This window comes from Puma concolor, chromosome C1, assembly GCF_028749965.1.
Source record: "Puma concolor isolate L17-30 chromosome C1, mPumCon1.1.hap2, whole genome shotgun sequence".
Classification (NCBI taxonomy): Eukaryota; Metazoa; Chordata; class Mammalia; order Carnivora; family Felidae; genus Puma; species Puma concolor.
The window spans coordinates 118,748,455-118,819,585 of record NC_141674.1 but is presented as its reverse complement, the minus strand read 5'-3'; the positions used below and the strand labels follow the sequence as shown (position 1 = coordinate 118,819,585).

The 71,131-nt window shown below is 46.3% G+C and overlaps 1 protein-coding gene across 2 annotated transcripts; it reads left to right on the top strand.

Annotated features, from left to right (window-relative positions):
• The first annotated feature begins 21,481 nt into the window (after positions 1 to 21,481).
• Positions 21,482 to 65,683, top strand: RALB (RAS like proto-oncogene B). Of its 2 annotated transcripts, none has more exons than XM_025912580.2 (5): positions 21,482 to 21,640; positions 46,032 to 46,197; positions 53,867 to 54,075; positions 57,846 to 58,023; positions 64,088 to 65,683. In XM_025912580.2, the coding sequence occupies exons 2-5, from the start codon at positions 46,084 to 46,086 to the stop codon at positions 64,205 to 64,207; spliced, it is 621 nt and encodes a 206-aa protein (XP_025768365.1). In that variant the 5' UTR covers positions 21,482 to 21,640; positions 46,032 to 46,083; the 3' UTR covers positions 64,208 to 65,683. The 2 variants fall into 2 exon arrangements, with proteins under 2 accessions (XP_025768365.1, XP_086574517.1); XM_086718391.1 differs by lacking the exon at positions 21,482 to 21,640 and adding an exon at positions 28,030 to 28,141.
• The last annotated feature ends 5,448 nt before the right edge of the window (positions 65,684 to 71,131 follow it).

Here is a 71,131-nt window from a genome sequence, read left to right as displayed (position 1 = left end):
CGTGGTCCCCTGGCCCTTTGCTGAATGTCCTCTGAGTGGGTAGCTTAGGGCAGGGGAATGACAGCCTGGGGACATTTCACTTTCAGACCTATTTGTGGATTTGCTCACATCAGCTTTTTCACAGGAAAGCCCTGGCACATCTGGCCAGTTTGTGTCCACCTCAGCGCCCACCATCCCCCCTTGGCCCTCAGTCCCTAAATGCAACAGGCTTTCACTTCTGCCCCCCTCCCTCTGCCTTTCCCACTGCCAGCCACCCTTCCTTCCCTCTCCCCCCCCCCCCCGCCCCACCTCCTCAGGGTGCTATGTGCCAGGGACACAGACTCCAGAATCCCTCAGGCCAAGGCAGGAGTTCTGCTGCTGCCTCCAAGCTCTGCGACCTTGACCACGAATGGAGCCTCTGGCTCCCATCTTTGCAATGGTGATAACCTGGCAAAGTCCTGCGGAGAAAATGAAACACTGTACGAAAACCCAGAACAGGCTCAATCCCCCCCCACCCCACTGCTGGCCATTGTTTCTGCCTTGGCAGCAGGTGGAGTGACCCCGCTTTGGCCTGTTTTCCCCGCTGTGCGGTCAGTCACACACCAGGGGATTGTGACCCTCTGCTCATCTGGCTGCCCCAGGTGCACCGTGACTCTCCCAAGGGCAGGGCCTTGTCTTTCATCTCAGGATCTGCAGTGGCCAGCACAGGCCTGCACTTAGTAAATGTATCTGGGAAAAGCACAGGCAGGCGGGAAGGTCGGGGCTGATGTGGCATCTTTTCCCCTTGCTGAGTGCCGAGCGAGGCCAGCCCTGTGAGACAAAGCAACTTACCTAAGGCCACCGGGTGTCGGGCTTGCAAGGAGCTGTCTCTGGGCTCTCACGAGGACCTCCTGGCGCATGCCAGCCCCTCATGCTTGCACTGCACTCGATATTTCAAAGCACTGTGTCATCTGAAGCTAACTTCGAGGGGCTGTGGCAGCAGGGGCACTAACCTCATTTCCCTGGTGGGTGAAACTGAGGCCCAACACCGTGACCATAATTCTCTGCTAAGCCCTGTATCCCGGCCCTGTTCATCAGCCCGGTCTGATGAGGATGGCCCCACTGAAGAGCCACACTCTGGTGGGGATCCCTGGAGACTTAGCAGCTATTCCTTAATTCCTGTATTCATTTCACAAAATGTTTCAGGTGCCTGCCCTGTGACCCAATGGGATGCAGCAGTGCGCAGTTTCTACAGCTTCCCCCGCGCTGGCCCATCTCAGTGCAGGTATCATCTCCTCCACAGTGTCCTTCCTGATCACCCTACCTAAAGTTGCCCCTCCCTGCTTATATCACCCTGACTTATTTCTTCTCTGTTGCCTCTGTGGTCACTAAACACATGGTTACTTTAGGAAAATCTGGGAAATGTGAGTCATTTAAAGAAAAAGCTCCAGTGTTACAAGCTACAGAAAAATCCCTGTTAACATTTTAGTCTGTTTCCTTCCAGTTGGCCATCTCTACAGAGACCAATCGATGCCCACGTGCATTTCATTCTGCTTTTTGCTTAACACGAATCCTAAGACGGGCTTATTTTCACATGCTAGCATCTCCGGATCTTGCCCCGCACAACCGATGTTTTACCGGCACTGTCAGCCTGTTGCAATTCCCCTCTTCCAAAGTGGGTTGTTATTGCTTCTGACAGTGGGGACACTGCCAGCTTGAGAAGACTTTACATTAAACGTAAATTTAGTTTCAGCGTTTGCTTGAGGTGTTTTCAAACCATGTCTGTAGTGCAAATTCCGACTCTGACCTGTGTGAGTACAGGCTTCTTTGTATCCTCAATGGTGATTTTATTCCCTCCCTGCACCCAGGGCAAGGCTGGGACATACCTTCTGCCCAACAGTGCTGTTTTTCATCACCCTTACATTTAGGGAATAGCCTTTTGGGGTCCTAGCTTTACTTAGATGCCTCTTGTGAGGTAACCCATCCTGGGTATTTTTTCTTCCTTCCTGATACATGAAATAGTGGCATTTCTTATAATCAGTAGTGTCTTAAGTGTGATGAAATACCATCAGTAGAAACATTTCTCAGACCACCATAAACACGTTGTGAGCATCTTTTTAATGGCTCTGCAATGTTACATCACAGCGTAGCTCACTCACCCGTCCCTTTGCTGTTCCTTATTGTGGATTGGGATTATTTCTGTTCTTTTCCGAGATCAGGAGCTCTGTGAGCTTTCCTACTACAAACGGCTGCTTTCTCATTCAGATGATTTCTTTAGGATAATTCCTGGAAGTCAAATAGCCAAGTGGAAGGAATGTATATTCTCACACATAAAGCCGAGTGTATTTGGAGGCTGATTTTTTTTTTCCTTTTGTCTGTATTGTCTTTGCAGAAACGGGGTCATTGCTGTCACAAGTTAGGGGTGTGAATCCACTTCTTCTGATCGTGGCTGGTCCAGTAAGGGTAAAGAATTAACTAATGTTAATGAGGTAAAGAGGCTGAAATTAGAAGCTTACTTGGGTATAGACTGCATAGAATTAAAAGCCAACTAAAGACCAGGGCTGGTTTTGACGTGTGAATGTGCCCATGTGGGGTCAGTGGTCTCTTTGGGGTCGATCACAGTAACCTCCAAATGTTATGAATCAATAAGCTGAGCACTGGGATAATTAAGTATTATTAATTCAAACTAACTTCGTGTGTGGGGGGGGCTAGGGAGGGGAAACTTCCTGAATTATGGAATATTGTTGAACAAATGGTGGGTAATTCATGTATCAACTGTTTGCATTTAAATTAGTGCCACTTAAATATTTTAAGCAGTTTGCACGTGTGATTTAAGCTTTCTTCTCCAGTCTCGTTTATGCTATTAATTTACTCAGAAAATATTTTTGTTTTACAAAGGCGATCCTCAGTCCTGCTCTCACGTGGTTTTGTTGTAAATTCGGAGATATTGTGCTGTGGATGAAAGATGCGTTTACTGGGACAGGAATGGACATTTGTGAAATTTCAATCCTAATTTCACTGTGGATTGCCTTTCATTCTTTCATTGACTGGTGCAGAGTAGCAAATACATGCTTTTGTACGTCATTCAGGGTCAGGCCCTGGAGTTACCCTGTGAACAGTGTGGGGCTCTCACCTTGCAGGGGCGGCCAGTCTAGCAATACAGGAGACAGATAGCACAACATGGGGACACAAGACACCACAGGAGTGTGGTGCTCCCTGCGTGAAACCTTCAGTGGCTTCTTGTTTCTCGGGAAAAATCCACATACTTTACCACACCCTTCAAGGCTCTGGTTGACCGGCCTCATCTTATCTCTCTGGCCTCATCTTACCACTTGTTGGGCTCCGCACCAGCTTCCTTCTGTTCCTCACTCTCCCAGACCATTGCTGCCACAGGAGAAGTCATCGATTTGTGGGTGGGGCAGACCTTCATGGAAAGATGTCACTCAGAGAGCCTGGGCCCACCCATACACAAACCACCTGCTCCTCTCTCGGCGACTGCTAGGTCCTGGCATGTGCTAGGCCCTGCGACCCCTGTCCCCAAGGACCGATTACTCTTCTATACAAAGGGCACAAACATGGAACACTGAACAACCCTGAAAGAGCCAGAGTGAACCAGAGGTCACTGGGCTGAAAGCGATTGAGAGTTAGCCAGAAACTAGAGAGAAGAAGCAGTGGATATAAGCTGTAAGGTGAAGGTTGGGGGGCAGCTAGGTGATCTGGGGAGAAGGCTGTACTATTGGCTGTAACAGAACTCTATAAACTAGACCAACACTGAGGCGGCCCACACTATGTTTCAGCGTAAGCCAGAGAAAGACCACCTGGAATCGAACCCCAGCTCTGTCTTTTAACCTGCTGTGTGTGAGGCCCAATGACTCAGCCTCCCTGAGACTAGGTTTTCTCATGTGCAAAGTGGGGATAATAACGCCTGCTTCACAGGACAGAGGTGAGATGGTAGAGATACGGGGCCTGGTACGTTTTGTAAATGATCAGCCTGTGAGTACTGTCCCCTGCCGTCTCCCCCCAGCCTCCCCACCCTCATGTTGCTGCCGGAGAGAAGGATGCTTGACAGAGCATGGGGCCACCCTCAGATCTTAGAGTCAGGCAGGGTATAACTAAAGGGGAACTGGGGTGCCTGGCTGGCTCAGTCAGAGAAGCCTGCGACTCTTGATCTCAGGGTCATGAGTTCAAGCCTGACATTGGGTGTGGAGATTACTTAAATAGATAAAACTTAAAAAAAAATAAAAAATAAAGGCAAACTTATAGAATTCAAACAAACAACCCAGGTGACTGGCACCTGAGTCACTTCACCCTGGGCCCAGTTCTGCTTTATAGATTAAGGGGGCTGGTGGGTCAGGGGTCTCCAAATGCAGCAGTGCTGGGGAAATGCAGGCAGGTCCCCAGGCCTCCACCCAGACCCACCAAATCAGAGTCCTTGAGAGTGGGCCCTGGAACCAAATTGTTTAAAAGCTCCCCAGATAATTCCAGGGTGCAGCTAGGTCTCAGAACTATCAGCCAGGTGCCCCCTGAAAAGCCTTTTCAGCCGTTAGAGTCTGGGTTTCTATTCGCGTCAAATGCCCTGTGCTGCCCTGGGGGTCTTCTGTCTGGCCCTGAGCTCATCTGCTGTCCTCAGAGATAGGGCAGTTCCTCTGGTGCTGCTCATGCCACAAAACCACGATTCAGGACCACTGAGTGTGGAAATAAATCTCGAGGGGCTCCTGGGTGGCCTAGTCGGATGAGCATCCAACTTTGACTCAGGTCATGATCTCAGGGTTCATGAGTTTGAGCCCCGCATCGAGCTCGCTGCTGTTAACAGAGAACCTGCTTTGGATCCTCTGTCTCCCTCTCTCTCTGCCTGTCCCCAACCCCCCCCCCCCCCCCGCCCCATCCCTCCCTCTCTCTAAACTAAATAAACATTGAACAAAAATAAATCTTGAGCACTGTCCGGTGCCTTGCTCTGAACATCATCTGCAAGGGGAGGAAACAGCTAACCTCTGAGGCCTGGGATGCTTTCTTGCCACATATCAGCTGCATATAAAGGGGAAATACATCTCTGAGGCTGGAGATACATTACAGAGGAAAAGCTAGACCAGCAACCTTTTCTTCTGATGGAGCGGCAGCTCCCTACCAAAGAAAGAAAATGAAATTCTGCACAGTTCCTGCTGGTCTTAGATTGTCCTCCTGCAAGAACATAAAAATTATTTACCATCACTGAGGTTCTTTCCAAATTGCCCGAAACGGCTATAAACTTCCCGGCTTTATCTAGGGAGCCTTTGAGGTGGTGAGTTACTGTTCACGTAGTGAATTCTTACTGCAAATCCAGCATTAACAGATTTCCCCCATGAAGGCAGGTAATTTGTTGGACTCTGAGTGCTTTTACGGAGCTGGGGTTGAGGGGGGCTCGAAGAAAGAGGTTTTACTTTACAGTTTCTAAGTGAGTGATTAAAAAAACTAGGTAAAAAAGGTTTCAGACTATTAGTACCACAGCAGCAGATGTATCAGCAAAAGCCAAAAGGGATTGTCATAAATTATATGGGGGGTGGGGTGGGGTGTGTGGGGAGCAGAGATACAAAGAACATCTAGGATTTTTTTTAATTGATAAAAAACCGAGAACACATTTAGAAGTAAATAGAGGGTCCAATTTTCCCTTTCCGGCAAAAAGGGCCTTCCAAAGGAGGAGGCAAGAGAATGATTTTCACTGATAAATAGAATAATGTCGATAAGGGTATGATAAAAGAGCTACTGTTTATGTGGCAAGGTATACGGGTGGACAGGTTGCCCATATTACAGGGAGGAGACTTGGGCCAGTGGAGACCAAGGGCGTGGGATTTGAACCCAGGTCCCTGTTCTTTCAGCATAGAAATCTGGATGTAATCATCAGTTTGTTTCTTTCCTTCATCTCCCACCTGAACGTGGGGACTGAAGGGGATATTGGGGAGAGAACAAGGGCATTAGATCCCGGGTGGGTCTGGTTCCCTGTAGACATACCTCAAGTCTGGCATCTTTTTTCTTTTTAATTTCTTTTTTTTTTTTTTAATTTTTTTTTCAACGTTTATTTATTTTTGGGACAGAGAGAGACAGAGCATGAATGGGGGAGGGGCAGAGAGAGAGGGAGACACAGAATCGGAAACAGGCTCCAGGCTCTGAGCCATCAGCCCAGAGCCCGACGCGGGGCTTGAACTCACGGACCGCGAGATCGTGACCTGGCTGAAGTCGCACGCTTAACCGACTGCGCCACCCAGGCGCCCCTTTAATTTCTTCTTAATTTTTTTTTTTATTTTAGAGAGAGAGTGGGAGAGAGAGGCAGGGGGAGAAGGAGAGAGAGAATCCCAAGCAGGCTCCGCTCTCAGCATGGAACCCAACATGGGGCTTGATCTCATGATCATGAGATCATGATGAGAGCAGAAATCAAGAGTTGGATGCCCAACTCATTGAGCCACCCAGGGGCCCCTCAAGTCTAACTTCTAAGCACACATGGTAAGTGGTGGCCTCAGGCTTCATTTCCTTCCCCTGGAAGCAAATGCTCCAGCAGAACTGGCAAAGGGCATAGCCTCAGGCTTTTCTTCTTCCAGCGTATACTTTCTTCTTCCTTGGTACACTGTTGCGTGGCCCGGGTTTTCCTGTCCTGCATTCTGTCCGCCCGCCCAGCGCCCTTGGGTATAGATTCCCGCCTCTGTGTGCTGCACAAGGTTGTGATCTAAAGCCTGGGTTTTGTGCAAGGCAGCTCTGGATCCCACCTTTATGGCTTCCCTGATATAAGATCTTGGACAAACAGCTCAGTCATTGCACCCATCTTTTCCTGTAAAAGGGGGTGTTGATGGAGCCCACCCTGGAGGGCTGCTGTGGGGTCGGCTGGCTGCAGACTGGCCTGTGCCAGATCAGTACTGGTGAGCGGGAAGCCTTCCGTGACGATCAGCCACTCTCCTGTTTAGAAAGGTGGTTATTTTTATAGTAGTCTTGCTATCTTCAGTCTTTACCCACTGATTCCCTTTGACAGCATTCTGGGGAATGCTGGCTGTCAGCTGCAATGCTTCCTCACCAACCTGATCCCTTTTCTGTTGGATTCGAAGGAGCTCTTCCGGAAGCTGTATTCTAACATCCGTCAAAATCAGCGTTTTGTGTGTAGCTTTGGAGAAGGGGAGATGATTTTATTGTCTCTTTGGTGGGAAAATTTACTTGAAACGTGGTCTGTGCTGAAAACCAGCCCCCCATTGCGTGAGATAGGCACTCCCTGCACGGTCCACAAGGGGGAGCGGTAGTGGGGCTAACACATGGCTTGTCTATGGCCTGGACCCCATCTCTAGATGGCATATGAGAGAGCAGAGGCATTGGTCAGGGTAGGGACCCAAGGGGCCCATGTCCTTACCCCCCTAAGACTGGATTCGAGCTTTTGTTTCAGTCCCTCATTTGGACACATCTGGATTCTTCTCGTAAGATAAACAATATCAAATGCTTATATGCACACACTATGGGCCAGGCTCTGTTGCAGGCTGTCTGTACAACTTTGTGCACACAAAACCCCTCATGCTTGCAATGGGTAGTGATTTGCTCAAGCTCAGATAGCTAGAAAGAGGCAGAGCCAGAGTGCACAGGTGGTCTGACTCCAGAGTCCAGCTCTGAACCCTCAGTATGTGGCCTCTCATCACCGATGGAGGAGAGAGTAGTTTTTATTGAGCACATACTATGTTCCAAGCATGGTGTAGGAATAACTAAAATCCCAGACACCTCCTTTCTCCCGAGGAATATTAGAGAGAGAGAGGGAGGGAGGGAGAAGGAAGGGCAGCAGACAGCTTTGCTCGCCTTTGCCTGGTTCTGCCAGGCTGGAGCTGAAAGGACAGGTTGCTGCTGAGCCCAGGCCGAGCTGGGTCATCCCAGGAGGAGGGCAAGGCAGGCAGCTTCAGGCTCTCTCAGCCCAGGTGCAGCTGTCCCCCGCCCCACCAGGGGAGACAACCCAGAACACATCCGCTCATTAGTGGCCACCGGGGTGGCTGGCCCAGCGCCTGTCCCGCAGGGCCTCCCTGAGCTTGGAAGCCCGCCAGCCCGGGCACCTTGGGCACAGCCCCCAGAGCTGCTTTTCCAGGCTTGCTCCACAGGCGGGCACAGCCCAGGTGTCTGCCGGCTTTAGGCTTCAGGGTCATGGCCTCCACATCTAAGCCCTTGTGGGACACCCAGGAGCTCCGGCTCGGCAGTGTGGGTTGTGGAATCCAAAAACCAATTAATGTGGGGCTTGGGGGGAAATCTGTCTGACCGGTGGTTTGGCCAGGTCTTCAATCACTTAAGACAGAAGAGCCAGGTTGTGTGCTGTAGCTGTAGTTCCGGGAGGGCTGCCGCCAAGTAGGACAGGACCCCCCGCGAGGCTTCTTGCCCCGCTGAGCCACGTCCTCCCTCCTGAGTGCAGTGGGGGAGTATCCAGGGTGAGGGTCTCCTCGGGCAGCTGTGTCCCCACAAGTTCCTCCAGACCCCCTTTTCCTGCACACCAAGCAACAGCCCCCATTGAGCCCACAGGCAGTTCTAAGGATGCCGCCTCACGTGGTCCACTCAAGGGCTGCGGTGTCAGGCAGGGTCAGAGCCAAGCACCTGGAAGAGCCTTGGGGGGCAGAGGCCTCATTACAGACAAAGAGTCTGGGATACACGGGATCCCCGGGGCTGATTTGGAACCACGGAGGCTGGGGCACAGAGCATATTTCCACTGTGATCATTCTGCAGAAAAGGCAGTGAGCATGAACTGTAACCATCTGGGGCCTTCTTCTGCCTATTAGGAGTTGTTTTCCTTTGAGTGGGGTTGGCCACCCATGTGAGACAGAAGTCCTGCATCAGTCACTGGGCTAATTAATGGTCCTGGTTTCCCTGATGACTCCTGTGTCGTTCTCCAGATTCAGCAGGGGCATGTGCTGCCCCATGCTGCCTGGTGGTGCTCTGGGTGCTTTTGCTGCAGCCAGCCAGCTTATTGGGAGCCAGAGCTGTGTGCAGATCTCAGGTGGGTCTCAGAGAAAGAGGCAAACCCGTTGGTTTGCCAGGGCATGAGCACGTGTGTGCATGGGTGTACACAGAACACACACACACACACACACACACACACACACACACACACACACTCACTTCCCTAAGGAACACTGACCCCAGTCCCCAGCGACCAGAGCAAGGGCTGAGGGAAGTTGAGCTAAGGGTTGCCCAGCATGGGAGGAGGGCCCTTGGGAGGAGGAGAAGGGAGTCACGGAAGGTGAGGACAGAGCCATCTCTGCAGGCTGAGTTTCAAGGGTCTCTCACGCTGGCCCCTCAACCTCCTAGGAAGAGCTTTGTACGTGGAAGTTGTCACTAGGGTTTCCCTTCTCAAAAACACGGCCGACGCATGCTCAGAAGCTTCCCCGTTTCCAGGACCAGCAGGTGTTCTCCTCATCAGTCCAGGCTTTCTGCTCCCGACAGATTTTTCTGCATACATCCCCGGTTCCTCCATTCAACAGTCATATTTATCTTTGCCAAGTCACTTCTTGGGCTTCCCCACCTCCGGGCCTTTGTTTCTCTCAGTACCCCCTGCCTTGAATGCCATCTCTGACCCCTCTCCTTTGGGTTTGCTAGAATTCTCTTCATTTTTCAAGCCCAATTCAAGCTCCACCTTGCTCTGGACACAGCTGGCTGCCTACTTCACTCTACTGTGGTGACTCTTCACTCTGAAATCCTCTCTTCTTCTGAGGCCTCAGTTGCCCTAGCTGTAAATTGGGACAATACCATGTCACGGATTTGTTGTGAACATTATTTGAGATGGCCTTCATGACAGTGACCAGCTCACAGTGGTACTCAATAAATGCCTCAGTCTTTTCCTGCTCTATGCCAGGCCCCAGGATACAGACAGAGAGGCGTGGGGTAGCAAGGGAAGCCCCCTGCTTGGTTGAGTTTGGAGGTGGACCAGAGACCATGGAGAGCAGCAGGGGAGGAGGAGGAAGGGAAGGTGGTAGGGTAGAAGGAGGAGGAGTAGGAATGAGTGGGGGATACCTGGAGTGCTCCGTGCTGTCTGGGGAGCAGCAAGGAGGCCACGGAGGCTGTGGCAGGCTGGCTTTTGTAGCTGACACCCTGGACTTTATAGGAGGCAGAGGCCGGGAAGTCACTGAAGGTGTTGAGGGACAATGCCCTTCCTGATGACAATGAGGTGTGGAGCGGGTTTGGGAGAGGAGGCAGGTGGGGAGGGGAGGGCGGGAGGGGCAGAGAGGCTGCTGACCCCAGGGGAGGGTACATGCGGGAGGCCCTGACTCAATTGTAGTCAGAGACCCTGGTCCAGGCCTCCCTGCCACCCGCAGCCTCACATTGTCGTCGCCCTTCCTGGGATAAAAGGCGGAATATTTGGATTCTCTCTCTCGAGTTGTCTTGACCTCGGCCTTGAGTAAGGAAGATGGATGGGTCTTTCCTTAGGGCGCCCAGCTTTCGTTTCCCTGTGCGCTCCCACTTCCTTGCGCTCCTGGCTATGATCACGAGCTGCACGGGGCACCTTGTTTGTCTTTGGCGGGGCGGGTTCCCCCTGGCGGACTTTGCTCTTCTGTTGGGGTTCCCGTGGTCTTCTCTGCTCCCGCAGTTGAGGGGGCTTCAGGGAGCGCAGTGTACAGACGCTTTGCACACCAGCGACATGGGGGTGGGGCTTGGAGGGCGGGGTGGGACGGCGGGCAAAGACGGGCTCCCCCTCCTTCTGGCTCCCAGCCCTGCATCCTGGAGGGTCTGGTGCACTCACTCTCGTGCCCTAATGCCCAGCACGATGCTTGGCAGGTGGTTTGCGGTCAATAAATAATGGCTAAATGGACGCTTACCGAATGCCAGAATCTCTGTCTCTCTGAGTTCCAGGTATATAGCGGGCGTCCAATACACCTCCCCACCCCGGACCCTTATGGTCTTTTTAATTAAAAAATTTTTTTTACTTATTTATTTATTATTATTAAATTTTTTTTAATGTTTATTTAGTTTTGAGAGAGACAGAGAAAGACAGAATGCGAGCAGGAGGGGGCAGAGAGAGAGAGAGAGGAAGAGACAGAATCTGAAGTAAGCCCCCAGGTTTGAGCTGTCAGCACAGAGCCCTATGCGGTGCTTGAACTCACCAACTGTGAGATCACGACCTGAGCTGAAGTCGAACGCTTAACTGACTGAGCCACCCAGGCTCCCCAGTCACTTTTTTTTTTTTTTTACTTTATTTGTTTAGAGAGAGAGAGAGACAGAGAGAGTATGCGAACAGGGGAGGGGCAGAGACAGAGAGGGAGAGAGAGAATCCCAAGCAGGCTCTAAGCTGTCAGTGCAGAGCCCAGTGCAGGGCTTGAACTCACAACCCATGAGATCATGACTTGAGCTGATACCAAGAGTCTGATGCTTAACCAACTGAGCCACCGGGTGCCCCCTTGGCCCCCGTAGTCTTAATGCCCAGGACTTGGGGGCAGGGGCAGAAGCGACAAGCAGTGGAGGGGATGACCGTCTCATCCCTCATCAGGGCTGATCTGTCCCATGTCTCCTTGGTGCATTCCAGGAGGCCCTGTGCTGTTGCGAGTATGGCCCAGGTGACCCGGGACTGTGTATGCGGGGAGCAGGGGCGGGGTAGTCACAGGAGAGGCGTTGCCTCTGTTCCACGTCTCTGAAAAGTGCTGGCCTCTTTCTGGAAATTGCTCACTTTTCTTATCAGTGGGTTTGGCAGCTGTTGGGGAATTTCTGGAGGGAGGGGCTCCTGGAAGGAAACCACCATCGGACTGCTGTTTCCCTAGAAGCCCAAACACAAAGGGTGGTGTGGAGCCGGTGCTACAGAGGGGCTGTTTTTTCCCTTAAGAACAAGCCAGATCATGTCAGAAAAAGGAAGGCCGTTATCCCTGAATCTCATGTTTTGTTCCAAACGATGGTCTAAGTGTGTGGGGATTTCAGCAGCTGAGGTCGTGAGGCTGGACAGAGAAGGAACTCTGCATTAAATGGTGGCAGTCGGGTGGGTATGATCCCCCTGGTACAGTGAGGAGGACCCAGATTCCTCTGAAAGGCCACAGGGCAACCCTGTGATTCATTTGTTATTGTCCTCATGTACCTAGAAGTACTCAGAGAGGGAAAGAGCCTGTGTGAGGTCACACAGCATGTATTGATGGAGCTGTGCGTTGGACCGTGCCAGGTCTCTGAGTCCAGAGCCATGTTAAAGCATCCCCTTCAAAGGGAGGAACAGCAGGCTGCCATCCCCAGTCTTGTTCTAGCTCATTCCAGGCCTTCTCTCCATCAGAGCTACCCTTTTCACATGCCAGCCTCCTTGGGGGTGGCTTCTCCTTTGTGTGCTGCTGAGTCAGTGAGAGGTCGGCTTCCGGGCCCCATGTGTTGAGTGTTGGGGACTTAGAGATGGGGCCCTCGTGGTGGGATTTCAGGCCACCACCCGCTCAGTCTCTGGCTAGAGCAGTGAGAGCTGGGCTCCAGGGGAGGAGGGAAGGCGTCTCTACTGGGAACTGGGAACAGGAGCAAAGTCAGTACCGGAAGCTGGAAAGGAATCAGTAGCCGCAGGACACAGGCTCCATCAGTCACAGGGCTGTGTTTGTCCTTGGCCCCATCAGAGCTGACAGGGCACGTCGCTGTGCTGCACCAGCAGACAAAGCCATCGGGGCCGTGATGACCCATGGTGAGAGAAAACCCTGCATCATGTGCTTGCCCCCTCTCCATACTCCCCGAGCCTGCCCAAGGAGGTAGACGGAGGTGGCTCTAGCTGTGCATAATCCCCCAGAGCCACAGGGCCCGAGGTCCCCCACAGGGAGAGAAACAGCCCCTGTTTGGTCCTAGGGAGGCAAAGGACCAGTGGAGAAAGCTCAGGGCAGAATCCAGTTCATAAGACAAGCATCCATGCAGTGAGTGCCTGCTGAGAGCAGGGTCCCCAAATGGAGAAAATGGCTACTTCACTCCTGTTGGGGGGGTGGTTACTATTAGCAAACAGACAATAAGTGTTGGTGAGGATGTAGAGAAGTTGAAAACCCTTGTGCACCACGGGTGGGAATGTAAATGGAATGGCGGTTCCTCAAGGAATTAAAAATAGACCTGCCACATGATCCAGAAATCCCACAAAAAGAATGGAAAAGCAGGCGCTCGAAGAGATATTTGCACACCCATGTTCACAGCAGCATTGTTCTCAAAAGCCAAAAGTTGGAAGCAACCCAAGGGTCCACCCGAGTGAATACACAAAGTGTGGTGCACACACAATGGAGTATTATTCAGCCTTCAAAAGGAAGGAAATTCTGACACCCGCCACGATATGGGTGAGCCTTGAGGATGTTATGCGACACTGAAATGAGCCAGTTGCCAAAAAACAAATACTGTATGATTCTGCTTATAGGAGGTACTTAGAGTAGTCACATTCATAGAGACAGAAAGAAGGCAGCTGCCAGGGTTTGTGGGAACGGGGAAGGGGCAGCTTGTGTTTAATGAGAGCAGGGTTTCAGTTTTGCAGGATGCTCTTTAGTTCTGGAGACGGATGGTGTTTGCACAACAGTATGAATGTGCTTAGTGCCATTGGACTGTACCCTTTAAAAAATGGTGAATTTTATATTATGTGTATTTACCATAATTAAAGATAATGTAAGAAGTTAACTCAAAGCAAAATGAAGTAAAGGAAACCAAGGGGCTCCTATAGGGAATATAGGCACCAAGCACTTTGCTTTGTATTATTTAACCCCCAACCAACCTCCATGGAACAGCTCTCTCCTTGCAGACAAGGAAACTAAGGCTTAAAGGCATGATAGGTCTTTTTTTTTTTTTTTAACATTTATTTATTTTTGAGAGAGAGAGTGACAGCGTGAGCAGGGGAGGGGCAGAGAGAGAAGGAAACCCCGAATCCAAAGCAGGCTCTAGGCTCTGACTGTCAGCACAGAGCCTGACGAGGGGCTCGAATCCACAAACCACAAGATCATGACCTGAGCTGAAGTCAGACGCTTAACCAACTGAGTTACCCAGGTGCCCCAAGGGCATGACAAGTCTTGCCCAAGGCCCCCAGCTGGGAAGTGACAGGCCAGGACTCAAATCATTCTTACATTCTGGGCAAGAGCTGTGTCATACTATAGCATTGGGCACTCTGTCTGCTGGGGTCTTAGGATTTCTGTTGGGGACCCACCCTCACACTCATCAGACAGCAGAACAGAAGGAGCCATGTAATTGGTTGTGAAACTATATGGACAGATCAGTGAGGCCTGAGTCATCAAGGAGGCTTCTTAGAAGATGAAGTGAGGTTGGGTAAGGCTGGAGGTCATACCTGATCTGCCACTGTTACCCTGGTCCCTAAGAGGTTCCCAGTCATTATATGCTGAGAGAATGAATGGGCGCAGGTTGCAGGGGGAGGGGGGGAGGGGAGAGGGGAGGGGGGCTTCCTTAGGAGGAAGGCTGCAGGAAGCAATGGGGAAAGAACTGGACCTGAAGGGGCAACCCCCCCCCCCCCCCCCCCCCCGTGGCTTAGGCCTGCCACACACCATTTCATTCAAGTCCCTCAACTGTCCCCACTGGGGAGATGTTATATGCCTTGGGGGGAGTCCCTCTGTCTGGGACTCAGTTCCTCCCCTCTTGACAAGCACAGCACCTGTGGGCTTTGACCATGTTAGTGGGTGGGGCCACTGAGATTTGCCCACCCAGAGATCCCTGGGCTTGGGCTAGGTTGTCAGGTTTGGCAAGTAAAAATGCAGGATGTCCAGTTAAATTTGAATTGCAGGTCAACAATGAGTAATTTGTAGTGTAAGTATGTCCCCTGTATTGCATCTATACTTGATGTGGCCACCCTAGCCTTGGGGCTTTGTTAACTGAGAAGAGGCGGGAGGATGGTCTCTCTGGGTGTCGCAGGACCGGGGCCTCCTGACCTCAGACAAAGGCCTGAGACAAAGGCCTGCCAAAGGCCTGAGTACCAGACCCAGCTTGTCACAGCTCTGCTGAGACCCACGAGGCAGACTCTGTCCAGCCACTACCCAGTGTGAGCTGACCAGGCAGACAGCAGGGGCCCTAATTACCAAGTGTCATAACACCTGTTGTGTGCCTGACACTGCTCTGTGTGCCATGCAGAGCCCACGGTGGGAGACTACACTGTCAATGTGTTGGGGTCTGTGTTCTAGATTTGCCTACTGTTTTCTGTGTGTGCCTTCCCCATCTCCTGCCTATATCCTCCAGACCCTCAGACAGCCCTCTGGCTGCCAAATTCCGTCTCCTGCCATCTCATGCCTACCTTACCAGGGCACCCCAACTCTTGAATAGCATGCCCTTTTCCTTGAGTCTCCCAATCAAACTTTCTCCAGCTGTTCCCTCATTCATCCATCCATCCATCCATCCATCCATCCATCCATCCACCATCCATCTATCCACCATCCATCCATCCATCCACCCATCCATCCATCATCCCTCCATCCATCCATCCATCCATCCATCCACTCATCCATCCATCCATCCATCCACTCATCCATCTATCCATTATCCATCCATCATCCATCCATCCATCCATCCATCCATCCATAACAAGTATTTGTTGAGGCTTACTATGGGCCACCATAGCAGGCATTTTGATGTATAATACCTCAGTACCAGGAAGGATTAAAAGAATTCTATTTTTTTTTCTTTTTTTTTTTTTCAACGTTTATTTTATTATTTTTGGGACAGAGAGAGACAGAGCATGAACGGGGGAGGGGCAGAGAGAGAGGGAGACACAGAATCGGAAACAGGCTCCAGGCTCTGAGCCATCAGCCCAGAGCCTGACGCGGGGCTCGAACTCCCGGACCGCGAGATCGTGACCTGGCTGAAGTCGGACGCTTAACCGACTGCGCCACCCAGGCGCCCCAAAAGAATTCTATTTAAATGTGAGTGGCTGACAATAGCCATCAGCTACAATTTCTGGTTAACTGAAGGTCCCGATCTCCTATGTTTAAGCATCAAGTGATCTAGGGAGATATTTTTTAGCCTTGCTTTTACATACCAGCCACTCCTCCAGGGAGGTTCCTGGAGGTGGCTTCAGGCTGTGATAAAATGGGGGTAGGAACACTGTGGGGGGCCAGGAGTTCTGTGGGACTTCCACAGTTAGGAGCTGAGCTGGGTCTGTCAAAGGCCTCTTCCTTATCCGGGTGCCCACTCAGGAGGCGTTAGAGCACGGACCCTAGAGGTCCCAGACAGCTGGTGCCTGGCACAGCTCCTGCCCATTGTGGGTGCTCGGTGTAGACCTGAGACTGTCACTGTACAGAGAAAACCGAGGGCAGAGAGGGGAGGTATCTTGTCCTGGGTCACACAGTTTGCAATTGTTGCTGGGAAGGCGGTAGAGACTGTGATAAAGAGTATGGATTTTGTTGTCAGGCACAGTTGATTTGAGGCCTCATCTGCCTATCAACCTCACTGACCTATCTGTAAATAGGAAATCACAGCTCCCTCTTAGACTCCCTCATGAAGGATGCCATGATGAAGTTATAAACTGCGGGGCACAGGACCTGGCACGGTGCCAGCCTGAACTCCTCAGAGGAGGGTGGACCTTGGTCTCTGTGGAGAGGCTCCCCACAGCCTCACTTGGCCCAAACATGTCCCTTCTGAGCTCTGGGCCTCTCCTCCTCCCTGTGGGAGGGGAGGGCAGGCAGGAGTGGGTCCCGAGGGACAGAGAGCAGAATTCCAACCTCTGGCCAGCTGGTCCTTCCCACGGAGCTGCTGTGGCCGGGTCTGCACAACTACCTGGAGAGTAGATTGCTTCCCGCAATTTATGGCCCTGAGTGCCAGGACTGGGCTTGTCACCCGCATAGATTGTGCAATGAGGCTTCGCGTGTGCCCTTCCCCCTGCAGGGGCTTTTATCTGGTTGCCTGGAGGTCAGCACCCTATCTAAGGTGGATGTTCACCATGCAGGTGTTCTGGAGCAGGGAGCGCGTGTCTCCACAAAGATGGGAGCCGGGGAGAACATGAGCTGGCATGTCATGGGGATTAGCAAGAATGATGAAGACTTAGTCTTTAATGACAAGACAGATTTGACTTCCTTTCTGGGAGATAACTCTCTGTAAGCTATGATGGCAGAAAGATAAATCTAGCTAATTCAATAATTTAGAAACAAGTCACTCTTTTTTTTTTTTTCCTAACGCATTTCCCAAGTAGATTAATTTCTTTTGGAAGAGGAAAGCTCAACTTCTAGTTAATTGCTGAGGCCTCTGCCTTTCCAGCAGAACAATTCCCAGGAACAGCTGGTTAGCTCCTGCTGACTGGCTGGGGCTGCAGCGACCACATAGAAAGATAGTAATGAGGAAAGAGAGGCTCTCAGTAAGACGCATAGCAAAGAGTGGTTTTTAAACCCCTAGTAAATCTTTTATAGCGGCAATACCTAGATTGAGCAACAAAGTCAACATTTTGACTTTGTTTGGGAATAAGTAAATGCTAGGGGCTTTTCTGTAGACTTTAGCAAACAGCTACAAAGAGAGGAAGGCTTGGGGATGGACGGTACCCAGGCTTTGGAGAGGATTCTAATCGTGTGTTACCTTATCTGGCACCTTGAGCGAGGACTCGAGAGTCTGACCCTTTTTCTGAGGAGGGATAAATCACTCCATTCTAGTAGTTCTGAATTAAAGATCTCCAGTCCTCCCCTGAATCCTTCCCCTGGCCTAGGACTTCAGGTTTTGATCGACTGGATGTCCCAAATGCTTAGGAAGGGGTGGGTATCCATTGAGCTGTCATTAGTCATTTAGTCCTACATGTGACGGAGACTGTGAGACCTGGTCCTGAGAACAGGATGAGGTCACAGGAGGTGGGGAGAAAACACACGGGCACAGAGGGGCAGAGAAGCACAGAATAGGAAGATGACCCAAGTGCTAAAGATAATCTCCATCTATTTTTGCCATTTACAGTAAGATTCTTTCCATGACCATCAGGAGGCAAGAGTGGTTTTTGTTTTTCCATGTATAGATTAGTGGCACCCTTTGTTTTCCAGTCCAGGTAGACAACAAGTACCAAGGGTCCACAGTGATGTTAGGGCTTGTCAGACTCTGTCCAGCAACACCATCTGTTTAGATAATACTGGAGGCTCACGAGAACAAGTGTCTGATGCTAGCTGACATGCTAGGAAATTGGTCTGCTGTCTGTTCCACATCTCTTCCTGCCTGGCTTTTGAGCACGATCTCCCTGGGGTCAGAGCACCTCCGGGGGCCCCTGACTTTCAACCCTGCCCCTGCTTTGTCTGGGATTTGGCAGGAGGAACCCCTGGTTTAGTCGTCAGCCCTCTTGCTCCCCTCCCCCAGCAATTGCCCCACGTCTCCTGTTATCTGAGGACAAGATCAGCCTTCTAGCCTCTGCTCCTGTGGAACCCCACTTTGCTCGGACTCCTGGGACAGCCTCCTAACCTTCATTCCCACATCTGTCCCTTGCAGCCCATTTTCTACAGGGCTTTTTAAAACCTGAATCAAACATGTCACCCTCCTGGCTTGAACCCCCTCAGTAGCTCCCTGTCACACTTGGAATAAACTCCCATCTCCTTATCATAACCTAGAAGCCGCCACCTAATCTGGCTCCTGCCTCCCTCTCTACCCTTGCGCGGTCTCACTTCTCCCTGCTTATGGTGCTCCACCGGGGCCTCCTGTCTGTTCCAAAGAGGACCCGGCTTCTTTCGGCCTTAGGAATTTGCTCATGCTTGTTCTTCTGCCTGAGATATTCCCCTCCCCTTCCTCCAACTGCCAACCTTTTCAGAGATTGATTCCTTTCCATCCTTCAGGGCATAGTTTAAATGTCACCTCCTAATAGAGACCTTTTTTTGCTACCCAGTCTCAAGGAACTTGTAATGACACAATTTGTAATTACTGAGTTGTTTGTCTACTGGCTTATTACCTGTCCTCTGAGCTGTTCACCACAGTGTCCCCAGCTGAGCACACCTGAGGGCCTTGTATCTGTCAGAGCAGGCTAGGCTATGCGGCAGTAAACAAACAACTTCCAAATCCTAGTGACCTCAGACCACAAAGGTTTATCGGTCATGCTAAATGTCCACCACAGGTTGGCAGGGGGAGCGCTGTGGACATTGTAGGGTCCCAGGCTGATGGAACAGCTATGACCCGAACATTCTCAGCCGCCATACCAAAGAGACAAGAGCGATGGAGGGTCTCGCATTGGCAAATAAGTCCTCTGTTCTCCAAATAATTTATGTGTTACTTCCACTCACAAGTCATTGGTTAGAGCCTCACCCAACACAGAGAGCTAGAAAGTTCAATCCTACCTGGTGCCCAGGAAGGAGAAGCGGAAATATTTGTTAAAAGCAGTAAAGACTCACGCAATACTCAGTAAATACTTTTGAATAGCAAACCTGTTTGCCAGATTATTTTTTTTTAACCATTTTTAATGTTTATTCACTTTTGAGAGACAGAGAGAGACAGAGCATGAGTGGGGAGGGGCAGAGAGAGAGGGAGACACAGAATCCGAAGCAGGCTCCAGGCTCTGAGCTGTCAGCGCAGAGCCTGACTCAGGGCTCCAGCTCACCAACCATGAGATCATGACCTGAGCTGAAGTCTGACGCTTCACTGACTGAGCCACCCAGGCGCCCCGCAGTAAATACTTTTGAAGGAGGGAGTGTCTAGAATGTTCTTTCCACAGCTTCGGCCTCTGGAGGTAATCACTATTTAAACTAACATTTGTTGGGGCAACTGGGTGGCTCAGTTGGTTGGGCATACAACTTCCACTCCAGTCATGATCACTCGGTTCGTGAGTTTGAGCCCCATGTCAGGCTTTGCACTGGTAGTGCGGAGCCCGCTTCAGATTCTCTGTCTCCCTCTCTCTCTGCCCCGCCACCCCTCAAAAATAAACACTAAAAAATATTTTTTTTTCTTTTAAAATTTTTTTTTCAACGTTTTTATTTATATTTGGGACAGAGAGAGACAGAGCATGAACGGGGGAGGGGCAGAGAGAGAGGGAGACACAGAATCGGAAACAGGCTCCAGGCTCCGAGCCATCAGCCCAGAGCCCGACGCCGGGCTCGAACTCACGGACCACGAGATCGTGACCTGGCTGAAGTCGGACGCTTAACCGACTGCGCCACCCAGGCGCCCCTAAAAAATATTTTTAAGCGGACATTTGTTGAGCACTCACCAAGATCCTAGCACTCCCAAGCTCCTAGTGGAACTACTGCTCCCATTGGGTAGCTAGGGAAACTGAGGCCCACAGAGGTTTAGTCACTTCCTAAAATAACTGCTAGTTATATGGTAGAGTCCTCCTTTGAACCTACGGTTCCCGATTCCAAACCTGTGCACTTACTCATTACTCCATAGGAAGAGGTTTGGGTCTGATTCCCCTTCTAGATTGTAAATATTAGAGAGCTTCCTTTTTGAGACACCTCCTCCCTTTCTCCCTTTTAGTACCTAGCAGAGTTTCTCTCATATACTCAGCATGCAAGAAGTCATGCAATGACTTATGAGAAAGATATGAGAAAGATAAAACAATATGTAAGATAGTGTAACACTGGGATATTCTTCTCGTTAAATGTTTTTTGGTAAGCCTGTTACTGAAGACTAAGGTAAAGCTTCTGTGCCTTTTGAGGGAGCTATTGGTGGAGGGCCTGTATGTGTTCGTTGCTTTACACAGCAATCTAATCAAGGCACAAAGCCTCTCATACAATACACATGTATTCTAATGTATAATTATTAACAAGGAAAGAATTAGCTAGCTGCTGTGGATATCAACCTGAACAAGAGTTTCCATTCCTAGAGATTATACAGGGGGGCATTTGAACAATTGTGATACGGTGTGACCTGCCATGAGGTTTGTGTAGGGGTCAGTGGGGCCACACATCCTGCTGAGCAGGGTTGGAGAGGATTCAGCTCTAGGGAGGGGTGGATAGTTAGGAAAATCAACCCGAGGTGAAGCCCTGTTTGGGTAGAAAACTACAAGTTCCCTGTATTATTTGGAGGACAATGAGGGGGGCAGGTTGTGGGTGAAAAACCTGTCTGTACCCTGCTAGCCCACTGCACTTCCTGCCTCCGGGAACCTGGGGTTAGGATTCGGAACCTTGTATGTGATCTGGATCAAGTTATTACTAGGCATTGGACAAGTAGCCCCATTACAGCTAATGGGATGTCATTTAGCCAAGCGAGTCGTGGCGACAGGCGGAGGTCCCGCTGTCTCAGATGCCCCAGGCCGGCGTCCGGACAGCAGCCTGGACCCTTAGACACTCCCGCGATGCATCGCAATTTTGGTTTTTCTCTATCAGTCCTCCCTACCCTTTTGCTCTCCACTAGTTTGGCCTCACTCTGACCTAAATCCACGACTGGAGCGCCCTCCACCCGCCCACGCCCAGAGTCCCCAGACCAGCTCTACTCCACTGCAGCAGCGGTCACGCGCAGCAAGTCCGGCCGGCCGCCCGCCCGCGGAAAGCAGGAGGAAGTAGAGGTGGGTGGGGCAGGCGTGCCGAGCCCGCCCCTCCCGACTGAGGCGGCCTCTTATTGGCAAACCCTCCTCCCCAGCCTCTGGGCCTCGCTTCGGATTGGCTAATATGCTCTTAGTGGGCGTGGCCTCCAGGGGGAGGGCAAGAGCGGAAGGAAAGCGCGCTCTCCCGGGAGGCGGGGTTGCCTAGGCGACGCCGGGGGCGCGCTCGGGGGTGGGGAAGCAAGCCAGAGGCTCAATGACAAATCGGCAGGGGACTGCTGGGGTCCGGCCCCGGGTGGAGGCGAAGGAGAGGGCGGGGCAGGCTTAAGAGCTGCGGGGTCGGTGCGGACGGCCGAGGCGGCGCGGGACGGGTCCCAGGTAAGGGTGCCGGTGCCTCGACAGGCCCGCTCCGGGCGGGGTGGGGCGCGGGCTGGGGAAGTGGGGTGCACCGCCCTGCGCTCGGTGACCGCCTGCCCCCGCGCCCTGCGCGTAGGCTGTGGAGGGAGGCGGAGGGCGACACGGGGTTGTCGGCCCCGTTCGGCCACGGCAGGTCCCCTGGGGAGAGCCTCCCGGCTTCCCAGCCGGCCCGGGGCTGAGGAAATGGGGGCGGCACCCCAGCCTCTCCCTTGTCGCCGCTCCTTCCCTTTTCCCACAAATGGCCTCTGCTTCCACTTCCTGCCCTTTAGGGCCTCCAGCCCGAGTATGGTCCACTTCCTCAGTACCTTAGTTGCCGCTGTGGGCAGGGTAAGAGCTGTAGTAAGTGTTGCAAAAACTTCCTAGTACCTTAGGAACTTGGACTGAACTGGGGCGGTGCTCCAGAAGTTGTTTGGTCTGTTTGTTTTTGGTCCTGTCTTGCAAGTGAGCGTAGAGTTGTTTCTTTGCCGCCCCCCCCCCCCCATCCCGCTCCAGTTCATTTCTGATAGTAGGACTGCCACCTTCTGTGGCTTTCTAATAGGAAGTACCACGGACTTGAACTGTGTGGCTGGACCAGGCTTCCACTCCTCGTTTCTTGCCCTCTTGCGGGTATATAAGGTTATCCGTGTAGGGGTGGGTTTAGAACTGCTAAGGGCAGAGATAGCTGTGCCCAGTCTGCTTGTTTGAGCAGTGTCCTTTCTGTGCTAATTTACAGATGAATCTTGGAAACATTGGAACTTTGGTATTGTTATCAGGTGAGCCTTCAGGGGAGAAGTTTTTGTACCTGGTGGACTGCTTTAGAATTGCCCATGGGCTCCTGGGTGGCTCAGGTGGTTAAACATCAGACTTCAGCTCAGGTTATGAACTCATGGTCTCTGAGTTCGAGCCCCACGTGGGGCTCTGTGCTGACAGCTCAGCAGCCTGGAGCCTGCTTCAGATTCTGTGTCTACCTCTCTTTCTGCCCGTCCCCCACTCTCTCTCTCTCAAAAATAAATATTAAAAAAAAAAATTTAGAATTGCCCATGGAAGAGTCTTGGCTGATTGTTCATTTGCGTCCCCTGTGACGTCCCTTTGTAGAACAGAGAACTTTCTGCTTTGGCCTAGCTTTCTAACTTTCTTTCTTTTTAAGTTTTGGAGATGGATAGTGGGCACTGATTGTCAGAGAGTATAGCATATCTTTTAGATGTGCACATGACCTGTGTTCAGCAGAGCAACGAAGATTCTTGGAGGTCAAAGCTCAAAACAGGTGAAGGCAATATTCCCTAAACCTGGAGCAGTGGAATTAGAACGTGGAAGTTCTCAGAAAGGGAGTGACTGGGGAGGTGGTGTCGAATATTGGGAAGAAAAGGAGGGCAAGATGTGAAGACCTAGGTGTGATGCTGGTTTTGAAACTTTATTGGTGGTGGGGTCTTGAGCATGACTTTTCACCTCTGTGTGCTGGAGACCCCATGGCAGTAAAAAGGTGGTAAATAGTTATGCCACCTGTTAGGAGTACACGAAATTGGGCATGTTTAAGGTGTTCTTTGTGGTAGTGGGGGTGGAATGGAGGTAAGGGTGGGAATAAGGCCAGAGATACACATTCCTTACGTGTGTTTTTTTAATTTTTTTTTTAACGTTTACTTATTTTTGAGACAGAGACAGAGCATGAACAGGGGAGGGGCAGAGAGAGAGGGAGACACAGAATCTCAAACAGGCTCCAGGCTCTGAGCTGTCAGCACAGAGCCCGACACGGGGCTCGAACTCACGGACTGTGAGATCATGACCTGAGCCAAAGTCAGACGCTTAACCGACCGAGCCACCCAGGCGCCCCTCCTTGCGTGTGGTTTTAGTCCTGTCCCATAGACTGCTTTCTTCTGATCGCATCTGGGTCTTAACTTCCTTTTCTATTCATGGGATTTCCCACTGAAAACAGTGGGTATCTGAGATCTTGGCAAGATTTCCCTAGTGGTAGATGCTTTCCCAGGACTTTGTGAATGTGGGACCCAGACACATAGGTGGGGAGACAAGAATTAGAATGTCAGATAGGATCTAAATGGGTGTTGGTGAAAGGTGGAAGAAGAAAAGTTCTGAATTCTTAATTCTGCCTTAATTCTTTAAGGTTCTTGCCTTGGCTGGAGATGGCTCGGGACTCTGGAAATTTGTAAACCAGAGTTGAGGTAATCCTTTGTGCCACATCGCCCAATCCCACAATGCCTCTTTGCATTCAGTTACTAAATCCCTCTCCACTCATGAAATTTATGGAAGTTAGAAACATTGTTGGAAACCTTTTCTGAAAGCTAGATTTGGAGACAGGATAACACCGAAGAGCTGCAGTTTTTGGAAGAGATCTTGGTGAGCTCTTCTGAGGTTCCCAGTGTAACTTGTCTCAAGATGATAAGGCAAGAGTCCCACTTTTCACTGGATCCAGTTGCTTCTGAGCAAATAACTAACCCCTGCTGTTAGATATGCAAGACACTTGAAGAAAAATTTTTTTTTCAAGAGAATGCATGTTGTTGAGAAGTCCGAATCAAAGAAAACAGAGTACCAGAGAAAATGCAATCTTTCCTAATCGTGGGGGAGGTGGGGAAGGAAGAGGAAAGAAATGAACATTTATAGAGTATCTGCTGTCCACTTGGCACCGACCCACTGATCTAAGCAATACCAGATACGTATCTGACCTTGGAGATTTGACCATGAGCTGGTTCCTTTAACTTCTCAGTTCTCTCGGTTACCTAAGAATACAAATATGGGCGTATATATGTACATATTCTTAGAGGTTTCAAAACGGAGAACCCAGTAGGCAAGAGGGTGTATGAGCTTTTGGACGGGTGAGAGTGGGGAGAAACATGACGAGAATGTGGACGCGGAAAGTCAAAGAGGGAAGGTATTTCAAGTTTATGTTACTCTAAAAAAAAAAGGGGGGAATGCTTATAATTTTTGTGAGTGTTCCCTATGGTGGTTGTAGATGACTCTTTGGGGAGTTTGTGCTTTTTGAAAACAATTGAAATCTGAATGCAGAGAGTGGTGCCATTAATTGATAATTAATTGAAAATTGATTAATTGACATTGTTGTCATTGTTGCTTTTGCCAGTGCTTTGTGGGCATCTTATATATAGTGTGTACATGTATTTTCTTCACGTAATGGCATGAGTTGAAGGAAATATAGTGGTTTGGTCCTGTGTGGCTGGCTACCTCTAAAGTTCATCTGTCTTGAATGAATTTTCTACTGCTGTATAATAAATTAGCCCAAATGTAACAGCTTAAATGGACAGACGTTTATTGTCTCAAACAGTTTCTGAAATTCAGGAATCCAGGAGCAGCTTGGTTGGGTGATTCTGGCTCAGGTCTCTTCGGAGGTTGGAGTCATCTGATGGCTTGACTGGGGATGGAGAATCTGCTTCCAGGGTGGCTCACTCTCCTGGCTGCTGGCTGGAAGCTTGAGTGCCCCACCATGAGGGCCTCTTTGTAGGACTCTTCACAACGTGGTGACTAAGTTTCTCCCCAGAGCAAGTGATCTGAGAGAGGGAGAGAGAGAAAGAGGGCAGTCAAGATGGAAGGTGTGATACCTTTGTATCTAATCTTGGAGGTGACAGACGTACCCTCACTTCTACTGACACATGGACCAAACCTGGTACAATGTGGGAGGGAATTATGCAAGGAGAGCTTGAGGACCCTGGACATTCTTGAAGGCTACCAGATTTCCTTTTGAAGGTTTAGCCCAGACATTATTGAGCAAATCTTTGTCTCATATGCTTACCAAAGTATGTATGATGGGAGAATAAAATGCAGCCAGGGTTTTTACCATTTTAGAGACTTTTAATATTTTACTTTTAACTTTATGTTCTTTCTCCTGTTTTTTCATTGTCAGATGCTAGAATTAATTAGCCAAATATGCAGTAGCTTTGGAAATTAGAAATTTAAATCTAGCTGATCCTTAAACCAAATGGAACAGCTGAGTTTTTTTTTTAACCCTAAAACAAATTGGTAAAACAAAAAAAAAAAATTATTGCCAAAATGATCTCCTTGATGAACAGCTTAAAATTAGTCATTAATCATCTGTGTATTTTTAAAAATAAAATTCACTGGCAAAGGAACTAAAAAAATCTTTAAAAACCTAATCTGTGCCCCTCTCTTCCAATTATTATAAATCTTTGGGCAATATGTATTTGGCCAGCAATTTTTGATTTCTCTTTTTAAAACCTAATACCTTTAAATTTTTTTTAATGTTTATGTATTATTGTGAGATGGAGCATGAGCATGGGAGGGGAGGAGAGAGGGGGAGACAAGGAATGTGAAGCAGGCTCCAGGCTCTGAGCTGTCAGCACAGAGCCCAATGGGGGGCTTGAACTCACAAGCCACGAGATCATGACCTGAGCTGAAGTCGGGTGCTTAACTGACTATACCACCCAGGTGCCCCAAAACCTAATACCTTTTAATTATCTACCTGGATGGAAGGACTCTATTCTTTTAGCTTCTAGATGAAATCTCCCAAAGTGTCTATCGGTGGAGAGAAGAGGCATCCTGAGCCTGAAGCCTGATTCAGTGATTTCTAAGTTCCCTTCCAGCTTGAAAACTTCTCTTTTGTGATTCTAGTATTTTCATATAACAAATATCCTTTGCACAAAGCATATTTGGAATGAGGGGTTTCACAAGTCATGTTAAATTGTAAGTTCAGAAAACTAAGTGTGGTGAGAATGGCTTTTGTTCAGTCCGGCCCAGTTGAAGGTTGCTCGAGTGGTCATGAGGCCGCCTGGAAACTCAGCAAAGCTGGCATTTCCTTTCTTCCCGTTTTGGCCCTTTTCCCATCCACTGCCCTAATTTGTGAGCTAGTATCTTTCTTTTCTTTCATCCTACCTCTCCTGGCATCCCCCCCTCCTTCCTTCCACCCCAGTCTGCCAGTAACAACAGGAAAGGACTGGTGGACTGTCGTCCAGTGTGGATTAGCTGATCCTGTTATCAGTAGTGGACGTAGTCATTGTGGGACCTCTACTCATACTTGTGTGTTAAGCCTTTTTAAAAATCTAAAATTACATGTGTTCATTCATTAAGTGCTGCCATTTTTAACTTCTAGAGGGGTTCTGGACCCAATTCCAAGGCTGTACGTGTGTGTGGTTCCCCCCCCCCCCCCCACCACTGTGCAGTTCTCTGACACCAGCTGGAGACGGCATCAGATTCCACAGATTAAGGGTCTGGCCCCCCAGGACCACGCTCTACTTCAGATGCCAGTCGCAAGCCCAGATCGTTCCCTGTGCTTCTGACCGACTCACTACAAACCAGAGGTGCCCGTGACCCCCTGCCTGGGTTTGATTAATGTGCTAGCGCGGCTCACAGAACTCAGCAAACCCATTTATTCACGAGATCAGGGATTTATTACAGGGGTGTTAAAGGAGACAAATCAAGAGCCAGATGAAGAGCTACGTAGGGTGAGGCATTGAACGAAGGAGCTTCTGGCCTCATGGGGTTGGGGGCCCGCACGTGGCACGTGATTCCCTGACCTGGAAGCTCTCCACACCTCCTTTTGGGATTTTGTGGAGGCTTCATTACAGAGACATGATTGATGAAATCACTGCCCCGTAGCCCCTTCCCTTCCCAGCAGCCCCTTCCCTTCCCAGGAGGTCAGGGGGGTGGGACTGGAACTTCCAACCGCCTGTCCAAGGTGGGTTCCTCTGGCAACCAGCGCCCATACTTAGGTGGTCTAAAGGTCACCTCATTAGCACAAACCTAGTTGTGGTGGGAAGGTCATGTTATGAATAACACGACACCCATTCCGCCTTTTTGGCTCTGAGGCTTTTCAGGAACTGAGGACAAGAGACTTAAATATTATAACAAAAGATGTTCCTGTTGCTCTTTGCATTCAGGAAATTCCAAGGGTTTGGGGAGCTGCGAGACAGAAACTGGATGAAGACTAAGTATACATGAGAAATACATTTTGGCCATCTGAAGGAGCAAGTGTGTATTTCTTATAAATCACAGCGTCACAGCCTCCTAAATAGTTCTTAAGTCTAGCCACTTTCCCCGTCTCCACTGTCATCCTCTTAGGCCCCCGTTGTTTCTGGTCTGGCCTCCTGTACCTCCCACATCTGCTCTTGGCCCCTCTGGTTTCCCGTACTTTAACTGGAGTGATCTTTCCAACGTGCAGGACTAATTATGTCACCCCTTTGCTGGAAGCACTTCAGTGGCCTTCCATTGCCCTCATTGGGAAGTCTGCAGTCTCTACAGTGCTGGGCCTGCGGGGTCTCAAATGATCTGGCCCTTTCCTTCCCAGTGTAGTATCGGCTCATACCAGACCCTACCTCTTTTCTTTCTGCTCCGGGCAGCCACGGGGGTCTTCTTCGGTCCCTTGACTGTGTCTTGCTTGCTTCCTGTTGCTTCAGGTCTTCCTAAAAGCAATACAAGAAGGGAGCAGAGCACGTGAAAGGAATCCTAGATAGGAAAGCACTTGGCCCGCTCGTGGAACTGAAAGAAGGCAAAGCTGGCCAGGGAGAGGTTGGTGAATAGTGGCTTTGGATTTTATTCATGGGGCGCCATAAAGGGCTTTATGCCCACTTCTATTTGCGGTTTTGGAAAACTCACAGTAGGGGCTGTGTGAAAAATAGATTGAAGAGGGGCTAAAGTGGCCACGATAAGCCACTTTGAAAGGGGTTTTGGAGAGGGAACCAGTAGAATTGGTCACGAACTGAGTTGGGGGAGAGGCAAAGGGAATCCAAGATGATGACTCTCAGGTTTTGGCTTTAGTAATAGCTTGGGCACAACTACTCACTTGAGTAACTACTACTAATAGTGGAGATGGAAAAGATTCGAAGCAGGGAAAGAAGAATCGAGAGTTCTATTTTGGGAATGTTAAGCTTGAGATTCTCGCAGGACAGCCACGTGGGGAGAGGTGGCAGTTTGGCAGAGGGATAGGAGTCTGGAGGTCAGGAGAATTGTCTAGGCTGCATTTTAGAAGTTTGGGAGTGGCGTGGAGGGCTGCAGGAATGGATGAGGTCACCGAAGGGGAGCGTAGGGGCGGGAAGACGGAGCTCTGAGGCGGACTGGCATTTAGGAGCCAGGTAGAGGAGGAAGACCTGGCCTGAGATGCCTGACAGAGAGCTGCCAGAGACACAGCAAGCCCCGGAGGTGGGGGGTGAGGGGGAGTGTGGTGCTCTAGAGGCCAGAAGGGACAGGATCCGGAGGGAGACCCCAAGAGGGGTCTTTGAATTGGCCTGCTACGGGCCTTCCCTTCTCCAGGCAGGGTTGGCTCGCAGTTGCCACGTGCTCTTTGGTGAAAGCGGAGGGCATGGGAAAGGAGAAAGAGAACAGTTTTGTTTTTTTAAAGTTTATTTATCTTTGAGAGAGAGAGACAGAAGGCAAGCAGGGGAGGGGCAGAGAGAGAGGGAGACCCAGAATCCGAAGCAGGCTCCGAGCTGTCAGCACAGAGCCCGATGCTGAGCTCTAACCCTTGAACCGTGAGATCATGACCTGAGCCGAAGTCGGACGCTCAATGGACCGAGCCACCCAGGCGCCCCAGGAAGAGAACAGTTTTTATTGGAGTTTGCAACATGGGGTTTAGGGGTGACCCTGACCAGCCCAGTGTCCGGAAGTTATGCTGGGGGAGGGAGCCGCGCTGGAAGGGAATTTGTAAATGAAGTAGGGAGGAAAGGAAACACAGGGCCTTGTCGGGCAGAGTGGGACCCTTGGGCCAGGACCGATCTGGGAGTTGGTAGGCAGTGCAGACTCTTGGGCTCCCCTCTAGACCTACGGAATCAGAATATAAATTTTAACAAGATTCCCAGGTAATTACAAGTTTGAGAAGCATTGGTATAGATAACCAGGGCTACAGGGAAATTGTGTCACTAGCTGGGGGGGACAGATGGCGATCACAGGGGTGTGTGTGTTTAAGATGAAGATTCAGTCGACCGCGTCTGTATGCTGTTGGGGATGATCCCCTACGGAGGTAAAGACTGATTAATGAGGCAGGAAAAAGGGGACAGCGACCGGAATGCTGTTCTTGGGTAGGGGCGTAGGGACGCATGGAGCAAAGCCTGTGTGGAGTGCTTGGCTTTGCTACGAGCAGGAGTGTGCTCTTCGTGCAGCGGGAGACAGGGAGGAGGTGGGTAACGATGCTGGTAGGTTTGTAGATTTGGCGCAGGAGCAATGAGGGAGTTTGTGCCTGATGGCTTGGGTTTGGGAAAAGTGAGGTAAGGTCATCTGTAGAGCGTGAGCTTAGGGAGGGCATAGGGGAGAATCAGTAAAATTTCTAGGCAGCGAATGCCCGTTCCTGGTTTGGGATCGTAAGTGCATTTAACATGAAGTTTCGTAAGGCTGGCTGCAAGGGTCTCTTTCCCTCTCCAGCAGCGTTGATGTTGATGCGTGCCGGGTGCTGGGGCTGGAGAGGAGTGAAAGGGGCCAGGGCTGGAAGGTACCAGCGAGAGGGCTTTCATAATGTGAGATCTAAGCTCCTGAAGGAGGGAGGTGGGGCCGGGGGAGGTAAGGCACAGAAAGAAAGTGCTAGAGGCCAGTGCTTGCAAGTAACCATCAGGCGGGGAACCGCGGTGGCAGTAGCAGCAGCTACTGGGGTAGTGGGTATTTACGCGAGCCCGAGCCCCAGCCAGAAGGAAGGAGGCCGAGGCTGGAGACATGTTGGAGGCAGCCGCCTCTGAGGCTGACGTGCCGGGCATGAGCACAGCAGTGTTAGGTAGGAGGAAGGAAAGGGTTTTTGGAGAAGAGGAGGACAAGGACTTGGGAGAGGCCGAGCTCTGTGGCAAGTTGTCCAAATGGGCACAGGAGTCACTAAGGGGGATAACAGGAGAAAGGGGTCGAAGGGAAGTCTGTGAACCAGAAGCAGATACCACCAATAGATGAGGGCAGTGAGGACGTCCATAGATGACCTGAGGGCAGCAGGGTTGGGGGGAAGCTGATGGCCAGAGCCTTGAAGATAAGGGGCTTTTGCAAGAGGAAGGAGGGGAGTATTGGAGGAAGGATGTCCTCTACTGGAAGTGACAAGTGGGAGGGAGGAAGGACACTTATTTCTTCCTGGCCCTGAGGCACATGGCAGGAGAGGAAGATAGTGTCTACTTAAGATATGGTGTCCCCAGGGCACAGCAAAGTCTCAGGGAAAGCTAAAAGCTAGCGGAAACTTCTTGGATGAGGTGGGGGGGGGTCTTGAAGAGTTGGTTGGTGTTCTCCTGGTTGTGGAGGGTGGGGGAAAGGAGTCCTTTCAGAGGAAGGCGGAAGTCCTGTTTTTCCTCTCTAGTTACCCCAAGATAGGCGGGGCAGGTGTTCAGGCCGGGTGGTAGAGAGAATCACCCAGTCATATTGTGATCTGGTCCTCTTCCCTCCCAGTGTGGTGTCCTGGCAGGTGTCACCTCCGCTGGCAGAGGACTGAGTCTCTGCAAAGAAGGCTCCCCTATTCTCGTCCTTCTTTAAGGACCAGCAGCTTATCCCGCCTTTGAATAGGTTTGGCTGGTAGGCCAGTGTCTTTCTCAGGACTTTCTAGACTGTCAGAATGATGTTCAAAAGTCAGTTAAGTGCCTACCCAGAGCCGGGTATTTTCTCACGTAATGTTAACAACCCCAAGGATACAGACCCCCTGTGTGTTTTACCGATGAAGGTGAGACCGAGGAAAGCAACTTAACTAAGGGCATTAGCTTCCCACAGACAGACTCCAAACTTCAAGTTGACTGTTTTTTCTCACACTGTAGTTGGTATATAACTACTTTAAAAAATTGTGGTAGGGGCGCTTGGGTGGCTCAGTCGGTTAAGCATCTGACTTTGGCTCAGGTCACGATCTCGCCATCTGTGTGTTTGAGCCCCGCGTCAGGTTCTGTGCTGACAGCTCGGAGCCTGGAGCCTGCTTTGGATTCTGTGTCTCCCTCTCTCTCTGCTCCTCCCCTGCTTGTGCTCTATCTCTCTCTTAAAAATAAATGAACATTAAAAAAAATTAAGGAATTGTGGTAAAATATACATAATATAAGATCTGTCATTTTAGCAATTATTTTAAAAGGAAGCTCTATACCCAAGGTGGGGCTCAAACTCACAACCATAAGATCAAGAGCCACATGCCCTACTGACTGAGCCAGCCAGGCACCTCTCCATCATTTTAGTGATTAAAAAAAAATTTTTTTTTTAATGTTTATTTATTTTTGAGAGAGAGAGACAGAGACAGAGGTCAGATCATGACCTGAGCCGAAGTCAGATGCTTAACCAACAGAGCCACCCAGGTGCCCTTCCAAAACATTTTTAATTATCCCATTCTGCAAGTCTGTGCTCATAGAATACTAACTCCCATCTTCTCCTTCCCTGGCTCCTGGCAACCACTATTCCTCTTTCCATCTCTATGAATTGACTCTTCTAGGTACCTCACGTAAGTGGAATCATATAGTATTTGCCCTTTCGTGTCTGGCGTATTCGACTTAGCCTGATGTCTTCAAGGTTTATCTGCATTGTAGCTTCTGCCAGGATTAAATTCCCTTTTAAGACTGAATAGTATTCTGTTGTACGGATGTACCACATTTTGTTTTCCATTCATTCATCAGTGGACACTTGGACTGCTTTCACTTTTGGCTGCTGTGAATAGTGCTGCGGTGACCGTGGGCGTACAAATCTGTGCAAGTCCCTGCTTTCAGTTTCTGGGGGTATGTTCGGGGGGGTATGTAGTAAGTGCTTTCTGTCGTGTATTTCCTCCTCGAACTTGTGCTGTAGTTGCCTGTGCCTCTCTCTCCTTAATGAGCTTTCTGATCCATAGTTCTGTGTCAGTGATAAAAATTCCAGTATTTCACACCGTGTTTGAAGGTCTTCCCCACCCTACCCTAGTCTGCTGATGGAGCAGCCTAGTGTCACGGCTCCAAGAGTAGGCTCTACACCCAGACCGCTGGGCTTACCGTCCCAGCCCCGCCGCAGACTAGTGACATGACCCAGCAAATTCTACACCCTCTGAGTGCGTGCGATACACTAGTAGATGCCATACAAGTGGAAATAGTAGTAGAACGTCTCTAAGCAGGATTGGTTTGGGGAGAGTAGTTCAGAACAGGGACATGTGTGCTAGTTCCAAATTTGACCTTCTGCGACTGAGACATGCAGTGGTTCTAATGTCTCCGAGGCTGCCTTTGCGGGTGGAAGGAGCTGGAGTCTGGATAAATTGGAAGACCTCTCCAAGGCCAGAGCAATCCCCAGGTTCCATTGGGGATGAGTGTATAGTGGGAGAAGACTTTGTTTCAGAAATAACTGTATACTTTAAAAAAAAAAAAATCAGAGCTTGCAAATTACCTGTCACTGTTCCATTGCTTTGTAGTTCAGGAAAGTCATCATATAAATGAATTAACCTTTCAAAGTTCACCAGGTACCACTTATCCTCTTGAGACCAGACCTCTCAGCCCCAATGGAGAACTTGTTTTTCTTTTATCTGCCAACTCCTGAGCGTCTCCTAAGTGCCAGGCACACTGGGCACACAAAGGTGAATGGGCAGCTCTCAATGTGGTGGGAGAGACAAACATCATCTAAGAATAAATTACTGGTTTATTTCAGTGCAACAGTAGGTGTATTGACAGGCAGGGGAACCTACTCAGGGAGGGTCAGCTCTGCTGGGGGAGACCTAAGAAGGTGGTAGAGGAAATATTTAGGCTGAGTGTTAAATTATAGGCGATCCTCCATCAGGAAGAAGGGCAATCCTGGCAGAAAGAATAACATGTACATAAGGGTACAGCCTGGAAACAGAATATTTATGATGAGTGACTTCAGAGCTTTCTGGTTTTTGTTTAAGTGACTTTCGCTTGTTTTGTTAATTTAGTTATGGGGTTTGTTTTGTCTTGTTTTGTTTTGTTGGCGGGAGAACATATAAAGAGATATTCATCAGGGAGCAGACATACCTAAAACAAATTTCCTTAGGCACTCAGGAGCAGTACCTTAAGTTGTTTTGCAGATTTAGTTTCAGGGGAAAAAAAAAAAAAAACCCAGCAAAGACTGGAAAGGAACTTAGATCATTTAATTCAACTTCCTTGCTTTTTTGGACCTGGAAACTGAGTCATACATGAATGACAGCACAAAAATATTCTCTCCCCCAGTGCTAATGACAATAGCAGTTGTTCAAGGGAAGGGAAAAAGGAGTTTCCTTCTTTAAGTTAGTATGTGCAGGTGAGGCTGAGGGCGCAGAAAGACTGTCCTCTGAGAACCGTGGGGACTTCAGTTGTTTCTTGCCAGGACTGTCGCTCCTGGAATGCCGTGTTCAGTGAAGAGCAATAAGAAAATCCAAACTTGCCAAACAGAGAAGTTAAGACTGAGTATGTTCCTTTCATAGAAAGATGTAGCAGAAGTTGAACAGCAGCTCAAGTGACTTGGTGTCTGTGGAGAGATTGTAAGCTGACCCATACAGATCCTTCGCTAGGTGGCCTGCCGTACCTGGAGCTGAGGTGCTCCGAGCCACGTCCAGGTTATTCAGGTCGCTTAGCCATTCACGTTCCGCCCAGCCCGGCAAGGGCCTGTGGCTCTTTCTGACAGTGCAAAGTCATAGGAGAGATGGTCCGTCCGAAAAATCACTGCCAATCGAATAACAATCAAATGATCATAAATCCTCTCAGGATTCCTTATCTAAATCAGCGGGTGAAATGATGAGACTCTTAGGAGTACTAGGCTGTTCTAATTTGGAAAGGGTGTCTCTGGTGTAAGTGTAGGGAGTTGGGCTTTTGTATTGAAACACCAGACCCTAAAGCTACAGGTTTTTATTTACTCTGAAACATGTTTGCTTGATGATCTGGCAATCTCTGTTTTAAGGGCCTGGGCCATAACCAATAATGACAACCCCATAGTAAGTTCAAATAAACACTTAAATGCCAACCTTAAGAGAGTCAAAGTCTTTAGTGACAAATTCGCACAGCCTAAAAAGTAGAAATTAATGTTACCTATTTGCCAAATTTTGCTTTTGACGTTAGGAAATAATGGCTTAAAATTTTTAGGCTTTTGACAGTAAGTAATAGAAGTAAGATATAGATGAATCCAACTGTTTCAACATTTTTTTATTAGTTTTCTTTATTTCTGAGAGGCAGAGAGAGACAGAGTGCATGTGGGGGAGGAGCAGAGAGAGAGGGAGACACAGAATCCAAAGCAGGCTCCAGGCTCTGAGCTGTCAGCACGGAGCCTGACGTGGGGCTCGAACTCACAAGCTGTGAGATCATGACCTGAGCTGAAGTCAGACACTCAACCTACTGAGCCACCCAGGTGCCCCAGATGAATCCAACTGTTAAGTTTACCCTGTATTCTAGATTTTATGATGACCATAGTTTGAGTAAACGTTATGTTCTTCAGGTTGGTGAGAACGGAAATATTCCTGTCATACAAGGGTATAAGAGGGAAAAGGGCAGGCCTGGCTCCTGGCCTCATGGAGCCTTAAGAGTAGCGGAAGAAATAAGCAAAAAGCATGGAAGGAGAAAAAGAAAGGAATTACAAGTTGTGATCAGTGCAGTGAAGGGAGCCAAGAGGCTGACATGGAGACTGAGAGAGGGTCTACTTGAAGTGTGGAGGTCCTTCACTCTCTGAAGAAGTGACCTTTAAATGGAAAGTTCTAGAAGGAATTGGGTTTGTGAATGATGAGTGTGGAAAGGCTCAGGGTTGGGAGGGTACAGAGGGGGGAGTAGTAGGCCGTGAGGTTGGAGAGGTGGAGCCTAGGGATGGCGGGGGGCTGTGGGGAGAAAGTGGGTTCTGGAGACATCATCTGAGCCCCTGAAGCAAACTTTGTTCCTGGACACGCCATTAGGTGAGCCGATAAATAATTGTTTTGCTTAAACTATTTTCAGTTGGAGTTTCCTTCACTGTGGGCAAGAGTCCTAATCATATGAGGGACAGAATATTTGAATTCCCTGGAAACACCTTCAGCTGGAGTTGCTATATGTAGTGCTCATGCCTTATTCATTCAGAATGAAGTATTTTTGTGTCATTGTATTTTCCCCCTGGCCCTGCCTGGATCTGATTCCTTGGACTTGAATTGTGTGTGTACTTTCAAAGCCATTATGTACAGTCAGTTGGGACTCACTTGGTTGGAAGTGATAGAAATGTAAGGTACACGAGCTCATACCACGAAGGGGGATTTATTGGGTGGACACCAGTGTGTGTCACTGACTCAGCGGACAAATGGAAAACCAAGCCAAGGAAGGGGCCGAGGATGCGGCTGGGACTCAGGAGCAGCGGGAACCAACCCCCCGAATGCTGCCAGGACTGTCCCAGTGTTTCCTCTCCATGTTCAGGCTCCGTCTCTCTTGCTGCTTTCACTACTTGGCAAAAAACATAGCTGCCAATTTGCAAAAGTGAGTGGCCTGCAGACATGCTTTGTCTGCTCACAGTGCTTTTCAAAAGTGATTTAATTGTTAACATTGAAAAAGGGAGTTTCACATAAAATTCCAAATGTCCGACATCTCTTAAAGAAGCAGAAGTCTGACATCCCTAAATTCCAGCAACCGGCAGGCACTTCTCTTTGGAAGGGCAACACACTGTCTAAAGGACCACAGGGCTGCTACTCTTCTTACTTCTGCCCCGGGTGCTCCCTGCCCCAGCTGTAGCCATCCTGGACCCAGCTGCTTGGTTTTGTACCCAGACCCTGGCCTGGGTCAGGTGCCCTCCTTGGGATCAGTCAGTTTCTCCCAGGGGATAGGGCCACATACTGAGCTGACATGCCTTATCTCCCTCACCCCTTGTCCTGTAATAACCATGCAGATGGCAGAGGGGAGCAGTTTCTAGAAAAAGGGTGCTAGTCTGACAGTAACTGAAGTGAGATATTTGGAAAAAGTTGTATGTTATTTAGTGAATTTTTTTTAAACTCCTTTTTACCAATGTCCTTTTGTCCAAAGGGCCTGTTATTCTTAACACACTTAACACTTTAAGTGGTCCTCTGCTTTTTTATTTTGGAGGAGTGCTGGAGGACTTCATAGAGGCTCTCGTGATAATTCAGTCCTGTGAATGTGCCCGTCAAAGCTAAGCATCTCACTTGGAATTTATGATGTAACATGGCTAATCTGTTTGTTTTTTTTTTTGTTTTTTTTTTTAATTTTTTTTTTTTTTTAACGTTTTTATTTTTGAGACAGTGAGAGACAGAGCATGAACGGGGGAGGGGCAGAGAGAGAGGGAGACACAGAATCGGAAGCAGGCTTCAGGCTCTGAGCCATCAGCCCAGAGCCCGACGCGGGGCTCGAACTAACGGACCGTGAGATCGTGACCTGAGCCGAAGTCGGACGCTTAACCAACTGAGCCACCCAGGCGCCCCTAATCTGTTTGTTTTTAATGGATGATTCAAGCTAGGATTGCAAAGGGTTGCTACAAACATACTCCCAATCTTACAAACCTGATTTAGTAAAAATCAAAATTTAGGTATTGATAGAATCTGGTAAAGTATATACAAAAAAACTTATCCTGGTTTCTAAAGTTTCTGTTTTATTATGAACCGTGAAAATCCAAGAATGCATTTTCAAATCAAAATCGCTTTTTTTGTTTCTTTCCATGTGTTTCGTTATTTGAAGTTAGCACGTCATTTTAAATCTTTATTATTTTGTCCTGTCTGGTAAAATTCTATGAATTCCCAAGACAGACAGTCTTTTAAGAACTTTGTTTCTCATTTACTTAGGGCACCCCTATTTCTGAAGACTTTATTTATTTATTTATTTATTTATTTATTTATTTATTTATTTTTTAATGTTTATTTATTTTTGAGACAGAGAGAGACAGAGCATGTCAGCACAGAGCCCGACACGGGGCTCGAACTCACAGACCGTGAGATCATGACCTGAGCCGAAGTCAGACGCTTAACCGACCAAGCCACCCAGGCGCCCCCTGAAGACTTTAAAAGTGCAGGGTGGGGGTGCCTGGGTGGCGCAGTCGGTTAAGCATCTGACTTCAGCCAGGTCACGATCTCACGGTCCGTGGGTTCGAGCCCCGCGTCGGGCTCTGGGCTGATGGCTCAGAGCCTGGAGCCTGTTTCCGATTCTGTGTCTCCCTCTCTCTCTGCCCCTCCCCCGTTCATGCTCTGTCTCGCTCTGTCCCAAAAATAAATAAAAAACGTTGAAAAAAAAATTAAAAAAAAAAGTGCAGGGTGAATATATGGAAATTATTGTGCTTGAATTTGAAGAATGACAGATCAGTAGAAGACACTAGTATGATCTGGGGACTCAGGGCAGGAAGGGAGGTGCTGTCAACACACATTGGCATACTCGTGTGTACAGCCCCTCATTTTATTGGGTACAGCTATTTACTAATTTGGCGTTAGATGCTAAGAAATAAGAAGATTCCATGTCGATTTCAACACCAATGGAAATGGCATCTACTGGGTAGACCGTGTCATGGCGTTTTCCTTTTTCATGATTCAGCATTCACAATCCCTGCAGTCCATCTGTTTCCTGTGTTACTTCATATTTGAAAGCACTGTCTTTTGGGGGAGAGTTCTTCATGACCCTAATTTAGATCAGATTGTTTCTAATCTGGATTGTAACAGGAAGTGGTATGGATTTGCCTTGACACGTAATAGGGCTCTGCTTGTTAAAATGCAGATTCTGATTCATAAGTAATGTACGGAGGCACTGTAAGACCATGCAAATACTGTGTTCCTCATCCAGATCTCCCCTGTAGATTTAGCATCTATTAATGATTCTTGCCTGAACCAATCTTTACTATGATAGTTGATTTTCCATATGAATTGTTTGAATGTATATGAACTTTCATATGAAGTTGTTTCCATATAAATGTTGATTTTCCAACTCAGGTGCACCCTCTATAATGTGTCAGTCTGCCTTTGGCGTTCTCCTGGAAGCAAGAGTCCTCCCTCTTCCGTTGTTTATTTAATATTTATTATAGGTATGGATTCACAAATTCCTAATTTTTCAATGGTCTGTTTTCATTAGTGCCCTTAATTATTTTGGTGCTTAAATTGTCCCAGATTTAGGATTGTCCTCCTTTTTTGATTGTTATAGAGAGGATTAAAAACATGGATAATATTTTGGGAGACTCAGGTATTATGATTATGCCCTATTAGTAGTATCTAGGTTACCTTAAAGTTATACTAAAAAAGTGCTAAGTGCAATTCTTTGCATGTGGATAGTATTTGAGAGTTTCCCATGTGCTTTTGTGGACGTGTGCTACCTAGGACACTTGAATTTTATGAGGAGGACTGAGTAAGTGTTGCTCTGCATTTTCAAATTGTCATTTGATTTTTTTTGACATTCCTGTGATACAGACAAGGTGGCATTTTACTCTGTCTACCAACTTATTTTCTCCGAGCCTCAGTTCAATAAAAGACTAATGATTATATTAGCCCAGAATATTAGTCTAGAAACTGCTCTTTACCTCTTAACACACATTTGCGTGATTTATATATTGTGATCTGCTTTAAAAACTTCACTTCTCAAGTGAATGTGTTCTGGTCTTGAATTAATGCTGAGTGGTAGAGGGCCCTATCTCAAATTAATGTATCATAGAATATGACATAGAAAAAACACTCCTTAACCCTTGCCTGCCTGCCAAACCATATGAATAATGCTTTTTTTAGTTTGGCATGTCTTGTTTTTCTGTATGGGAATGGGTGTGTGTGTGTTTAATTTTTTTTTTATGTTTATTTGTTTTTGAGAGGGAGAGAGAGAGCACAAGTTGGGGAGGGGCAAAGAGAAAGGGAGACACAGAATCCGAAGCAGGTTCCAGGCTCTGAGCAGTCAGCACAGAGCACAGCCCCAATGTGGGGCTCGAACTTATGAACCGTGAGATCGTGACCTGAGCCGAAGTCGGATGCTTAATCGACTGAGCCACCCAAGGCGCCCCAGGGAATGTGTGTTTATTCTTACAGATTCAGTGCCTTACATGCTAACTTGGGCTGGAGGCCACACCCCACAATGGTTTCCCATTTTCTCCAGGGTATGTTTCTTAAGATAGCATCTTAGGTCCATTTGTAGGTGAACATGGGTGTCTTTGGAGACTCCTCACCCTGTCACTTCCCCACTCCATACCTTATGCTTCAATATTATGTGGTACCTGGTACTAACTGTGATGTGTGATGCCTTTGTTCCTTTGCTTGTGCTCTGAGTTATGCTTGGAAAGCGCCCCTCAATCACCCCATCTGTTGAGTGAACTCTTACTCAGTTTTGAAGCCTTTCCTGATTCTTTTTTTTTCCAGAGTTCATTGTGCTTTCCATTATACTTTGCACCATCTTCATCACCGCATGTGGGAAATTATATTAACATACTTTAGTTGTATGTCTTTCCTTAGAGATTAAGTTTCCTAAGGGCAGAGGCCCGCAGCTTGGCACAAAGTAGCACTTAAAAGCTTTTTTTGCACAAAAATGGATCTACTAACCGCAGAACTTTTCTGTTACTAGGTAGAGAGGTAGTGAAGGGTGTTCATTGCTGTGTTTCTCAAGTGCCCTGTAAGAGACTTCTGGCCCAAAGGGAGAGACATGCCAGGACGTGGTGTTATGGACCCAAATTCCCCTCTTGGAAGATCAATGTTGTAGCTTCATGTGTTGGCTATGAACCCTTGAGTTCATTGAAGTGATTTAGGAGGATTGCAAACCGCTTGGAGAGAGTTCTGAAATTATCAGTGAAGGCAGCAGTGGGGTGAGGGGTGGGGGTGGATATGATTGCTTTGTAAAAAAAATGGGTGTCTACACTGAAGTCAGGGATGAAGTGTCCTGATGTCTACAGCTTACATGGAAATGCAAGGAATAAGACGGATTGACGGGTAGGGAGAGAGACGCCAGTTGATGGGGTTTGTGGTAAAGCACATGGGGCAAAACGCAAACTGGAGAATCTAGGTGGTGGGTATGTGGACGCACCCTGCAGTTCCTTTAAATTTCCTGAAAGTTTGAAACTTTTCATAACAAACTGTTGGGAAAAAGGATACTTGTATTATTTTTTAGAACACATTTATTGGCTGCGCGTATCAATCACAAACATTAAATCTTCAACACACGCTTTCTAAGCCGTGCTGATTTGTTTTCTTCCTGGCATCTCTCTTCCTCTCTTTGTCTAGTTGGTGTCTTTAAATCCCAGGTCTTGTGTTGCTCCCTTTGGGAGAATTTCCCCGACTTTCCAGGGTGATTTAGATGTCTCTCCTCAGTGTTCCCAGAGCACCCCTCGCATCTCACTTCTGCCGTGGGATTTGTTTTACCTGCGCTGTGATCTGTCTGAGCCACTAGACTTGGAGTTTCTTGAGTCAATGACTCTGTTTCTGGAACACTTTTGGTAGAAGTGAAAACAAAAACAACAATTAGTAGACTAACAGTGGCTTAAACAAATATTATTTATTCCCAATGTCAAGAGCCCCGAGGTCAGGAGTTTGCAGTTTCCAGGATCAGTTTGGTGCTGGGCACTTGGTTGGCCCTTCTGCCTGTATCCTGTCTTTCCCTTCATCGGGTGAAGTTGACCAATGCAGTCGTGTGGATTGGAAATAGCCAGCATGGTTATTTCAGTTTTTGAGCTTTGAGCACAGATCCTCTGGCAAATATCTTTGGACCTATTGAGTAGTTTTCAGCTCATTTATTATGGTTTCTTCTAGAGAGATTGACTTTGTGTTTTGAAAATAGCAGCTCAGAATTAGATAGATGTCTACGTGGGTTTGAAAGCCTCCCCTACTCCAACCTGGAAAACTCTTTCTCCATTTTCTTACAACTGAAATAGTTCACAGAAGCAAGGTTGCTTCGGAGCGATTGTGAGACACATGGATGGTCCGGAGGTCCCAGCCTCATGCTCCAGGATTTGCTTTCTGTGGAACACTGGGGGACCAGAAATTAGGCCAAAAGCGGTTTCACTTTGCTAAACTGAAGCCTTTAGGGGAGGCCCACGCCTTACCCCATTTATTCTATTTTAGTCACAATTCAAATGTGCTTAATTATCCAGTTAATTGCTTAGAACACTTATTAAAAGGCACATAATTAGAAAAGGAGTGGTGGAAAGAAGGCCTGGCATAGGCAATAAGCTAACGGTCCGGGGGGGGAAGGGGGCAGCACAAGCAGACATGCGATCCTACTCCCAGCAGCCTTGATGGTCCTTAACTCATCAAGGAAGGATTTCATTATGTTCAGTCTGCTCTAAGAAGACAGATGGAGATAATACGTGAACGGTAACATGCCAAACTACATGACTATGATCTTAAATAGGTTTTAAATATAGGATTATATAGATTAGAATACTGGCAGGAAATCTACTGCTAATAAGCAAATATCTCTGGGTGGTGGAATCATAAGTGATTTTTTTTTTTCTCTTTGAAAGATGGTTTAGATATTTCCGAAATTTTCTACTGAGCATCGAAAGGGTTTGGAGTGTGCCACCCCCAAATATGCCACTTTGACATAGGATTATTTCGAGCTGAAGACAGTTGAAAACAGACCAAAATAAAAATCTCTGCCTCCCTGCCGCGCCCCTACCAGGAAGGGCAGGGCTATTCTGAATCACCTGAGACAGCTCTAGGCTCCTACCAGCCCCGAGAGGGCACCAGAGGAACCTGCTTAGCACACCTTACTCACTAGCCCTCATCTCGTCTATCAGCTTCCCTTAGATAGTGTTTGTCTTCCCACGCTTTGTTGCCCCTAGAAGTGCAAAGTCTCGTTTTTTGTTTGTTTCTTTATTTGTTTTGTTTTGTTCGTCTTGTCACTTCTCCGAAATTTATTATTATTTTGTTAAGATGCGATGTAAGCTGAAGTTCTGACCACCCCCTTGAGTTACTCATCACTGAATTGTGTGTGTTAGTGAGATGTACACAGTGATAAGCTTCCATTTGTTTTTCTCTTGTTACTCTGTTTTTTGTCAGATCTGCAGGGCTCCAACCAATAAGCCAAAAATAGGTGGAGAAAAAAATCCATAGTTTTTTTTCCTCCTTCCCTATGGTTTTATTATTCTTTGTTTTAAATACTTAAAATATGTTAGACATTCAAAGGGTTCTTGTTCAACTCCTGGTCTTTTGATAATGTTGTTTTTCTAGCATTTTGATTTTGCCTTTGTTAAAAATGCTCAAATTATACTTTTTATAATAGCTGTCTGAAAAGCCCTACTTGTTATGGATGTGAACTACCATGTATGGTGATTTTCTTAGGTGTTTTGTAGGTTGGAGCTGTGGGCTCCTATCTGTGGATTTTAGCTATGAGTATCCTGATCTGTCTTACTGCATGTTGTGTCCCCAGAGAGGTTTTGTTTGTCACTCTGCCTTGTGTTCCAGCACTGCGACCAGACTCGGACTGCTTTTTATGTTAACTTCTTGGCTTTGGAGAAGTGCCATGGTCACCGATTTTCTGGGTACACTTCCATGCAGCTGGGGCTCAGTCAGATAAGCTTCTCTGTCATTGTCCCCTGTTGGTCAACAAATGTTTTTCTAGCACATTCTTTACCTGAAGGTGTGTTCCTCCAAGGGTCTTGGCTTCTCTGTTCTCAGTTGAGAAAAGGTGTCAGTTCTGACTCCCACCTGGCCTGGGCAGTTGGTCCCTCAGCCCTGTGTGTTTGCTAAATCCTAAGTTACTGCGAACAGCAGCTAATCAAGACTGCAGGAACAGCAGCTGTCAGAGCCCTGACGTTTTTCACCCTACCTTGGGGATTTCTTCCTGTCTTTTGAGCTTAGCTGTACATGTAAGAGAAGTTCTCAACGTTGGGTGTCCACTATAATCACCTGGGAAGCTTTTAGAAGTCCCCATGCCAGGCTACATGCCAGGCCAATTCCATCAGACTCTCTGGGGTGGGACCCATGCATCAGGATGTTTTGTTTTTTTTTTTTTAATTTTTTTGATGTTTATTTATTTTTGAGAAAGAAAGACAAAACAAGTGGGGGAGGGACAGAAAGACGGGGAGGGACAGAGAGAGAGGGAGACACAGAATCCGAAGCAGGCTCCAGGCTCCGAGCTGTCAGCACAGAGCCCGACACGGGGCTCGAGCTCACAAACTGCAAGATCATGACCCCGAGCCAAAGTCGGACGCTCAACCGACTGAGCCCCCAGGCGCCGCATCAGAATGGTTTCAATGCTCCCCAGGGGATTCTGTTGTGCAGCCAAGGATGGAAGCCACTGATTTAAACCAATGTTTTATTTATAAATCAACCAATGGATGACTTATGTGTGTACTGTGTGTATTAATTTATTGTTCTAGTGGGGATGTTGTCAAGTTCCTTTGTCAGCAGTAATGGAAATAGGAGCCTGCCATACTGGAATTGGAAAAAAAATTTTTTTTTAACGTTTATTTATTTTTGAGACAGAGAGAGACAGAGCATGAACGGGGGAGGGGCAGAGAGAGAGGGAGACACAGAATCGGAAGCAGGCTCCAGGCTCTGAGCCATCAGCCCAGAGCCCGACGTGGGGCTCGAACTCACGAGCGAGATCGTGACTTGAGCTGAAGTCGGACGCTTAACCGACTGAGCCACCCAGGCGCCCCTGGAAAAAATTTTTAAATGTTAGGATGTTAATGGGGCGCCTGGGTGGCTCAGTCGGTTGGGCGTCCGACTTCGGCTCAGGTGGGATCTCACGGTTCGTGAGTTCGAGCCCCGCGTGGGCTGACAGCTCAGAGCCTGGAACCTGCTTCAGATTCTGTGTCTCCCCCTCTCTCTCTGCTCCTCCCCCACTCATGCTCTGTCTTTCTCTCCTTCAAAAATAAATAAAAACATTAAAAAAGTTTTTTTTTAACTGTTAGGATGTTCAAGTCTGCTGGAAAGGAAAACAACCTTTATTAAGTTCCTAGGGGGTGCCTGGCACTGTGCTTAGGTCTCTCATCCTCAGGAGAATCCTGCAAGACAGGTGGTGGTTGGGTTTTGCGGCTCGGAGAACTCAAATAGTTCTAAGTCTCCCAGCTCACAAATGGCAGACCCCGGCTCAGGCCCAGGAGATGCCCCAGCCTGTGTCCTTTCCTTACTCTGTGGCATATGTGAACTAGGCTTTCTCATACGAATTGGTTAAAGTAAAAATTTGTACTGGAGTTAAAGTAAATTCCATTTACTATTAAATTTACATATTTGGAATACTTTATCTTCCCACAGTGCCTGGGATTCCCTCCTCTTTTTAACTCACATCTGAGGAGGTTAAACTGATTTTGATCAATGGTCATTATAGGGGAACTTAACTCATTTTATTAAAAAAATTTATTTTTATTTTTATTTTTTTATTAAAAAAAATTTTTTTAACGTTTATTTATTGAGAGACAGAGAGAAACAGAACACGAGCAGGGGAGGGACAGAGAGAGAGAGAGAGGAGACACAGAATCCGAAGCAGGCTGCAGGCTCTGAGCTGTCAGCACAGAGCCTGATGTGGGGCTCGAACTCACAAACTGCAAGATCGTGACCTGAGCCGAAGTCGGCCGCTTAACCGACTGAGCCACCCAGGCGCCCCAAAACATTTTTTTTAAAGTGTATTTATTTTGAAAGAGAGAGTATGTGTGCGTGTGTGAGTGGGGGAGGGGCAGAGAGAGAGGGAGAGAGAATCCCAAGCAGGGCTCCACACTGTCAGCGCAGAGCCTGATGCAGGGCTTGAACCCATGAACCATGAGATCATGACCTGAGCTGAAATCAAGAGCCGGGTGCAACCAGCTGAGCCACCCAGGGGCCCCCAGTTTAACTCATTTTGGTTCACCACTTTAAATACACTTGAAGAAAATAATTTCGTTCTCTTTCTTTTAGCTCCATCGTGTGCCACAAAGGGGTACTTACTATAAAAACTGCATTTACTGGGGCGCCTGGGTGGCGCAGTCGGTTGAGCATCCGACTTCAGCCAGGTCACGATCTCGCGGTCCGGGAGTTCGAGCCCCGCGTCAGGCTCTGGGCTGATGGCTCAGAGCCTGGAGCCTGTTTCCGATTCTGTGTCTCCCTCTCTCTCTGCCCCTCCCCCGTTCATGCTCTGTCTCTCTCTGTCCCAAAAATAAATAAACGTTGAAAAAAAAAAATTTTTTTTTTAAATAAATAAATAAATAAAAACTGCATTTACTGATCTCCTTCCAGAGTACCTCTGTGGCCCGCGTTGGGGGCTGTGGGAGTGTGTGTATCGGGAGGCAGAGACACAAGGGGAAGTGAGCGGTGAGAATAAAGCAGGCGAAATTGAGGTCCCTGAGTGCTGTCTGTGGCACCAGATGACTTGGGGGGAGATCTGAAGGGTGGGACTCAGAGCTCTCTGGTCTCTCCACTTCAGAGAAGCGCCTTTGAGGATTTTTAGTGTCCGGTTGTCCTCCCCACACTCCCCAGTGATCCAGGCACTGGGTGCCATTTTTTCCCTCTCTGTCTTACTTTCTCTCCGGCTCTGCTATGGTAAATGACCTCTGGGGTTGTTGGAGGGATCGTTTCATCTCTGCCCGGCACCTAGAAGCTTTGCTTCTCTGTTGGAATGTCTGGGTTAGGCTTTCCTGGTGCACACGGACTTCATTTTCTTTCAGTTGGGTAGACATCAAACTGCCTCTGAGTCTTTGTCTTGTTCCTTGGCAGCTCTTCAACCGGGTCCTCTGGTCGTGTGTCGCGACCTTAGACAACCAGCGGGATGGCCGCAAACAAGAGTAAGAGCCAGAGCTCCCTGGCCCTTCACAAGGTGATCATGGTCGGCAGTGGAGGGGTTGGCAAGTCGGCCCTGACGCTTCAGTTCATGTACGATGAGGTAAGACATGCCGGGCGCAGACGCCTTTCTTCATCGAGTCTGCTGTCATAGTGTCCCTCCTCCAGCTGTGTTCATGTGTTCAGTGCCCCACGTGCACGGAGGATCGTGGGGCAAATCTGTGTTAACATGGTTTCCGAGTAGCTTTATAGGTGGTCTAACGAGCATGAGATCTGGGCTGCTGATTTTTGGTAAGTAATTTCAACTCTGGCGGGGATGTGAGGGGTCCCTGCTTTGCATGACTTCCGGTGTTATCCTTTGAGCTTGCTTTCTGACAGGAGCAAGGGAAGAGGAGGGGCCTCTTATACTCTTACACCGTTCTGAAGAACAGGTCAGATTTAGCTTTGTGACAGTCACTTTCAGAAGGTAGTGAAAGGGAGAGCTAAGCTGTCATAAGACAATCTTTTCTCAAGTGATGGGCATCAGGTTCTCTCTAGTTCTGCCATGCAGCAAAGTAAAGCTCACACCATCCTTGCCCCACATTTATGTCACTTAATGTGTGGATAATGGAACTGGTGCTGAGTCCAATGTGACAACACCGTTTTGATTCCCGTGGCAACAAATGTCCCGGGCCGTCGGTTGGTACCATGGGCAGAGTGTTCTGACCGGCGCTTACGTCACGTTCCCATGGGTGTGTGCTTTACAGGATTTCCAAAAGGAAGATACCTGTCACCACAGTCGGTGAAGATCATTATCTGATCTTCACTAGACTTGCCCTCTGTCCAACTTTTGTTGGGTGGTGTTGAAATGGCAATGGCCGTTTTTGGGATCTAGCTGAGGGAAGTTGGGTTAAGGATATATTTAGCTGGGAATTAGTGGTATCTATTTATGTGGTTTGGAGTCACTTGGGCATGTGGTTAAGTTATTACTAGCCATTTCGCTGTAGGGATGGCTTCCCGGAATATTCCCACCACCCACTCTGCTGACTCACCTGGCACTGTGATGTGAGGTGCAGGGCCAGGCGGTTATCGTGGTGTGAGTGTGGTCCTGTGGCACCTGGTTCTGGAAGTGTGTGGGCTGTGGAGTTCTCGAGAAACAAGGGTCGAGACGTGGAGCTAGAAACTGGTTGGGAAAGTTCTTCCAGATCTTATAGTCTCTTCCAGGGAAGTTTAAGAGAGGTTTCTTAAATTTGACAATAGTCCTAAAACTTCTATTACTAGTAGTGTCACGTCATTGTGAAGCTGAAGAAAATCCTTCTAAACTTTCAATAAAAGAGAAACTTGGACCAATTATGCTAGAGGATAAGACTAAATTGTTTTTCATCCTCTATAGGAAATATTACACAATCGTTGGCCTGTATGACGAGATAATCAAAGAGAATGCAGTGAACAAACAAACAGTTAAGAAGGTATTCTAGAGTTATGGCAGGCAGTTAATTAATAAAAAATATGTTATTTTGCTGGATTTTGTGATATAAGTGGTATTTGTATTGGTTTTCTATTGCCATGTAACAAATTACTAGAAATTTAGCAGCTCGAAACAACACATGTTTGTTATCTACAGTTTCCAGGGCTTGGGAGTCTGGCGTGGCTTAGCTGGCTGCTCTGCCCGGGGTCCCACAAGGCTGCAGTCAGAGTTGGCTGGGGCCGTGAGCCTGGCTGACGCTCAGGTCCTCTTCCAAGCTCTGGGTGCTGGCAGAGTTGGGTTTCATGCAGACGTAGGGTGGAGGCCCACAGGTCCTTGCCACCAGGCCCTTTCCATAGGTGGTTCATTCTGTGGCACCTTGCTTCTTCAAGGCCAGTAGGAGCATCTCTGGTTAGCTAAGACAGATTCTTATATAAGGAAACGTAATCATGGGGTGATCTCACGATCTTTCCCACATTCTGTTGGTTAGAAGCCAATCACAGAGTCCTCTGTATTTAAAAGGAGAGTATCATACCAGGGGCATGACTCACTGAGGGTCACCTGAGGGTATATTTGCCACAGTATTGGTCTTTTTATTTTTATTTTTTAAATGTTTATTTATTTATTTTTGAGAGAGAGAGACAGAGAGAGACAGAGCATGAGCAGGGGAGGGGCAGAGAGAGGGAGACACAGAATCTGAAACAGGCTCCAGGCTCTGAGCTGTCAGCACAGAGCCCGACGCAGGGCTCGAACTCACGGACCGTGAGATCGTGACCTGAGCCAAAGCCGGCCGCTAAACCGACTGAGCCACCCAGGCGCCCCAATGTCTGGAGATACTTTTGAGTGTCACAACTGGAGGGCAGTTACTACTAGCACATAGTGGGTAGGGGCCAGCGATGGTGCTAAACACCCTACGGCGCACAGGAGAGACCTCACAACCAAGAATTATCCATCCCAAATAGTCTTGTCAATAGCACAGCTGCTGACGCTGCGGGAGACTAGCTAGTAGGAGAGTCGAACCTCGATTTTCATTTTTATTATGTAGGTTTGTTTGTGTGCGTATGGTTAAGTGGGGGCAGGGGGTGGGGAAGATGCACACAGAAGAGTTTTGTCCCTTCTTCCTCGTATCTTCAGAGAAACAAGGGAAAACTAGGCTTGTTCTTAGTCTATTTTTTCATGGGCAAACATAGTTGAGGACTGGAGAGCAGCAGTTGAAGAAATGGTAAAATGAGAGCAAGGAAAGAATAGAGATGGATTAATGTATGTCTGGAGAAGTCTTTAATTGATTTCTAAAGCAATGCTGTCCAGTAGGACCTTCTGCCACGACGAAAACGTTCTGTATCTGTACTGTCTGCACATGTGACTAGAGTTCCAGCAAATGTGGCTAGTGGCTACTATATTGGACAGGAGAGTTCCAGAATCATAGTCTTGGAGCTTGAAGAGATCTTAGAGATCTTAGCAGCAATTCCCAAACTTAGCCGATCACCTTCTGAATAACATTTCTAGAGTTGAAAATGGGGACTCTCATTTTATGCGCAGCTCTCCCGGCAGTCTGATGTATGGCCAAGTGTGGTGATTCCTGCCTGAGAGATCACCTGGTCAAGCCTGATTTCACAGAAAAGGGAACAGTCCTGTGCTCCGGGATGCCAGTTACCTAAAGTCTACCCACATCCCGCATTCTTTATTCTTGGTCCAGGGCTTTACCTCAAGTTAAAAAAAAAAAAAAAAAAAAAAAAAAGAGCTTATATGGTGAAATTGCTATGAGGGTTGGATTATGCAAGGGGCAGTGGTCCCAGAAGTTTTTATTTTTGGCTAAGGTCTGACTTTGAGAAAAATTGGAGGGAGATCTTAATCTTTTTATCCTTGACCTAACATACTTGAAGACTTCTAAAGCTACGGACCATGTGAGGTTGGTGACCGGGGACTTTGACAGCAACCACGGCAGACTGTCAGTGGCTGGCTAAGGCAGTTTAGACACAGATCCCTGGGGAATCTGTGTGTCTTAGGCATGTGAAACTGACTCACACACCGCCCCCCAAGGCCAGGAGTGTGGATCGTCTTAACAGATACCAAGACTCCAGGACTTTCTAATGGAAAAGTGGAAAATCAAGATTGTAGTCTATGTTCTAATAATCTGTACACTTTTCACTGACACAGAGGTATGCAGTCGCTATGAGGACATTCAGACATCCCGTGTCCAGCGAGTCTGTGGACCTTTTTAACCTTGAAAGCTCAGAAATACGCACTTGAGATGCTTCATGGTGGTATTTAGAGATTTGCACTGGGTGCTTGGGTTTTGGGGGCATGGATTTGTCTCTTTGGAAAGGAGTTAATAGGACACTGTTGTAAAACAGGTAAATTTCCACATTTTGTCTAGTTTAAGATAACTGCTAGTACAAATGTAAGAACCTAATACTAAAAATCTTGTCGTTTTTTTTATTTTGGGGCTTAAAATCAGTACAAGGCTTTTTTTAAGGGTGTTCTTCAAAGGGCCCACTAAGTTCACACTGATAATCTCAATTCTTTTTAAATGTTTTATTTAGTTTTGAGAGAGAAAGAGAAAGAGAATGAGCAGGGAAGGGGCAGAGAGAGAGGGAGACAGAGGATCCGAAGCTGGCTCACTGCTGACAGCAGAGAGCCCGATGTGGGGCTCGAACCCATGAACTGTGAGATTGTTACCTGAGCCAAAGTTGGACACTTAACCGACTGAGCCACCCAGGCGCCCCTCAATTCAATTTTTAAATTTTTAAAAATTTAAATTAGTTTCTTAAGATATAATTCATACACCATGGTATTCATCCTTTTGAAGTGTACAATTCAATGATTTTTTTTAGCATATTCACACAGGCATGCAACCATCACTATTATATAATGTTAGAACAATTTTCTCCCTCCACAAAAGAGAAGAAAACACCCTAATATCAGCAGTCTTTCCTCATTTCTGCCTCCCCTGCTTCCACTTCGGGTTCTTGGCAACCATTTTGTTTTTATGGATTTACCTGTTCTGGACATTTCAAATAAATGGAATCGTACATCATGTGATCGTTCTATCAGGCTCCTTTCACGTCGTATCAGACTTTCTTTCAATGTCTTGAAAGCTCATCCATGTTGTAACCTGCATCAGGTTTTTTCACGGAATAATATTCCGTTGTCTGGATATGCTGTGTTTTGTTTATCCGTTCATCAAGTGATGGACTTTTGGATTGTTTCTACTTTTTTGCTATTTTGAATAATGTTGCTGTGAACACATGCGCATAAATTTTTGTGTAGACTTATGTCTTAAATTCCCTTGCGTAAATATACCGAGGCATGAAACTTGCCAGGTCATATGGTAACTCTATGTATAACTTTTTGAGAAGTGCAAAACTTTTTTCCATAGCAGCTGTACCATCTTATAACCCCACAAGCAATGTGTGAGGGTTCCGATTTCTCTGTATCCTTGCCAATGCTTGTTATTGTCTCTTTTTGATCATACATCCTAGTGAGTATGAAGCAGTATCTCACTGTGGTTCTGATTGGCAGTTCCCTAGTGACTGATGATGTTGCGCCTTGTTTCACATGCCTGTTGGCCACCTGTGTATCTTCTTTGGAGAAATGTTCATTCAGGTCTTTTATCTATTTTTTTAAAATTTTTTCAAAATGTTTATTATTTGAGAGAGAAAGAGAGAGACAGAGAGCAAGCAGGGACAGAGAGAGAGGGAGACACAGAATCCCGAGCAGGCTCCAGGCTCCAGGCTCCAAGCTACCAGCACAGAGCCTGACGTGGGGCTCGAACCCACAGACGGCAAGGTCATGACTTGAGCTGGTTGGCCTCTTAACCGACTGAGCCATGCAGGTGCCCCTCTTTTGTCTATTTTTAAATTGGGTTATTTGTCTTTTTATTGTTGAACTTTAAGAATGTTTTGTGTATTCGGAATATAAGTCTCCTATTAGATACATGATTTACAAATATTTTCTCTCATTTTATGGGTTATCTTTTCACTTTCTTGATGATGTCCTTTGAAGCATGAAAGTTTTACATTTTAATGAAGTTCAGTTTATCTACTTTTTCTTTTGTTGCCTGTGCTTTTGATGTCCTATCTAAGAATGCATTGCCACATCCAAGGTCATAAAGATTCACACCTGTTTTCTTCTTAGAGTTTATAGTTTTAGTTTTTACAATTTGGTCTTGATCCATTTTGAGTTAATTTTTGTACGTGATAGGAAGTAGGGGTCCCACTTCATTCTTTCGCATCTAGATATCTGCTTAAACCAGCACCAATTCCTTTTTTTTAATTTTTAAAAAATGTTTTATTACTTATTTTTGAAAGTGAGAGAGACCGAGCACAAGCAGGGAAGGGGCAGAAAGAGAGGGAGACACAGAATCTGAAGCAGGCTCCAGGCTTCGAGCTGTCAGCACAGAGCCTGACACAGGGCTTGAACCATGAGATGGGGACCTGAGCCGAAGTTGGCTGCTTAACCAACTGAGCCACTCAGGCCACCCGCACCAATTCTATTTTAATGGTACATTGCTGTCATTAATTTAGTTTTTTTCCTGAATATCTGTAACTTCTGACATCATTAAAATAATTACTTATTTGATGTATACCACGATATAAAGAAAATAGCTTTGAATTACTAATATCATTATTACTCAATAATACAAGCCAAGAGAAGTTTAGCAGTTTTTGAAACTTTTTGTCCTTTGTCTCTTTTAGTAGGATGCATGCTATCAAAATATTCTGTACTAAAGTCTCTTGAATTAGTTCTCTGTGTGGCTCTATTACCAATTTAACATTCGTTCAGATTCATTTGCTTCTGTTTTCTGTTTCACAGCTTTTAAATTTGTTTTGTTTGTCTTTTCAGGGAATCTCTTTGGCAAATATATGCATAAATACATACATACATATGCATATATGTGCCTATTAAGATACACACACACACACACACACATACATATATATACATACACACAAAAACAGCTATACATACTCATACACACCTATCTTATTCTTTATTCTCCTTCCTTTCCTTACGCAAAAGGTAGACTGTTATCTTCCGGAGATCGCTGTGTATCTGTGCATGGTTCTCTTTGTCGTTTTTTTATACCTGTGTAGTATTCCGTTGATGGGTGCCTGTTGTTGGGCGTTTGGGTGGTTATTGACCATTTGCTGTTACACACAGTGCCACAGTGATCCCCTTGTGTGTTGCTGTAGATTAGATTCCTAGAAGCAGGGTGGCTGGGAGATGAGCGCTTCTCCACTGCTGTTAGATGTTGCCGTGTTCATCCCCGTAAAGGCTGTGCTGTTCTCTACTCCCACCAGCCATGTGCAAGAGGGCCTTTTCCCCAGAGTATGTTGTCCGACGTTGGGTTTTTTGCCGGTCTGGTAGGTGAAAAACGGTATCTCTGTGTTGTCAATAATTTCCATTCTCTATATTAGTGAGGATGAACATCTTTTTGTATGATTAGCATCATAGGTATGTATTTTTCTGTCAATTGTTTATGTCTGTTGCCACTTTTCCCCGTTGGATTATTGATGTTTTTTTCTGCCTGTTTCTAGGAACTGTTTAAATATAGCTCTTTGTGATATGGGTTCAAATACTTTTTCCCTGTTTGTCATTTGTCTTTTTTTAAATAGTGTGTTATGCCATATGGAAGTTTAATAAGTTTTTTATGTAGTCTAATTTATCAATTTTTTCTTACATGGCTTCTGGATTTTGAGTCATAGTTAAAAAGGCCTTCCCTACTTCAAGGTAATACAAGGATTTCACCCATGTTTTCTTCTGATACTTGATGGGCTTATTTTTTATATTAATTTTTGACCCATTTGAAGTTTATCATGTTGGCTGTTTAATCCCCTTAGTCCCTCTTGTCAAGTCACTTTTCAGATGAGTTTTATACTTCTGTTGATTGTGTGTAAGAGCTTCTGTTTCTCACTCTTGCCAGTGTTTATATTATAATTTTATACTGTGAATAATATCACCAAGTGTTCTTTCTGCCCTATGCTTGGTCTCCTCATCTACAAAATGGGAATATTGGCTCTTGTCTACCCCCAAAACCAAGAGCACACTGTACATAGTGTATGTGAGCCAATTTGACAATACATTATATTAAAACCATGAAAACAAAAATAAAAACAAAAAGCAATAGAACCGAGAGCAATAAAGAAGTGTTAAAGAAGGAGTTATTTTTTTATAGTGCCTTAAACATAGTGTGATAATTATGAATACTCAATAAATATTCAGTTGATTATAGGCCAGGTGCCCATATATTGAAATTTATTTCTTTGGCAAATTTTCTTTCCCTTAGTATGTTGTTAATTACTGATAATGTTGTTTATTCCCGCAGTTTGTAGAAGACTATGAACCTACCAAAGCTGACAGTTACAGAAAGAAAGTGGTTCTTGATGGAGAAGAAGTCCAGATAGATATTCTGGACACGGCTGGACAAGAGGACTATGCAGCCATTCGAGACAACTACTTTCGCAGTGGGGAAGGTTTTCTCCTCGTGTTCTCGATCACAGAACATGAATCATTTACAGCAACTGCCGAATTCAGGTATGTGTGAAACGAAAGAGCCTCCAGCCTCCAGGAGACTTTCTGCCTGTCTTTCTCACGTGGTCAGCTTGGCAGGAATCTGGGGCTGAGCATAATAACAGAGGGTTGGGCTTGTTATTAAGAAGAATTCCGCTGACGGATGTTCTGGGGCTTTTTGAATCTTGGCACATGAGAGCCCCCCATTTGTTATCATCTCTTTGGGCTTCCCCATTTTTATAATTTTTGAATATAAATTACCTTAAGAATCTTCAGAGGTGGCTCAGTTGATTAAGCGTCGGACTCTTGATGTCAGCTCAGGTCATGATCTCGTGGTTTGTGAGATGCCCAGCGTCGGGCTCTGCATTGACAGCGTGGAGCCTGCTTGGGATTCTCTCTCTCCCTTTCTCTCTTCCCCTCCCCCACTCATGTGTGCACATGCGTGCTCTCTCTCAAAATAAATAAACATTGAAGAAAAAAAAGGAATCTTAAGAGGACGAAGCCATTCCATACACTCAAGAACTTCTAATTTTGTTTTCATATAAATCCTAAGAGACAGTGATCAATGGGTTAACTATCTTTATCCTTTTTATAATTTTGCTGGAAAAGTCATCATTTTGATCTGTTTTGAGGTTGATGAAACATTGTCAGGAGAGTGAAAGATGTCAGTTAGAGTGACCGTTTGCGGCATCTGTAGGACTTGTAACATAGGTGAGTGAAAAGAGCCCAGCTTTAGAATCAGGCAGACCTGGGTTTGAATCCTTGCCCTGCCACCTAGCAGTTTGGGGACCCTGAGCAGGTTTACTTGGCATTGGAGATTCTGTTTCTCTGTCTGAAAGTGTACTTGTTACTTGATGAGATGAAATGAAATGATGCTTTGGGCTGTCCATGTGTAAGGGCAGAAGCCACGGCCATCCTGTACCACGCTGTGTCCCCAGGCCCTGTCACAGTGTGGGCACATGGTGCTTAACAGTGAGTAGAATATGAACCGCTGTTATTCATTTTAAGTGCAGTGGTTAAAGATACCTGAAGTTCATTGTTACCAAGAAATTGTGAGCTGTTAGGCATAATTCTTAGAGGAATTCTGATGGGGATGGCGTCTTTCTCTTTACCCTACACGCTTGTTTTCTTTCTCTTATCTACTCCCCTTATAAACATATCTGTCCAGATGACTTTTGATTTTAAGAAGCAAATCTAGAGTCTAACAGGGAACTAAAAAGGGAAGAAAATCCATAATTTTTTTTTCCCATTCTTTAGCAAGTTCTGGTCAGAAGTTAAGGGGTCAGCCAAAGGTGAAAATGAGGAAACTAAATTTCCCCCCACAAGATTTGGAAGGAAGCATCAGTGAGCCAGGGGGCCCTCAAGGGGTGAACCCAGGTAAACACAGTGGTCGTCACTTGCTCGGCTTCATAGTGTCAAGTCTTCAAAGGTGGCACATCTAAATTCTCTGGTACTATAGTACGTGCATGGTGGCGATCAGTTAAATGACCAGGACTCTTAGGAGAAGTCCTGTGAGTTTTCAGACTTTCCCGACATGCCTAGGGTTTTCTCTATGTGGGTACAGTGGATGTATTCATAATTGTGAGTGCATCCTTGAGGATAAAACAGGACGGATGCACACACTTCCTTATTATCTTGAATGTCCGAGCCTTTTGATTTCCCATTACCCCATGACTCACCAAGAAAGGACGTGGAGGGCAGTGGGAGAGTCACGTCCAGAGAAGACACAGTGCCAGCCTCGTCCTGTCGCCCCGCACCACGCACACAAAGCCATGTGTCCTCAGGGATTTGGAGCAGTCTCATCTCGTCTTGGGAGGTGGGTTTCGGTCATTATGTGAGAACAGACGTCCTTAGGAGAAAAAGGACAGATGACTACCTAAAAGAATAAGGGAGGGCAGGTTAGCTCTTCTGACTTGAGCTCCGGACATTCAGAGAAAAGTCACGAGGCTGTCCAGGTTTCTCACGGCATCAGAAATGGAAAATGGAAGTAGGGCATCTGAGTCTTTGTGGTTAAACTCCTTTATGCCTGTTAACAGATTTCAAACATAGCATTTCTGTATTTATGGAAAGGTCCCAACATAAAACAAAATGTTAACATGCTCCATCTTCCTTGAAGTTTGCCCTAGACAATATTCAATAAGCTCAAAAGCTAGGTTTTTTTTTATAAGAGACCAGAATCGGTACTTCTATTTTTGCATGAATATGTTTATTAATGAGGTCATTTTACAAACCTCTGCATGACTAATGAGCCAGAGAGCTATCAGTTTTTCTTGTCATAATTTGTGCTGATCACGTAACTTCTAAATGTAGCATGTTCTTTGACCCCTGTTGAAATGCAGGCTATAGCAAAGCTACTTAGAGGCAATTTATAAGCATCTCCTTATCTTCTTTTTCGTTTTTCTTAGAATGTTTGATATCTGATACTTAAATTGACTCTAATGGAAAATTTTTTTTAAATTTTCATATTCTGAAACATTACCCTATATCATAGAGAAATCAATACAGATCCCCACAAAATACACTTTTGAGGTGGTCTATTTTGGGAATATATTGGAATGTGAAAGTAGAAATGTCTTCACTGGACCAAAATACTGGAAATGAAATATTTATTTTTTTAATATTTGGTATTGATTAGTAATTTAGGTAGCTGATAGCTTTAGGAGAGATAAAATTTAAGGTGTTACAGTTAATTTTTTTTTTTTAAGGAGATGTTTTTGAAGCACTTTTCCATAGATATTGGATTCTTTCCTTTCCTTTCCTTTTTTTTTTTTTTTTACTTTGTAGTAGAAAAATGACACACAATAAAACATGATTAGTGCCTAACTTAACTGACCTCATTCCATTGCTTGTAACATTTACTATATCTAAATGGAAACTGTGGTGGGGAGAGGTGCGGGGAGTCGGGGGGGGGGGGGGCAGGTGCATATACGCATACAGATGTAATCGAAACAGAAGTTTCACAAAACATACTTCATGTCATACTTGAGATCCCCTCTGATGTTTCTGCCCTGGTCTATGGTGTTCTGTTTCACTGAGGGAAAAAAACGTTGCTGGTTGTGACCCATTAAACTGATTTCACGATCCACTAATAGACTGCCACCTTCCATATGAAAAACACTGATTTCACAGCTGTTAGTGTCACAAAGAAATCATACCATGTTTTCAGGAGAATTATTACGCATTTTATGTATGAAGATACTTCTTTTAATATTTATTTAATTAATTAGAGAGACAGAGAGAGAGCAAGGGAGGGCCAGAGAGAGAGAGGGAGAGAAAGAATCCCAAGCAGGCTCCATGCTGGCAGCTCAGAGCCTGATGCGGGGCTCGAACTCATGAACTGTGAGATCTTGAACTGAGAGGGAATCAAGGGTTGGGTGCTTAACCGACCAAGCCACCCAGGCGGCCCCTGAAGATACTTCTTTTAGCTTGTTTTTATCCCAGAGTTCCTAAGTTGTTCTTTTTGTTAAGAAGTTTTGGTGCCTAAGCATCAGTTGGGGACCCTGTTGAAACGCAGAATCCTGGGCTCCTATTCAGACATTCCTTCTGTGGGCCTCCTGTTGGGCCCAGAAACCCGTGTTTGTGACGAGCACCCCAGGTCCTCCTGATGTAGGCAAACTGAGAACCAGGCTTTGAAAACACTTGTTTGTCACAGGATCTGGGGAATGCTGCCTTGGGACACGTCCGAGCATAACAATTTTTTCTGCCGTAGGAAAGCCATTCATTTTAGATGCATCGGTGAAATTGAGTTCTCATTCTAGCTTTCTTAGCTGCTTTATTTTGATGCAATGCCTTAGGGAACAGATCCTCCGCGTTAAGGCAGAAGAAGATAAAATCCCATTGCTGGTCGTGGGAAACAAGTCCGACCTAGAGGAGCGGAGGCAGGTGCCCGTCGAGGAGGCCAGGACGAAAGCAGAGGAGTGGGGTGTGCAGTACGTGGAGACGTCGGCTAAAACGCGGGCCAACGTGGACAAGGTAGGTGTGCGCTCTTTGTGTGTTTCTTGGGAAACTGCAGCACGTAGATGTCTCATCTGTTTGGTTTTGAGGGAACCATTTGTGGAAAGTAGGGGAGAACTGACTTTTCCAGATGTCTCAGCCAGTACAGTGAGAAGCCCTGGGAGGGTTTGACCGTGGATTTAAAACAACCCAGAGCAGAGTCCCCTCACTTTGTCTTGAGTCTTTGTTAGAGCATGCTTAAGGTTGGCCCCTGGAAGTATGGCCCCGGGGTCAGTGAAGGCAGTGCTGGAAGGACGGCCACAGTGGCACCTCTGTGCTCTCATCTGCTGCGGCCTGTGGTTCTCCAGGAGCCAAATCCATCAGCGGGTTCTTAGGGGCTTCCCCAGGGAAACATGTTGTACCTTGATTTTGTTGTCAGTGACTTATCGGTTAGATTTATTCTTTTCCCCTTACTGTCCACCGGCAGAGCCAATGTGTTCTGTGTTTGTAACTTAGTCTCCAAATACTATTTGCTCTCAGGAATCAACTCTCCCATCCCCTCCCCTTCCCTTTCCCTTTTCCCTTCCCCCTCCCCTTCCCTTCTCTTCTGTCTCTTAGCCATGCCCAGTGTACTTTCTCATTCAAATCTGACGCTGGTGAAAGGGGGACCTTGACAATGCTGAAAATCTTTTTTTTTTTTTTAATAATTTTTTTAAGTTTGTTTACTTATTTTGAGAGAGACAGAGACAGCACAAGTGGGGGAAGGGCAGAGAAAGAGGGCGAGAGAAACCCAAGCAGGCTCCGTGCTGTCAGCTTAGGGCCTGATGTGGGGCTTGAACTCACGAAACGTGAGATCATGACCTGAGCTGAAACCGAGAGTCAGATGGTAATCAACTGAGCCACCCAGGGGCCCCGACAATGCTGAACATTTGACAGTTGGAAGATCCACCTACTAGTGATCGCTATTGTTAGGTTTTGGGGTTTTTTCTAAAGAACTAAGGTTCAGAGCGGTTGCCACACAGTTAAAGTGAACAGCCTTATAGATGAGGCTTTCCCTTCTGCCTTCACCTTGTTTGTTAGCTCTTACTTCATGATCTGTGCTCTTGTAACATCTAAACCCACCTCATTTTGGCAGCCGAGCAGTGGATATGTCTGCTTTGTATTATGCGGCGTCAGCATCTGAAGCCCCCAGATTGCATCTCATGTTGCTCCTTCTTATGGGGAAATAATTCTCCTCTACTTCTTACCTGAGAGGGACAGATTTGTGACCAAGCTTTACTTTAGCTTGAAATGAGTCTAGAAGAACATTGGTGTTTAGGATGTTGGTATTAAAAGGGGCTCCCTTTATTTTTTAAACAATTTTTATTTATTGTTCAAGTATAATCGACATACAATGTTACCTTCACTTCAGGCGCACAACAAATTGATTTAACAATTGTGTATATTACTCAGTGCTCACTATGGTAGATGTAATCACGGTCTGTCACTGTACAATGTTATTACAGTGTTACTGACTATATTCCCTAGGCTGTACTTTTCATCCCTGTGACTTATTTATTTTATAACTGGAAGTTTGTATCTCAAGTCCCCTTTATCTTTTACACCCATCCTCCCACCTTCCTCCCCTTGGGCAATCACCAGTTTGTTCTCTGTATTTGAGTCTGTTTTTGTTTGTTTTGTTTTTTTAGATTCCACATGTAAGTGAAATAATATGGCATCTGTCTTTCTCTGTCTTGTTAGGGGAGCCAAATACCCCCTAGGTCCATCCATGTTGTTGCAAATGGCAAGCTTCCCTTCTTTTTACATGCCTGAGTGATATCATTCCACTGTATTATGTTCCACATCTTCTTTATCCATTCATCTATCGATGGATTGCTTCCATAATTTGGCTGTTGTAAATCATGCTGCTATATACATCAGGGTGCGTATATCTTTTCAAATTAGTGTTTTCATCTTCTTTTGGTAAATGCCCAGTAGTGCAATTACTGGATCATATGGTTTTCCTGTTTTTCATTTTTTGAGGAACCTCCATACTGTTTTCCACAGTGACTGCACCAGTTTGCGTTCCCACCAGCAGGGCAGGGAGCGGTCCCTTTTCTCCACATCATTGTCAACACTTCTTTTCTTTTCTTTTTGACAAAATACTAGCCTGACTGGTGTGAGAGGTGATTATCTCATTACGGTTTTGATTTGCATTTCCCTGAGGATTACTGATGTGTCTTTTCATGTGCCTGCTGGCCGTCCTTGTGTCTCCCTGGCCAAAATGTCTATTCAGGTCCTCTGTGTATTTTTAAATCAGATTATTTGGTTTTTAGGTGTTGAGTTGTAGAAGTTCTTTATATCCTGGATATTAACCCCTTATCGGATATATGATTTGCAAGTATCTTCTCCCATTTGGTGAGTTGTCTTTTTCTTTTGTTGATGGTTTCCTTCCCTGTGCAAAGGGTTTTTATTTCAGTATAGTCCCAGTAGTTTATTTTTGCTTTTGTCTCCCTTGCCTGAAAAGACAGATCCATAAATATGTTGCTCAGGCTGATGTCCAAAAAATGACTGCCTGTGTTTTCTTTTTATTTTCCCTCAAGTTTTTATTTAAATTCCAGTTAGTTAACATACAGTATAATAACAGTTTCAGATGTACAATATAGTGATTCATTGTTTCCATGCAACACCCAATGCTCATGCCTCTGTTTCTTTTATGAGTTTTATGGTTTTAGGTCTCACATCTAGGCCTTTAATCTATTTTGAGTTTATTGTTGTGTGTGGTGTAAGAAAGTGGTCCAGCTCCATTCTTTTGCATGTGGCTGTCTAGTTTTCCCAGCACCATTTATTGAAAAGACTAACCCCCCCGCCCCATGCATATTCTTGCCTCCTTTGTCTTAGATTAATTGACCATATACTCATGGGTCTATTTCTCTGCCCTCTCTCCTATTCTGTTGATCCTTGTGTCTGTTTTTGAGCCAGTACCATACTGTTTGGATTACTAAAGCTTTGGAGAAGTATGTGTTGAAACCTGGGATTATGATACCTCCTTCTTTCTTAAGACTGATTGGCTTTTCAAAGTCTTTTGTGGTTCCATACAAATTTTATGATTATCTGTTCTAGTTTTGTGAAAAATACCATTGGTATTTTGATAGGGACTGCACTGAATCTCTAGATCGCTCTGAGGAGGATGGACACTTTAACAATATTAATTCTTCCAGTCTGTGAACATGAAATATCTTTCTATTTGTTTGTGTCATCTTTAATTTCTTTTATCAGTGTCTTACAGTTTTCAGAGTTGAGGTCTTTCACGCCTTGGTAGAGTTTATTCCCACCAAGGTGTTTTATTCTTTTTGGTGCAATTGTAAATGGAATTGTTTTCTTAATTCTTCTTTCTGCTACTTCAGTTTTGGTATATAGAAACACAACAGAGTTTTGTATATTAATTTTGTATCCTACAACTTTATTGAATTTATTTATCTCTTCTAACAGTCTTTGTGTGTGTGGGTGGTATCTTTAGGGTTTTCTGTATATAGTATCATTTCATCTGCAAATAGTGACAGTTTTACTTCTTCCCTTTTAATTTGTATGCCTTTTATTTCTTTTTCTTGTCTTATTGCTGTGGCCAGGACTTCAGGACTATTTTGAATAAACGTGGTGAGAGTGGACATCTTTTCTTGTTCTTGATCATAGAAGAAACGCTCTCAGTTTTTCACCATTGAGTATGATGTTAGCTGTGGGTTTTTCATATATGGCCTTTATTATATTGAGGTATATTCCCTCTAAATCCACTTTGTTGGGAGTTTTTATCATGAATGGATGTTGTATTTTGTCACATGTTTTTTCTGTGTCTATCGAGATGATCATATGGTTTTTATCCTTTCTTTTTTTAATGTGATATTATCACATTGATTTGCAAGTATCGAATCACTCCTGTATCTCTGGAATAAATCCCACCTGATTGTAGTGAATGATACTTCTAATTATTGTGAATTTAGCTTGCTGATATTCTGTTGAGGATTTTTGCATCTGTGTTCATCAGAGATATTGGCCTGTAGCTTTCTTTTCTTGTGGTGTCTTTCTCTGGTTTCGGTATTAGGGTAATGCTGGTCTCCTAGAATGAATTTGGAAGTTTTCCTTCCTATTCTTTTTTTTGGAATAGTTTGAGAAGAATAGGTATTAGTTCTTCTTTAATGTTTGGTGCAATTTACCCTTGAAGCCATCTGGTCATTGACTTTTATTTGTTGGGAGGTTTTTTTGTTTTTTTTATTACCAATTCAATTTTGTTACTAGTAACCGGTCTGTTCAAATTTTCTATTTCTTCCTAATTTCGTTTGGGAAGATTATATGTTTCTAGGACTTTATCCATTTCTTCCAGCTTGTCCAGTTTGTTGGCATATAATTTTTTAATATTCTCTTAAAATTCTTTTTATTTCTGTGGTGTCAGTCATTAGTCCTCCTCAGAAAGGGTTGGCTTTATTTTACTTATTTTTTAAATGTTTATTTATTTTGAGAGAGAGAGAGAGAGAAAGAGAGAGAACATGAGTGAGTGTGAGTGGGGGAGGGGCAGAGAGAGACCGGGAGAGAGAATCCCAGCAGCATTCTGACAGCGCAGAGTCTGACGTGGGGCTCGAACTCATAAACTGTGAGATCATGACCTGAGCCGAAATCAAGAGTCAGATGCTTCACTGACTGAGCCACCCAGGCAGCCCAGAAAGGGTTCACTTTAGAAGCATTTTGGTAGCGTCTGCAATATAAATCTGTCTGTAATGTGAAGTATGTTCACTCGCTGTTTTTTCCCTCTATTATTTCTCAGCTCTTATGCTGATTGCTGTGCCGTTCCAAATCTCTTTCTTTGTATCAAATTGTTTCCTAGTTGTAGAAAACACACAGAAAATCCAGACATGTATTTCATTTAAAAAACACCGGGAAGGCTTTCTTGGCCTGGAACCCGGGATGTGTAGTTTTTGACAGGCTGGTGGGGGTTGGGGCTGTTGCAGGCTAGCTTGTATCTCCTTCCTCCGCTGGACCAGCTTGACCTGCCAAACAGGACCCAGCAGAAACTTATGACTGGCAGCATTGTATTCGCTTGTACACAGTTTACACGAAAGGTTGATAAGATCAGCCCGTGAACAACTTTGTCATCATTTTAAATTGGACACATTCCATCCTCCTCCTGGCCTTTGCTGTTAGAACAAAACGAAAAAGCCGTAACATTTGAAGTTGTTCACTGCTGCTCTTGTGGGTGGGGTGCTTAGGTCATTTTGTGGGGAGGGGGGTGCCTTTTTGTGCCTGGAGCTGGTGGTAAATGCATGTGGAGTCCCCCACTCAGAAAGCCCCATCTTCCTTTTCACCAAGAAGAAGGTATGTCTATGGAAATAAAAGGAGGTTGTCGTTTTGTGTGAACATCTGAAGATTAAAGCCTGCACTCAGCCTCTTGCTTCCAGTCTCTATCACTCCCTCTGAGAAATCTGAAATGTTTCTTTGTCTCAGGCTTATTTTGTCTGCTTGGGTATCATGGGCACTTTGGCATGATTGCTGGAGGCAGAGGGCAAAACCCAAACTATCTGACAGATGATAATTTGTATCTGAATAGTACATTGCATTCAGAGGACAAGTCATATCAGTTCTTGATAAAGTGCCTTTCAGCTAACGTCTCAAGGAACAGTGGCTGTTCCTGAGAATGAGGGTAGGGGCTGCTTGTGGAGGGGTGGTGGGACAGCACATCTCTCCTCTCCTGTCCCAGTTTCCTAGTGCAGGAGCCTCAGTTTGTTTATGGTTTATTTCCTCTTCTCTCAACCCCACCACGTTCCAAGTCACTAGTCTTGCTGGAGAAGCCGTCAGGCATAATGATGTTCCTACCTGTACAGGGTCGTGATTAGGATTACATAAGGTGTGGTGGTATATAAGAAAGCACCCAGTAGCAGGTACGCATGTTCTTAACCTTTCCTGGTGGTTGCAAATGCTAGAAAGTCTAATGCAAAATTTGGCTCAGGGTTTATAAAAACAAGTTTGCTTTATGCTTTAAAATGTGACTACATATCCTGCTTAGTGGAATTGCTTCATGAAATCATTAAATGGCTTTTTCCTCCCTATTCTTTTCGTTCCTTCCTCCGCACCCCAGGTGTTCTTTGACCTAATGAGAGAAATCAGAGCCAAAAAGATGTCAGAGAACAAAGACAAGAACGGCAAGAAAAGCAGCAAGAACAAGAAAAGTTTTAAAGAAAGATGTTGCTTACTGTGAATGCCAAGATGGCGGATGAAGCAATCACCGCTAAGGACATAGGGTGGGCTCATTAAGGGAAGCGTATAGTCGACTTCTTGGTGTACTCCCTGCTCTCCCAACGTCATTCACGCATACTTCTTTAAATGGGGAAAATATTTGTGAACCAGTGGCTGGCAGAAGAAATAAGCCCTTGTCTATGCATCGGAATGGCTACTTTGTCAGGAGGTTTTGGCGTTTCCTTCTCTCTCCCTCCCAAAAGTTTAATCACGTGTGTAGTGCTATAGGTAGGAAATAGTCAAGTGTTAATTAAAGAGAAATACAGCGTCGTAGCATCTTCTTCCCCACCCCCCTAGTTTTATAACGTTACCATCTTTTATTTTGGAATAAAAAATGTCCTATTTTATTAGGTTTGGGGAGAGGTGGGTAGGATAAGACTCTCCCCAACTTTTATCAGTTTAACAGAAGTATTCAAAAAAATCCACCAAGTTCTAAGGACACTGAAAAATTCAGAGATTTTTTTGTGTGTGATAAGTTTCTTGGCAATACCCTGCAGATCTGAAGCACCGTGAAAAAATAAAATAAATATGAATCGGGCCAGATGGGTCAGTAACAAGCTCATAAATGCTTCTTAGATACGAAAAATGAAAATCAAATTCTTCATATGTAAAAATTAGCCAATTACAGCCTGTGTTGGCTATTTCTCTCCTATAGGATCCTGAATTTTGTGTAGAAGCTTCTTTTTAGCAGATTAAGTGAAGACTCCAGAGTAGTATGCTTTATACATGGCATACTTTCCTTATCAGAGCAAAAAATCTATCTTTGGTTGTATCCTTCCCTAACTGCCAGCCAAGGTGAGACCCTTCCTTCTCCACTGGTAACCGATGTCTGTCCTTCTGGTCGACCTCTCTGCATGCAGAGGTTGAGAAAGCCTCTTCCTTTGTTTCTTTTAAGTATAATGAGTTCTTCTGAAGAATGTGATGAGTTCAAATTGTATCCTCAAATCATGAAGCCAGCGCCAGTGTCAGACATTCTGCTACCTCTCATAGAATTGCTCTGTAATTCTAAATTTAAAATTAGAAGATGTGGGAAAGGATAGGATAAGCCATTGCTTTTTACCTCTGAGAATTGGCTGCTGTTTCTAATATAACTTTCTTCTGAGACAGCCATAGAGTTGGTTCGAAAAAGGCTCTTATTGATGAGATATGGTAAGCTTTTTTGTATATCAATATTCTAAATTTAGCAACCAGAAAAATTTTTCCTCAGGAAAGGAGTACTGTGATGAAAACCCAGTATTCAGCACATTTCCCCTCATTTTTTGGAAGTGACATTTCACATATAGGTGCCAAAAGGGAACTGGGGTGGGGAGAGTGGGAACCTTTCACATTTATGGTTATTACGGAGATTGTGGAAATTATGATCTGACTGGGAAGCAATCTTGTATCACCTCCCAAAGAATCATGGGTCTTTTTTAAATAAAAAAAGCAGACAAATACACTTTTTCAGGGCTTCAAGCTTTTTATTTTACCCTTTTGTCATACATGTAAAATGCAAGCATTAAAGAAACTGACAGTAACTCGTTCATTATTGATTATGTTAGGTTTTCTGTGATATCAGACAAACTTTATTTCTATTAATCCTTTGAACTGGACTGTGGGAAATAAAATTTAAATATAAATAGTATTTTAACTTCATCTTTCCTTTGGGAGAGAGGACTACTCTTCTTAAAATTTCCTTCTAATGTGTATTTATTTATTTTGAGAGAGAGCGAGCGAGTGAGTGGGAGAGGGGGAGAAGGAGAGAGAGAATCTCAAGCAGGCTCCATGCTGTGAGCACAGAGCCTGACGCGGGGCTCAATCCCATGTGCCATGAGATCATGACCTGAGCTGAAATCAAGAATCGAATGCTTGACCGACTGAGCCACCCAGGCCCCCTTCATAAAATTTGAAAACTTGAAGGTAATCACACACTTGAGGTTTTTCAAACAACCTTTTTTCTTTTCATCCTGGTTTGCTACCCGTTTGATATCAGTTCTGGTCAGTAGTAGGTAGATTTGGAGTATGTACAAATATATTAAAGACAGTATGAATTATTTCATGCTATAGAAATTATTCTTGGTAGGTGCTATCGGTATATTTCTAAAATTATATTTAACTGGATAGCAATCAGAAATGCATCTTCTTAAAGAATTTATACATATGAAAATCTTTTCCATAGAAAAATAAGGGGGTGGTGCTATTTAGAAATTGGAAACATAGTTACTTGCTAAATGATTCTATATTGTGTCCAGGGCCTACCATTATCTTCCTGAAGTATTCGTTCTAGAACTATTTAAGCACCTACTTGATGTCAGCCTGCATTCTAGGTGCTGGGGTACAGTATTGAACCAGGTAGGCAAGAGCTCTGCTCTCCTGGAGCTTATATTCCAGTGGGGAAAGAGACAAATAAGTGAAAACATCAGGGTATTTTGATGAAAATAAAACTGGGTAATATGACAGGAAGTTTCTGGGCTGTAGAGCGGATTTTGATTGCGTGGTCAACAAGCTTCTCCAGGGAAGTGACATTTAAGCTGAGACTGCAGATGTGAAGGAGCAACCATGTGCCAAGCCACTTGGGTGGGTGCAGGGAGCTTCCCAGGCTAGGTAGGGAACCGCAGGTCCAAAGGCCGTAAGGTGTTCGGGAAAAGACCCCAAGGACCATATGGCTGGAGTATAATGACGGTGGGCAGAGTAGTAGAAAAAGATGTAGCAGTTTACAATGACATGAAGTGATGTGGGGGGAAAAATACCTAGAGACATAATTTGCTACAAGTATCCGATTTTGTCAAATCCAAGGCACCATTAATTGTAAGAAGTCACCGTAATTTATACACCACAAAGGAAAAACCCTGCTAATTAAGTGAACCCATCCCGATTCCAGTGACATAAAAGTGTGGGGAAAACTGCATGTTTTAGATGCCGCCAAGTACAATATGTACGTTTAAGTGACAACTGAAATACAGAATTCACCTCTGTTGGTCTAGAAGCTACATTATAATGAAATACAATAGAAGCTTGAACAGTAGGTAAGTATTAACCCTGGGAGAATATACATAGATAGATACAGTTAAGGTTATAGTAGTAAACTTAACTTGGATGTTTTTGTTTTAAAAATTTGTTAAAATGAATCAAAATTGTAACCGCATGTGTTTTAAAATTCCGACGGTCTAGAAGTGTCTGGGATGGAAGGTCTCTGGTCCTGCTCTTCCTACTCCTGCCCTGCTCCCTGAAAGTCATAGTCAACCATTTCTGTTCTGAGATCATTCGGTAGGTGCTCCTGAGTTCCTCAATACTGTTCTTACGCCATGATTTCTTGATTTTTCCACCTCAGACGTCCCCAGTGACAGCTTGCTGTGGTAGATGAGAGTGTAGCTCACTGTGTTCCTTACCCCTACCCCATTTTTGACCATAACAGGATGGTTTTAATTCCTCTCTTGGTGACTGTTAACACCATTTATTTATTTACTTATTTATTTATTAAACTTTTTATTTTGTTATTTTTTTATATTTATTCATTTTTGAGAGAGAGAGAGAGAGGGAGACATAGAGCGCAAGTGGGGGAGGGGCAGAGAGAGAGGGAGACACAGGATCCAAAGCAGGTTCCAGGCTCCGAGCTGTCAGCACAGAACCCGATGCGGGGCTTGAACTCACGAACGGTGAGATCATGGCCCCGGGCCAAAATTGGACACTTGACTGCTTGAGCCACCCAGGTGCCCCTAAACTTTTTGTTTAATGTTTATTTTTTATTTTTGAGGGAGAGAGAGCAAGAACGAGCAGGGGAGGGGAAGAAAAAGAGGGGATCAGAGGGTCTGAAGTGGGCTCTGTGCTGACAGCAGAAAGCCCCATACAGGGCTCGAACTCACAAACCATGAGATCATGACCTGAGCGGAAGCTGGACACTTAACCGACTGAGCCACCCAGGCACCCCTTAAAACTATGTGTAAACTTCTTGTTTGTTATTCATGCAACTCTTGGCTCCCCACTCTGAAAGGTGAGGACATGAACATTCCTGCCCTTTGTCTCTTGACTCCCTCCTTTCTCTTTCTCTGTGACACCTTTCACCTGTATATTATCAAGGTCGATGACATGAACATTCCATTCTGTGACTGTCACTCAAGCCTCCCTGCTTTATCCGCAGATTAATTTTAAAGGTGGAGTACCACTCAACGACAATTAGATTTTGAGGCCAACATAACTTTGACTCACTGCCGAGCTGAGTACTGTGTGCTAATGGTGTCTCCTTCAGGCGTCGCCGTTCTGGCCACACCCCACCCAGGAGAGCGGCCGGAGCATCCAGTCACGTGGGCTCTTCCATCAATGGCCTGAGTCACTCCCACTTCAGCTCGCTTCCACTGGAGACCGTCTCCTGGGCAGGGTCCCCTCCTTCCTCCCATTTTTCCTGAAGTTTGATTGCTTTTTTGTTGTTGAGAAGATAATGATGTGTCTTCTTTTCCCAAGGCCACTTTCTTTCTGTCGCTTGGGATCTGCTTCCATTCTTTGGAAAACGTCAGAGCTCAACGATCGCCTGATCGTTGGACTCCTGACTTCCTAGGTCTTCTGTGCAACTGCCGTACTGAGATTTGTTTCATTGGGCCCTCGGGTCAGTTCTAGCTTCCTCGGTCTCCCATATCTTCCTTTACTGGTTTTCAGCCTCGTCTTGCTGGAGTACGTTTTCGGAAAGGGTGCACTGGAGGTAAGCTTTCAGAGTCTCTCGGTCCGTATGAAATACTGTTACCTTTGCCTGCCTTCAGCTGCTGGCTTGGCTTGGCATGGAATTCTACGTTCAAAATAACTTTCCCTTAGAACTTAGAGGCTTTGCCTCATTGTCTTCAAGCACCTGCCGCTGCCGCTAAAGCTGGTGTTACTCTGCTTGCAACCCCTTGTTACGGGTGCCCGGCTTCCCCTCCGCCCATGGACTCGTAGAGAATCTTCTCTTCATCTGCACTGTCCAGATGACACAGTGGCTGATCTAAATGCGGGTCTTCCCTATTCCTCCGGCCCGGCACTCGGTGGTGCCTTTCAGTGAACAATGACACCTCTTCAGCTCTAGAATAATGCGTTTCTGAAGTTGGGGGTGGGGGTGATAATTCCTCTCTTCCGTTTTCTGTGCTTTCTTTCCAAAACCTCTGCTCTCTGCTTTTGGAGCTCTTAGATTCGTATCTGCGAATCGTCTCTTCCTGTATGTTCCAGGTTTATTTTTTCTTGGAACCACCCTCTCCCTCCCTCCCTCCCTCCCTCCCTCCCTCCCTCCCTCTCTTTCTCTCTCTCTCTTGCTCTCTCTTTCTGTCTCCCCATCTCCTGTCATCGCCTGTGATTTGCCAAACACTGTTGGAGGTCCTCAAGATCCAGCAGTGACCAAACATGAAATTCTTTGCTCTCCTGGAGCTTACACTAGCGGAATCAGCTTTTATTGTCTAACTCATTATTTACGTCTCTGTGTGTGTGAACCACAGCTTTCTTTGTCTCTAATTGTTCCTTTCTCATAGCAACTGTTGTTGGCCTCCTGGATGCAACAGCATGGCTTTCTGAGCATATTAGATCTTTGGAAAGTTCTATATCCAGAGTTACCTTTGTTTAATTTTTATGCAGTTTTTCTCTTCATTCTGTTCTTTGTTTTCTTTAAGCTGCAATTTTCCTCAAACATCCGGTGACCTGGTTGTCCAGCCAGCCCTTTACTTACGAGGGACTGCAGAGACGGGCCAGGAGCTCCGTGTACGCGGGCGGGGCCTCTGATGCAGCAGGCTTGACTTGGGGTGAATGTGGGGCACACCAGTCATGGTGCCCCAAGCCTCTAACATCCACAGCAGGGAAGGTGTACTCTGGGGTGGGGGCAGCTGCCAGGCTGGCCTCCTTGGTTCTCCCCATGTACTCTTTTTCTCTCAAAAGCAGAGTCCCGGGGACAGATGCAGTGTTGGCTGCAGGAGCGGGGTGCACTGTTTCCCAGCAGACCTCTGACCTCACTATTTCCAGCCCCGCTCCATACCCCGGCTGCTCAGTCTGCAGATTTGGGGTTCCTGCTGGGCAGCACACTCCTCCCCTCCACAGCCCCTTCTTTCCTTCTTTTTTGTCTCCCAGTGCCCTTCTGGAGGGCAGCCTTGTCAAACTCCTGCATCGACTGGTGGCCGTCTCGTTCTCTTGGCTGTTGGACTTTTGCTTGACTAGGACTTGAACAGAGGCGTCAGGAAACAGGAGGGACTGACATTTGAGCTCACTCTTCCATTTTGACCCACTCCCATTTTCACAAGTACTTACTATGTCCTTTTGTTGCAGACCAGTGTCGAATAGAAGGTAGAGTGAAACCGTTGATCTGACCTTCTGCAGAGGTCCTCTTGAACTCGGGGGCCTGTGGCAATCCCTGTTCTATAGTAGTGTGGACTTCATCATTTGGGGTCGGACCTGGGTCTGGCCAGTTGTCTTCTGCCATCAACTTTATTTTGTTTTTATTTAAAAAGTGTTTAACATTTGTTTATTTCTGAGAGAGAGGGAGAGACAGAGCATGATGGGGGGAGGGGCACAGAGAGAAGGGGATAGAGTATTCGAAGCAGGCTCCAGGCTCCGAGCTGTCAGCACAGAGCCCGAAGTGGGGCTGGAACCCGTGAACCGCGACATCATGACCTGAGCCGAAGTCGGACGCTTCACCGACTGAGCCACCCACGCGCCCGGGGGATGTAAAAATGTTAAAACTATTCTGGGCCCTTGGGTTTATGGCTCTCACTATGAAGAAAGATACTTCCTCTAATACCGCTCCCCTCCTCCTGTCTTTGTCTAATTTAAATGCTAGAGCGTGTCCGGACATAGTATAGCTAACTATTAATTTCTACTCATTCAGATGCGTGCCACCAAGCTAGATGCTCTCAGTTATACGGATAGAATTGTCAGAAGTATCGCTGGAAGGACTCACGCATGC

Coding starts and splice junctions, on each gene's coding strand:
- RALB (XM_025912580.2), top strand. CDS start 46,084: ATGGCCGCAAACAAGAGTAAGAGCCAGAGCTCCCTGGCCCTTCACAAG. Junction 46,198..53,866: donor TTCAGTTCATGTACGATGAG/GTAAGACATGCC, acceptor TTATTCCCGCAG/TTTGTAGAAGACTATGAACC. Junction 54,076..57,845: donor ACAGCAACTGCCGAATTCAG/GTATGTGTGAAA, acceptor GCAATGCCTTAG/GGAACAGATCCTCCGCGTTA.